At 36.1% G+C, this 72,089-nt stretch overlaps 2 protein-coding genes across 2 annotated transcripts; both read right to left on the bottom strand.

Moving 5' to 3' along the window:
- Window positions 1-2,726: 2,726 nt before the first annotated feature.
- On the bottom strand, window positions 2,727-27,749 carry LOC135153477 (ubiquitin carboxyl-terminal hydrolase 4-like). The gene is made up of 9 exons (XM_064096111.1): window positions 27,700-27,749; window positions 25,979-26,055; window positions 21,440-21,661; window positions 20,998-21,068; window positions 20,583-20,701; window positions 19,730-19,879; window positions 18,827-18,930; window positions 17,712-17,800; window positions 2,727-8,786 (listed from the first exon to the last, which is right to left on the bottom strand). Exons 1-9 carry the CDS (start codon window positions 27,747-27,749, stop codon window positions 8,544-8,546), a joined length of 1,125 nt encoding a protein of 374 aa, XP_063952181.1. The 3' UTR covers window positions 2,727-8,543.
- A 9,311-nt stretch (window positions 27,750-37,060) lies between these two features.
- LOC129256648 (ubiquitin carboxyl-terminal hydrolase 15-like) lies at window positions 37,061-61,362 on the bottom strand. The gene is made up of 14 exons (XM_064096110.1): window positions 57,765-61,362; window positions 56,875-57,005; window positions 54,270-54,396; window positions 44,822-44,967; window positions 43,583-43,731; window positions 42,841-43,013; window positions 42,131-42,264; window positions 41,327-41,485; window positions 40,408-40,632; window positions 40,030-40,113; window positions 39,421-39,515; window positions 38,016-38,087; window positions 37,323-37,451; window positions 37,061-37,064 (listed from the first exon to the last, which is right to left on the bottom strand). Exons 1-14 carry the CDS (start codon window positions 57,817-57,819, stop codon window positions 37,061-37,063), a joined length of 1,683 nt encoding a protein of 560 aa, XP_063952180.1. The 5' UTR covers window positions 57,820-61,362.
- Window positions 61,363-72,089: the final 10,727 nt, after the last annotated feature.

Below are 72,089 nucleotides of genomic sequence, written 5' to 3'. Positions count from 1 at the left end.
TCTATACCATACTGAGATGATGACCAAAGACCAGAGCATAGACTGTAAACAACACTGAGATGATGACCAAAGACCGGAGCATAGACTCTATACCATACTGAGATGATGACCAAAGACCAGAGCATAGACTCTATACCACACTGAGATGATGACCAAAGACCAGAGCATAGACTCTATACAACACTGAGATGCTGACCAAAGACCAGAGCATAGACTCTATACCACACTGAGACAATGACCATAGACCAGAGCATAGACTCTATTAAGCTTTTCATGTGTCTAAACAGTTGGCAAAACAATAATGACTGTGATATGTTTGCTTTGTCATCCGAATATGAGAAAAACTCTGAATTTGAAAGGAGCCTTGTATAGGATAGGCACTCACAATGTCACAAGAGAAGTAAAGATGTACCCATTAGTGATAAGGTTTCAATGAAAACATTAATTAAAAGCCATCATAAGATTCTTCTTCTCCACGGTAGTCCTGTGTCCTTCACACTAATATATACAGGCGATTACTGCTTGTGCTTGGAAGGTACAGTTAAACAAAAATAATATCGAAGGCTTGACTTATTCCAGTTCTAACATGTAATAACATTATTTTGAAAACTGTTTTAAAGATGGCAATTTTATATAACAGTATGGTGTTAACTATTATAGTAACTTTTTTTTAGCAAAAAGTAATTTGATTGACTTGTGATTACTGTTGCCATGGTAGTTAAATATTGGTTGGCAAAGTTAGCACAGAAATAATTCTAATGCAACAGGATATATACTATGAACTAAGAACATAATAATAAATTGAACAAGGTAACTCAATTGATTTTTAATATTTTATTATAGAACAGATCTAACATTCACCTTTTAATTTACAAATGTATATGAACATGTTACCATTTAATAGTTCTTACAATAAAAAAAAATAATTCACATCACTTATAATCCATTTTTTAAATGATAATTTGACAGGAGTTTTAGATGTAAAATAATCAGCAATGAAAAAAGGATAAGTTAAATAGGGACATATTTTCCATGTCGCAGAATAAATAACACTCAAGTCACATATATTTTTTTTTCTTACAATATTAAGGGAGCATTGCATACACTATCATGTATCTGTTTACATAGTTGACAGGTATTTGTGACATTTCTAGTACAGGCATAAGGGGTAGGCTAGGGGAGATCAACTATTTGGACTATGGATATTGTGCAATATCAGTGCAATAACTCCCCTTTTACAAAGAATTTTACACAAAATTCATGCAGATGACATAGTGATTTTGCAATGACCTTGCAGGCATTTTGTTGTGTTAATCTTAACAAAAAATATGGATGAATTGAATGATTAGCATGAACCCTCTGTGTGTATCAAATAATAATATCTTCAACAAACAATAGGCATAACAATATGATGTCCCCATTTTCATACAGAAGTTAAATAATCACCCTATGTCTACACACGAACACTAAATGAATTTAAAGCTGTACTAAGGTATGGGTACATGAAGACATCACAGACAAATTGTGACATACTAGTAAGTAATTATTTTATTGAATGATAATGCAGATTAAAATTGTTTGGGCAAAATAACCTAAAGTTGCTTAAAATTGAATTAAACAGGTTAACTCCATGGGAGCATTTAAAAAATGAATAAAAAGGAGAAAGAAAGATGACATTCTAAAACAACAAAGAGTGCACTGTTCTGAACATGAGGTATGCTCTTTTCACAAAATAATCTCATGTTAATATTAGGCAATAACAAAACCAAGTCTTTGACTATATAAGGTTTTTCATTTAAATAAATCACGAAAAGAACATGAAAACTTTATTAAATTCATCCTGGTAACTAATATAAAAGATTAAAAAATTTCCCGGATTCTTTCAATGAAATAATCAACCTGCTTTACACAAAGCTGAATTCAAAACCGGGGGGGGGGGGGGGGGGGGGGGGGGGGGCACTTCCATTGAGGCGTGGATACCATGCGTGAACATGGGGTCTCGAAAAGCACCTTAAACAAGTATTTTTCATGTTCTGAAAATGCACCCTTTAAACAAGAATTGGCATGTGAAATCCTACCCTTAATAAGTATTGGAAACAAAATGGTATCCTTGACAAGTATTACCTGAATTGACCCCCTAAACAAGTACAATGATATCTTAATTGTTATGTCACGGAGTCGGACGTGATCACGGACGTCGGCTTTACCTTTACTTTCATTGGGTTTAGTAACACCCAACACACCTCGCTCAAATCGGACCCTAAACATGTAGTGTTAGGGCAAAATATACATCTTTTTTATACCCTCGCAAATTGGACCGTAAATACATAGTTTTCCTAGCGAAATATATACCCTTTTTTCATTATTTTAGTGTTTTTGACACCCTTATTACGTTACATACATAACGTGCCCATCTTGAAAAAAAGATCTGTTTTACTTGGGTCATGCAAGGTATCCACTCGTCAATGGAAGGCCCCCCCCCCCCCCCATTTTAAAACTTGATGTCAAGCTAATAAATTCAGACAACACGATACAGTTTGAAGAGTGAACGTCACAACTTAATATCAATGGCTGATATTTCTATGGTAAGGCTTATATGTGATGCAAAAAGGATACGCTAACACACATCTTGCACAATTTTCTGATTTATGAAAAATAAAATTGCTTTGTCAGAATTACTACATTTGAGCACCAATAATATACAAATAAATACACAAGAACTCTGATATTTAGTATTAAAATACAGTCCTGATTTTGACAAGTGTATATTAATGGTATTCATTGTTAATCTGTTTTATGCATGCAGTAGGTGTCCCTATATACAAAAAGCAGAGCTATGTGGAATTCAAAGAGTAATATAACTTGCTGATTTGATTTTTTTTTTTCAGGATTGTTTTGTAATGAATGCAATACAACAAATTCAAAAGCACCATCTTCTAACAAAAAAAAAAAAAGATAAAAAGTAATATTGCAGTATTTCTGTAATCCATTGCTCTACAATTATATAAGCCCTCACTAAACAGATTAAAAAAAAGAAACTATATGCAAAACTCAAATATCATTTTGTATAACCATTATTCTTGTCCTAAATATACAACTAAATGCTTTGGCTTTGTGCTATCTAATATCACTTTTCATTTGATATACTACGTTGGGCAGGAAATACCATACACATACTCAACATCTCAGGGGTTTCACAATTATAAGCCTGTTCTTACAAAACTATAAAGGCTATTTATAGTAATCAAGATATTACAATTTCCCCATTGTGGTAATTAAGCTCTTGCAAATTTCCCATGTTATCCAAAATTGCGAAATACAATAGCAAGATAATGATATTGCAAGATTTTGCTTCACTAAATTTGTATGTAAATCGTAATAATGATAATGGCCTTGCAATTCAAACTTTGATGGTATCATTCTGTAGCAATCTTCACTTGTTAATAATGCTGGTCCAGAAAGCAATTTTCTAGTTGTCAAATTTTTATGAACTAAACATCCTTCTGGATTTTAATTGTACAAATAATCCATTTGGGTATCATTTTCTCAATAGTTTTTAGGAATTTTTAATGTCTGGTTTTATTCAAAAATGCATGTTTGGGAATTTAAACCACACAAAGTCACCAAGACAAAATATACATGACAAAATTTATACTTTGTTTAATTTTTTTGAGTTTTGTCAGAATAAGAAAAATGACAGGTACTTCCTGCAGAAGAATGTTTCAAGAAAATCAACAAAAGATAAACTAAGAAAAGCTTTCTGTAGCTTAATCAGCTGTTTTATATAATGTCTTGAAACCAACACAGATGAACTCATGTATTATCATAAAAGAATACATACATATACCTCATGACTCAGTGAGTGAAAAATCATAGTCTTCCACCCACTGACATGTTTTATCATTTTCAAATTTTAATATTGCTACTTTGGGAAAAGGAATATTCCACAACATAACATGAATTAATTCTTATAGCTATATCCAATATTATGCTAGACTGCTGTTGAGATGTATGCATGCTTGGCAACTATACTGAGAGAAAACAAAACCAATTGGCAAATATCAATGATGTTACTATATATAACTCATTGGATTCAAGTTCTGATAGGTTTAAAGGAACAGTTAATCAAAATATTTCCTTGTTCATGCAGTATGTGTTTTGGGACAATATTGTTAATTTATCATGAATGGAAAGGGGGAATTGATGCGATATATCACATTGAAGATAGAAGAACTTTTGAATTATGAATATCAATTTGCTGTACTTCATGCAAGTAGACTAAATGTCGATCTAAGGCCTTTAAATAGAATCTCCTGCTAAATGCCAACAGATCAAATTTGACTAATCCCAATCATACGCAATGGATACTGTAGATGAGAAGAATGTGTGTTACTTCTTAGACACCTTTTGTCTCTCATGATGTAAATGGATATCTGACATTAATCTCTGAACAATAAATAGCAGTATGCTTGAACTTTATCCGATTCATTAGACCTATTAAATCAAAGAAAAATAAAAAGTTCTAATATCAATTTAAATCAATTTACACAAGTGGGAAAAGCCAGTTTCCCAGGTTATACAATCATATCTTTGAGGTAATAATTGCACTTAACTGATGACACATTATAAACATTGCCAATGATATCACATATGCATTATACTTTACAGTGATAGGACATGGCATACAGCACTCTGATGCTTTAGAACAATAAAAAGAGAAAGAAAAAGGTTAGAGTTGATGCTATTAAGGTATCCAAATGCACAATTTCTCTGAAAGAGTTTGAATTTTTTTCTTTTTCTTAATGTGGTAAAACTTGAAAATTGAAAATACATGAATACATATTTTAATATGTCATGAATTGATATTTTCATCAACTAAGCATCAAATGCAATCCTAAAATAATCATCTACTAAGTGAAATGTTGGCAAAAATCAGAATAAATATAAGTTATGAATCATTCTTAATATCAGTTATGTACCAACAAAAAATAGCTGAAGAAATGATAAAACAGAATTCAAAATTTCATCAAAATATGTTCCCCAACGTATCACAGCCGGAAGTCTTTGATTTTTTTCCCATCACAGGCCTCACACACTTATCCAAACTTTGGCTCAAACTCATTATCCTGCCTAGTGTTCAATAATTGTACCTCATTGATAATATTGCTGAATATATCTCATTGTACGTTTTAAATATCATCTATGATTTATTTAGATGTTTGAATTCAGAGCAAATGAATATCAATCTTCATGACTCAGACATTCATGCAACTTTGAGTCTAGGATTCAAAGTCTCATCTCAATACATTGAACATTTTGAAAATTTAGCAAAGTTGTGATTAAAGGTAACTACACTACTGATGGAAACAAGAATTTATGATCTTTTGTTGAAAAGAGCAAAATAATAAAAAGAAGCTTGCAAAACACTTAAGTCATGCAAATTTGTATAAATTTTCAAAACTACAATCGTTCTATTTCTACCCAGAATTCACTTGAACATTCAATGAGCCATTCCTCTAGATATCTTTGATAAGTGTTTCATCTTTAGAGTGGTTTTATCAATGTCCTACCAGGCAGTACCATCTTCCATCATCAAATAATGTGAACTAACATTAGCATGATTATAAAAATCGGCAAAGATGTGAATGCTTATATAGATTAACTATAATTATACTTATCATTTTTCTAATTTTTTTAATCTAATTCCTTTTCCCATTAGCACACGTTAATTGGGATGATTTATTTCTATTACATCTTAAATTACATCATAGCATTAATCTGTGACATACAGTGTTCATAGTTGGACAATGCATGATTGCATAGTGTAAAGAGAGTACCCTGCACTTATAATAAATGATTTAACTCAACTGCAATACAAAATCATAAAACAATTTTAAACATAAAATCATAATCTATAATGAAAATGATTTTATAGTTTTGATGGTGTTGCTAGCATGTTTACAAAAAAATATCTGGTAGACTGGTACTTCACTAAAACTAATTGAGGAATGAAAATCAAAATAAATAGAATTGATGATGAATTTATATTTGATTAATGTAGGACAATATACATGAAACTTTAAAAAACTTACAACCTCTGCAATCATGATTCTCGCTATATTACTGGTCAAGTATCTATAGTTTTATTTCCTATTAATCTTAAATTTATATCTTTATGAGGAGAATAAATATGAAGAATAAATATAAATATATGTAATGAATTTCATCTTAGAGTTTGTTTTATGATTGGATAAAGATATGCACAGGGACTGGAAAGATACTTTGAATAAGAAAAGACGGTGTAAAAACATTTAAAATATCAAACATGAGGAGAGGCACTATAAAAAAAACCTTTGAGTCTTAGTACAAAAACAATATTTTAAGCAGACTAATAAAATTCAATCTCGGCAATATGTTGCTTGGCCTGTCTTAAAATCACACATTTGTGCAAACACCACAAAAGTGAAAAACAAATTGAATTGCAACAGACTTCATGCATGAAACAAAATTTACTTAGGATGTGATTAAAAAAAACATGCAATGCTTATTACTCACTGCTTTAGACCTCTTTGACATCCTTACAAAACCATATATGTGATCATACAAAGTGAAATATTAATGGAGAATGAATACTTAAAAAGACAACTTGTGTAAAGATTGTGCTAAAATTATATCTGGGGTCCCATTTCACAAACTTGTTATGACACATTTGCAGTAACAGTCTAAAGCTACTGAAATCCTTCGATCTCATTGGCTGAAAGCATATTTGATATAGAAATTGTGTATTTTTCATCTTCGAAAATATCAAATAGTGGGGATTCCTTGTCGGCAACTGGAATTTGGAAGAAAAAAGTACTTTTTGTATCATTTTGTTGTAATGTCATTTTAACCACTTCATATAGTTGCAATGTATTAAACAGATACTTATAAAGAGTTTTATTAGCCCTGCTGCACTTTCAACCCTATTTTGGCATCTCTTCCTCATATATGTGGCTGCAGTCTCATTATCTTATACTCCTACCTCCCTCATATTTATTGTTTGTAAAGCACCGAGATGAAAGCAGAATATCATTATATCTCATTTTAACTTTCTCAGTTTATCATCTTTCTTCACTAGGAGTGTCTGCCTTTCAATAATCCACCTATCTTACTAACCAGTTCTGTGGGATATTAGCTACAGGAGTAGAGTCAACAACACCGGTAAGAAAATAACACAATAATATGCTATGAATGAAAGTTTAATTAAAAAGAATAAAAGAGACCCAAGAAAAATCTCATCAATGGGAATACCATTCACCTCCTGATCACAATTGTGCAGTTCTTTCATGAAAACTGGTTTGGTTTTTTTACTATGGTAATAGAAAGAGCTTTGTCCAAAGAATACAATCTGCAGTAGATAGCACGACAACAGGAAACTAGAATATCAAGGGTTCATTTACTTCCATTAAGCCAGAAGATGTTGTAAATAAGTGTCATTTCCAACATCAATATAATGGTAATGATACCACCTATAGCCCCCCACCCCCATAGCTGAGGGCATATCAAATAAGATTAGAAAAAAAAGATTGCAGAACCCTAACTCAGGGGAGGGCTAAACGGCTTGCCCAATAAGTTAATATGTTGCTTCAACATTTCCTAACTTCTTTTCTTCAATATTGCTCAAATTTTGAGACCAAAACGTTGTTCCAAAGTTACACAACATTTAGTAGAGTACGGCAGACCAAATCCAATGCATTTATAAATTCATTACTTCTTCTAATGATTAAAATTAATTAATTTCAAGTCACTTATAATTGATATGTTACTGAAGATATTTTGAGTTAGAGCAGAATTGTGATTTTATGCATAAATTAGCCTAATCAATGATATCACAGAATTTTTCCAAAAATTAACTATGCAATATCACAGATTATGCCATGAGCGAAACATTTGCTGATTTTTGTCATGACTGCAAAGTTAGCAACTAAGATCTGGAGGGGGGAGTCACCCTCGGCTGTATAACCTACCAAAAGAGCCCAGCCGCGTTATGGTTCATATATCCTTCATTTTCTAACACTAGATATGAAAAAGAGAAGATTTGGAAAAGACAATATCCTCTATCTATTGCAATATGTGTCAGCAGTTTCAAGTCAATGAATATTGAGAATAAAATTAAATAGATGAAATTGATCCAGACTTGATATTTTATGAAATAGTGCTTGACAGTCAGATAATGCTACTGGTTGGTCATTATTAGCTCACTCATCAGAATTCAATAACAAGAACTATTTGAGCGAATGGGTGTTAAGAGCCAATATCCACCTTTACTCTGCAAGGTCAGATTGACTTCACAACTGAGAAAGAGAGGCTAGACCCAGATAAGCCTTCCTATTCAATCTATCCTACATGCATGCAAATGGACGGTGTTGGGTCAGTAGTACATGAATAGTCTTTCCATTCGTTGCAGGTATCCAATAGAAATAGAACAGGCAAACAGCAATGCATTCATGACAAATCGTACATGGTCTGTCCCACTAAAGATATAGTCTATGTTTCAGTCTACATCAATTTGTTTCCATCTCCTCTTCACTGTCTGAAAGTCCATTACTGTGTCGTTTACTTCTAGCTCCCGTGTGACTCCGTAGTTTTCGGTCGCAGGTTTCCGTGGCGATATGCTGTTCCTCTTCCTCTGCATCTCCATTTTGAGTTGTCTCCTCTCCTCTGCTGGCTATAAACTGTGATAATGACTGGTTGTATTCCTCCACTCTATCTTTACGAAGGTAGAACAGCACATAGGCAGCTTTTGACTGCGTAAATACAAGAAATAGATATATCAAGGTAAGATAAGGTCATAACCTTGTATCCACTGTTCATGAATGGATACTCACATGTTTACTAGTAACATTCAGGTATTTACATCAAATATGAATTTCTGACCCCCTGCATGAGGCACCCAAGCCTTGAAATAAGCAGCTGCAGACCAGCTCACGGGCTTTTTACAGGAACCGGGGGCAATTAAAAAAATAACGGTGAACCACACCGCAAATTTGTTTATAGTAAGCGCAGCTCCTGTAATTTTTTAATTAGTACATGAATAGCATGCTAAGTATTAGGCTTATTCAAACATTTAAGAAATCAGATTTAAATGTTTAAGTGTGTTTTGACACCCTCACTCCACATCCCCTTTACAACCACACACACATGGGCTTATTTATTTTTCATCTTTAATGAACCACGAACAATGAACCCCCCCTCCAAAAAAAAATCTAAATAAATGAATAAAATAAAAATATAAAAAGAGAGAGATGGAGAAAGAGAGAATTCAGATCAAATAATAATAAATTTAGATTTTTTTTTTTTACATGGTTAGAATCACGGGTGAGTGTTTGTGTGTGATTGTGACTGTGAGGTGCACTTGGATTGCATATAAATTATGTTAAAGAAATAAAGAAATGAAATCAATATCTAACTCAGTCTATTCAAATTCCAGCACATAGCCACAGGCTATGTGCATGTATTGTAGGTTCATGTACCTTAAGTTTTTCACAAGTTATTTGAAAACGCAGATCTCCACAGAAAATGCCTTTCATTCTGAGAGAGTCTAAATTCGGTGAAAATGTATTCATTAATACCGTAAATATTCATCACAATGAAGAAATCATAAAGTTTTTTGACAGTTTTCAAAAATTAACATGAAATCTAACTCTATCTGAAACGGAAAATCACCATCACTTAGGCCATTACTGATAGAATTCTCACCCAGAGCTCTGGCAGAGAACATGAACTCAAACTGGCTAGCTAACACCACACTCAAGTGCATGGCGTCCTCCTATTTTTTTTTTTAGATCGCGCCTTGTTTGATGATTTATTGTCTGATATTTACCCCTCTCCAAGAAAGAAATTAAAAAGCTATAATTCACAACTATAAGCTAAGTGATTTTGGATTATTAAGGCTCCGTTTTGACAAGCAAAGTCGGCGACTGTGAGGATAAGAGACTCGCACATCGTATGTGCTGTGAACAGGGATTTATCTCCTGTGCAATTCGAATTACTATATCGCAAAATTGTGATATCCCAACTGGAAATGTGTGCATTAGAAATTGCACATGGTGAAGGATGGAAAAACCGCTACCGGAAGCACGCGCGCACATGTATTACAGAAAAAAAAGACGGACTTAGCTCACTTTTTATGGTACAGAAAAAAAGACGCACTTGGCAATTTGAAACTGTGCTTATCGTAAATTGAAAGTTACTTGATTTTGGCTTTTCAGATATTTAAATTACATGTATGATATGGCTTTACTGCTCACTCACGGCGGGCACAATTACCTGGAAAATATTTGCGCCCGGTCGATGATTTTGGGGCTTTAAGGGCGCAATTGATGGCTTTATGACCGCGAATTTGCGCTCAGCGCCGGCTTATTTCAAGGCTTGGAGGCACCTTCCTGAATTGATATGCTTCCACTTTCTATTTCATATGAAAAGGTGCAATGCTCTCAAATACCCATGGCTAGAGCAATTCAAGAAAAATGGGGTCGGATGTACTAAAATCATGATTTTATAGAATTGCACATACATAACATAAATATAATACTGAATTATCCATTAATAATCTGTTGAAATTAAAACATCAAAGTTTAAGTTTTACATTATAAGTTTATATGTGCTTTCTTTGTATGTTATTTTATGTATATGTACCTCGCAATCGTATTCTACAACTGGGAATAACCCCTTTCAAGTTTCAAGCTCCTCAGGGTTGTAATAAAACATGTTTTTTAATAAAAAATAAAAACATTTTTTCTAATGAAATGTGCAATTTTCTATACAGAATGATTCAAGCTCTTAATGTTATAAATACATTTTTGGAGTAAGTAAGATGACTAAAAATTTCATAAGTTTATTCCTCATACATGCACATGTAGTCCCGAGTATTCTGAGTCTTGTCAATCTAGGGGGGGATATGGTAGAAACTTAATATATGGGGTTTCAAACCTTAATTTCATTTAATCAATATACTTTATATTATTATCCTTATCAGACATCTTGGCAGGAAACTTACAAAATTGTATTGCCCTAGATTTCATCAATAATAGGAAGGGATAGGTATATTATTGACATTTCCTCGGCCTTTCTGTGAGGACTGACTTTGCGTTCAGAGACGGCACAAAATATACCTTTTACTTTTCCCTGGTCTCACATCTGGGCATCTGAAGACGCGTAAAAAGAGATACGCGTCTTATTGATCCACGCAGCAACAATATACGTTGTAAGACTCGTAATGTAAATCAAGATGACACAACGCTTTTTACTCCAACATTTCAATTACGTCACAATGGTAAAGCTTAGAGGCACAGTCTTCTTAACATGAACAAATAGAATCACATTCTTAAAGGGTAAAACATCTAAAATTTCATGATTTTGCTCTAGATGTCTGATTTGGATAACAATAAAAATATTGACTGGCTAGTCTTCCTTCACTTTCAGGGAACATCAAATAAATTGCCCTCATCTGAAGATATGGTCCAATATGATTCTATTGTGGGCAATATATTTGATGTTTCCCTCAAGTCCAGTCAATATTATATAATCATTCTAATCAATTATATCAATTATAGTGCTTGAAATGCGAATTTGGTTTTTATCTTTAAATAAAGCCCTTGAACTGCTTTTTTTTAATTGAGGAATTCTGATCAATTGCATATTAGAAAAAAAAAGTATAAATTCTTTTTAAATGTTTTTTAAAAATCTTTTTAGTACAGTTTTACTTTTTGGTTTTTATTTGTTTTTAAAGGAAACTATTGGCAATAATTTTCCAATCATTAACAAAAAGTAAAATAATGATACAGATACAAATTTTGGCAAGAATTCACTTTAGATTCATACATGAAATCACATTTTTGAGCAATTCAGGGTTATCATAAATTCAGACCCATGCATGCATCCCCAAAATGGCCGTTTAAAACATGCCAACCCTGAAGCTCCTTGTAGCTTTTTATTTAGTATTGTTCATATAAATGAAAAACACCCAGTAAGAAAACTCAAATCAAATTCATGCAGAAAGATATCTGTGACTGAAAAACTATCATTCACTAAATCTCCTGCAGAGATTGATATAGAATGTTATTGTATGGAATGAAATCAAAATGGTGTTTCTGGTCACTTTATATTTCACTTTTATTAAGCACTTAATAATTTCTGGGGGAGAATTTTACTGGGTTCAATTTTATAACATATCACAGAAACAGTTGACAAGTTGGACCTTTGATAGTAGGAGGGTTGGATTGAGGATGCACTGAATACTGCAAAGTGATAAGAAAACGGGTGTTTGCAAGTACGAAGGGGATAAAACCAGACTTTTGACAAACTGAACTGTCTCAATAATCTCAATTCTAGATAATGCAACTCAGGCATTCAAGTGAATTTATATTCAGGTATTAACCCTTTGCAAGCGGGCCCACGAAACCGGATAACTCTCCCTGCTGCGGAGCTGTTTTGGTACATTGGTGGTATTTGGATCTGTGGCGGTGTTTTCCAAATCAATTGCTAATCGCGCCAAACTGATGTATTTTCAGGATTTTTACTAAATGTAAAGATGAAAGATCGGACATTTTTCTTTCTAGAAATAAAGGTTTCGCTTCTCAAATCAACAGAATAGTTAAGAGATTTACGAGGAAAAGGTTGTGTTATTTTGTCAAATCTTCACTTTTTCCCAAGTCAATAGGCACTGTGTATAAAAATGCTTAAGGGCAATCAGCACACGCGGACAGGTCGGGTTCGATCGATACCGCTTTGTTGTCTGCTCTAGTGCTTTTTTCATTGCCTATTGTCACGCTACTCAATGCTCTCTTTACCTCCTTGTATAGAGATCATTTGCAAAGTGTATAATTACGACGATAATCCGTTTTTGGTGAAATCACAGCATACCAACTACCTTTATTTTCCAGAATGAATAAAAAGGGTGAATATTCCCTTGCGAGTACGATGATGCTGCGCAACAAAAGTCTGAAACTAATTTGTGATTTTTGGCTTCTGGGATTCAAGATGGTGTCCTCAATGTTTCAAAAAAAAAATCGCCTTTGGTATCTTCTTTTCATAAATTATAGTTTGTAATAAAAAATAATTTTGTTCCTGAAGATTGCATACCAGTTTTCGATTTGTTTTCCTGTTGCAATTTCAAAGAGGGAAGGGGGTAAATGTGACTCAAATAGTAGATCTGAAATCACATCTCCCAACGCTCTCCTCGTCTCGTTCTACGTTTCATTTACCTACTTCCCTTTTCCCTCCAAAATAACCATGCTAACGATTACTGTTCGTCACAATGAGGGAAAGTAAATTATTTCTATCTATTGCAATTATAGCATCTAAATCATAAGTGTTTTATTTTATTCATTTTTTAACCGTTCTGGGGTTTTTCACAACCGAAAACAAAAGTAATAAATAAATCATGAAAGATTTGTATCCCGTTTTGTCTCTATCTTTTAATCGTTTAATTAAATAGTACAGAGGCGTTGAAGTCGGTAGGAGGCGTCAGTCCACCCCCCCTCCCCCATTCAGCAAACGTATACAAAAACGCGAAGTCCATAAATTTGTGATTTTTGGGGGCCGGAGCACTCCCTCCCACATTCAGCTCAACCCCTCCATTATCAAAAACGCTCAGCAGCCCCTAGTTATTTATACATCTTTTTCAAATATTTTAGTGTTGATGCTCACCAGGGTAAGCCCAACAAAAGTATGTTTGCCGTAAAGAAAAATATAAGGTCAACCTACCTTTTTTTTCTTTATATGGATCCTTTTCTACTACGCTATTCGCCAGAAAAAAACAAAAGACAAAAAAAGAAAGTAACTGAAGAAAAAGTAGGAAAATTATTAACATTTTTTAGGGGGGGGGGGGGTAGGTGTAAGATTGAGAGGGGTTTGTCGGGACACACCAAACAAACGTGTTTTATTTAGGTGGATGCCTCAAGGTAAATTCTCATTCTATTCCCTCAATTTCCGGTGAGCAAACCTTTAGTTCATTGTTAGTTTTAGCATTTGAACTGATTATGGTTTTGTCAAATTTTCAGTGCAAACAAATTCACCTGGGAGAGAAAGAGGGAATGAGATGAAGAGCTTCCAAAACCTAACATGACAAATTAATTCCATAAAATGACGTGAATTACAAATTGAGGTGGGGGACTAGTAATCTTTAATTCTTTATATGCAAATATTTATGCAATAGCAAAAGCGCACATTATGGTTTACATTGTACCTTTTTTGGGGTATATTTCCTCTTTTTTCCCTCTCATCCTTTCTGTCGTTTTATCATTCTCCTATAGATGTATCTCGATTTGCATTTTCTATTCTTTTTCTGAATCTCACTTGCATCTTCTTCCATCCCTATGCGTATCATCACCCAGGGGGAATTATATTTTTTATGAAAAAAGCACTGTCGTTGGCTATTTGTCCCCTGCTCTTTTTATAAGGAATTTGTTTGAGCGTCCGCCATGACTTTCTTTTGTTTGGGGAGTGCCGAGATCAAGAACTGCATTGACTTTTTCATTTTCAAAAGAGCAGAGGATAAAGGGTGTTCTAAATTGCTTTATTTTCTGTTTATTTCCTTTGAAATAGAAGACAAAATATAAGAGCAATAAGATGAGAGAATGAGAGAAAGCGGGGGGGTTCAAAAGTGCACCAGGGGTCCGTTTTATAAAAAATTTGTTTACAAATTTTCAATAACACTTTGAAAGCTACTGAAATCCTTCTATTTGACTGGCGGATGTAAATTTTATTAAGTTATTGCGCATTTGTCAATATAAAAAATACATGTATTTATAAAACGGTACCAAGGGATTTCCTCCTTTTCCCTTTCTCTGGTTTCTAACTTGTAACTGAATGTATTATCTACCGCTTTCATTCCCTTTCTTATATCTATCGTCTTTCTATATCCCCTCCCTTCTACACCTTTTTTATCTGAGTTCTCATTTAAATTATATCTGTATCGTCTTCCTTCTCCCCGATTAGGATTACGAGGTATATACCCGCCCACATCCCCCTCTATCCTTTCGCTCTGATTTTTTATTCTCAGTACCTGTCATTTTACATTACATCTAACTTCTCCCCCCCCCCACCCTCTCTCTCTCTCTCTCTCTTCATCGGAAACCGTTCTAAGAGTATGCCTCGATTTTGCCAACTTGTATTGATCGGAAATGGTTGCATTTGTGGGCCTCTCGTCCTATTGCATCGTGGCCATCATGTTGAAAATTTATGGGATTTTCCCCCAGTTTCTCAAATAATGTCCCGAAAAACCTTTTAAAACTACTATTGTAACTGTCATTTCACAATAAATTCTATATCATCTTCCATTTTCTATATTGATAACGCAGGTAGATATCTTTCGCAAAAGACAATATGATGATGATCATCATCATATAAAATTGCACGACTAAACTATTTTTTTTTTCTTGGGGCTTAGGGTTATGGCAAGACAGAGGCCTCCATCCTTCACTAAAAGTCATTTTTATAGATTTTTTCATAAATTATATGTCTCATTTAATTCGATTTTCCATGCAGCTATTATTATAATAAAATAGTTTTGTTACTGAAGTTTGCGCACCAGTATTCAATTTGTAATATCCTGAAATTATTTCAAAGAGTTAAACAAGTAAAAATTACTAAAATTGTAAGTCTGAAATCATACCTCCCAACTCTCTCCTTGTCACTTTCTACGTTTCTTCCTTTATCTTACTTTTCCCTCAAAAAGAGCAATGCTAGAAATTACTGAAAGTAAGAGAAAGTATTTTTCTTGAATAAATTATAGCATCCGCAATAAAAAGTGTTTTTTATTTGTTCTTTCGTTTTGTTCTATTTTTAATTTGTCTCCTTGATTTCACAACCGAAAACAAAGTAATAAATAAATCATTAAAAAATTCATAATAGTTAGAATTCATTTTTGTTTCTCATCCTATATCATTCTATTTCCTCCATTTCGGGCGACGAAACTTTTAGTTCATTATTGTTTTTATCATTTGAATTGATTATGTTTCCGTCAACTTTTCAATTCAAAAGTTTTCATCTGGGAGAGAAAAGGAGAATAAGATGAAGTGGTTCTAAAACCTAACCTATTATAAATTTATTCTGTAAATTGACATGAATTAAAAAATTGTGATTTTTTAGCCGATTCACCCCCGTCCCACAGCTCAACCCCTGCACCATAAAAAAACGTTGCTGTCCCTGTATAACATAAATCTTTTTCCAAATATTTTGGTTTGGATGCTAACCATGCGATTTTTTTGGGGGGTCGTAACGGGGAAAAAAGTGGCCAGGACAGTCTTTATTCTAAACTTTTCTACCGCGTTACTCGCAATTAAAAACAGAAAATTGGAGAGAGGAGACAAACAAGCAATATTAGAGTGTAGGTCAGAACATTTTCATCTGTGGGGGGGGGGAGGCTAGGTCAAACAGGAATAATAATAAAAAGTCATCAGTTTAACAAGGGTCTGAGGACCGAACAAATGTTGTGGGATGTTTTAAAAGTAATCTAACCAAAAAATAAAGTCATGTTGTTATTCGTTTAAGAAGATATTCATGGAATTTTAGCAAAAGCGCACTTGTCTATTTCCCCTTTTATCGCTGTCTCTCATTCTCTCTCATTCTCCATGACATCTGAACATTTTTTTCTATGATTTCTCTAAAAGATTCTTCTTCTATCCTTATATGCATCATTACCCAGGGGAAGCGCTTTTATGCAATATGAATCACTGACGAATTTCATAAGCACCTGTGTTGTCGGTAAATGAGACAAAGTTTTTTTAGATACGGTATGTTGGTCGAAAAAAGGTATTCATAAAAGCTTTTTGTATTGCTAAGTACGAAAAGCATTCAATAGGTCATCCTGCCGATAAAAACTAATCTTCCTTTTGTTCGGGGCGTTGACCATCTGTATCCTGCTCTTTTCGGAAGGAATTTGTTTGAGTGGCCGCCCAGACATTCTTTTGTTCGGGTAGTGCTGATATCATGAACTACATGAATATTTCCCTTTTGAAAAGAGCGTAAGATGAATGGTGTGCTAAACTGCTTTCTTTTCTCCTTTTTTCAGAATAGTAGACAAAAATAATAAGAGGGGAGGGAAAAAGTTCAAGTGCACCGAGATCAGTTCAAAGTACTAAGACATTACTTTTGTACAAGCTTGTTGTTTTTTCTGAAAATACAATCGATGAAACCAAGGATATATCATTCTAGAGTGATATCTCCTTGATGAAACAAATAATAAGACGAAAATGGTGAATAAACGTGTAGCTTATTACATGACGATCTTGCAGTAAAATGTTAGCGTATCTATCAGAACGATATGGATCAAATCATGTGATCAGAACAAATCATGTGATCAGGCCTTGTGCGCGCGCGTAAGTGTTCGTCACAGAATTTATCGTCCCCATCTGACTCCAAAGAAAAAATCGGGTAAAGTTGAAATGATTTCCTATTTTCGCGATTTTTTCCACGTAGCTGTGTATTTTTTTTCATTCTGTTATCGAAATAGGTTTATAAAGGAAATAGTGGCAGAGGTTTTAGTACATAACAATTACGAAAAAGCTGAAAAACTTTATCGAATTAAACCAAACAAATCTCGGCTTCTGGAGAAGCCCGTCGTAGCTAAGTGAACGACTCGCTGGGCTTCTGTGGAAGCCCGTCGCACTCAAAGGGTTAATATCAAAGTAGCCGCATGTGGTATGGACACATTCATGAACAATACTTACAACAACTTGTTCCTTGTTAGCATCAGACACTGAGCTATCATCAAAGTAGTTCCAGTTTTGTGTACATGCATTTTGAGCATATGCAGTGTCTGTGAAATCAAAACGATACACAAGTATATATATCACTTAATATGTTATATACACTAGTGTTGTATATTTGGTTATTTGAAGTTAATACGAACAAACCTTAAATTTCAGTAATTTGTACCTCATTAGGTATCCTTTGTCATCCATTTTGTATGAATTTGAATAATTTAAAGACCAAAGTTGTAATTTTCCTGTTATTTGAGATGAACCCCCCCCCCCCCATTTCTTCGATCTTGCCAGCCGTTTGCATGGTCCAATGAAATTTGGCACACATATTCTTTACAATATGAACTACAAGCCAGTACAAACAAAGTATAAAATAGTTATTTTTCAATTATTATGATAAAAATATGCTAACTTTTCCATGAAAAACATTATTTGCCTATTCAACACCCGATTTTCCTTAAGTTTATTTTTTCTCCGGTTCTAATCTTAGTAATATTATTTGCACAGAAAAATTGTGAAAGCCCAATTTCTCCTTAGTATTTCTTTGTTTCATTTTTTTCCAATGGAAATTATTAAAGACCATTTAAGAACTAAATTTAATACTAAATTTTTTAAGCAGACCAATTAGAATGAAAAATTATTATCTTTTTATGAATTTCATCTGCCATTGACTTTGTACACGAAGTATGAAAATGGGCCATTTTCTGCACGACATTGTCTCATACTAAACCATGTGTAGTCACGATGCTACACCCATATGTTGCAAATTTTTTCTCAAAAGTTGTGTGAGACTTCAAAGGAAAATGTCATAAAATTTTGCAGCATCATATTTGTGTGTTCACGAAAAATCACATGAAGCATCAAGGTGGGGTCCGTGATGAGTCCTTTTAGGGTTGAAGCTAAAAAGTAATGTCCACAGTGAATCTTTTCTCTGATACCTATTACACTATGGATTCGATTTGGTATAATTTTCTTTGTTTGTAGTATGCAGCATCATTATCTATAACATTCAGCATTCTACTACCACTGTATAAACATGACAAGTTGATAATTATTCAATCAAGGGTGTATTGTAGACTTACAGTGTCCTCCTCCCATTCCTCCATAATGATTACTCACAGCTACCAGATCATACTGATATGGCCCACCATTCGGACATATTACACTACGGGACATGTCAAGATTCCTAAAAACAGTAAGTTAAGAAAAGAGAGAGAAAAAAAGAGGCTATTATAACATAGTCACATCAATCATATTCTCATAAATCAGAAAGAAAAGATCACTTAAAGTTGTCTTCACTGCAAGAAATATATTGCAATAAGCCAGTTCGTAGTTCCACTCTGCGCATGATCAGAAGATTCTGCGCATGATCAGAGGAAGGTCATTTGTACTAAAGTGTCATGGTGGTTTAAAATTTAATGAGATAAGCACCAAATTCGATGTCTTGATTATTCATTATATTCTTTTGAAATGTGTTTTTCATTCACATCCACAAAAAAATGCGTTCACGAATGACTGGTATATTTCACAGTTTGCCAAGTACATTGTACAACATCCTCTAGTATGCATTCAAAGTAGAAATGCAACAAATAACTTCATAGAGTGTTCATTGATGTGCTATTCTAGTCACCTGGTCTATTCAATTTCTTCATCCCGCTATGTAAGGCATGCATACGTAATATCTTGCTTTGAAATCTACCTATCTTAATGAAAGAAATGAAAGGTCATTTGACCAAAATTGTCCCAGAAGTAACTACGAACTGGTCTATATAATTAATTTCTTAAATATAAAATTGATGGTAACTAAATGGTGCTTTAGATAACTAAGAGAAAAATTGGTTATGAAATTATTAAGTTCAATAATGTTTCAATGCTGAGGATCTTATTGGCATATTGATAAGAGACAATAAAAAAGTACTCTGTAGGGAAAGTAACTAATGTATCCAGCTTTCTCTTGAAAAGACATGATGTAAAAAAGAACTTACTCTGTAGGGAAAGTAACTAATGTATCGAGCTTGTCTCTCAAGAATCGATTATAAGAGAATCGCTTGAGATGAATGATAAGCACTTTGGGTAATTTCCAGAGATCAAACTTCTTGGTAGCCTGCTGGTGCTTTTTACAAGCTGGACAATACCTGTAAAATAATAAGCAATTGAATAAAATCTTTGTCACAATTATCAGCACACTAGTTTGAATCTTTTACACTAGAGTAACATAAGGTAAACCATTAGCCCTTGCCTGAGTCCTCTCAGTAAAAAAGATACCAATAGATGGTAGACAATGAATAGGTGTTGGATCAGTGGATAATTCTTGAGACTTTGGTACCAAGACATCTAGGGTTCAAATCCAAATATACAACTTGTATCCTTTGGCAAGACACTTATCTAGGTTTGCCACTTTTCACCCAGGAGTAGTAAAAGGGTTCAAGGAGGAAGGAATTCCTAATCAAGGTTACCATCCTAAAACCAGTAATATGCAGCACTTTAATATTCTTTCATATTAATCATTATAAAAAATTATCATTCAATATATTGACAACTTTCAACTTCCTTTTTTTTAGGGTTAAAGAAAAAAAATGTGTTACAACGCATTTGTGTTGAGAGAGTTCATCTGTCTCCATTGTTATGTTAATCTGAATCATACTTATACACTCTCAGAAATACTCATAAATCCATTCTTGATATGTTTGTTGCTTTTTATACCTTAATGCATAATGATTTCAATGACAATGAAAGGTTGCAAGGTCTTCTATCCTCAACTTTAAATTCAAGCATAGCAAAAACTTAAAGATTTCTATTGCTATGTCAAAGTAATGAAATTGATGAGTATGTACTCACCATGAATCTTCCTTCTCTAGTGTTTCTTCTGTAAGGAAGAGATTAAGACACTCACTAAGATCTACTTGTTGCTTTCTTGACACACTTCGTAGGTTCATACTTTCATGAGGCTCAGAATCCTGCAGGTTGCAAAACAAAATCATAAAACAAAGAACTAAAATGTAAATCCAACCCGACACATTTCAAGATTGTAATCCTATGTCCATTAACCCATATTTTTTCTATACTTTTTTTTGTGAGGATCATTTCAAGCAAGCCATGTTCGTGTTAGCCACACACAAAATTGAACACAACATCATACCTTGTATGGTATACATGGAAATTATATAAATGGAGATCAAAACTTCTTGCAAGGATGTCAATAAATAATTCTGATCACACAAAAGAGAGGAAAGAATGGTGCAAGATAACTTACTTCTGCTTCTGTTTCAATGTAGAACTTATTTTTTGCCTTGTCCTTCCAATCTAGTGCTATGTATGTACGATCTAGGTAGGAATAAAAATCATACAGATATGCAAACATAGAAGATGATTCTAAATAAAGTATAGAAAATGATTATTTCAATTATAATAAACTTAATCCAAAAACATCTCTTTGTTAAGAAATAAAACAGCAAGATAAAAAAAATCAGACAATCAAATATACATTTAATTTGTGCATTTTATAATACATGGGCCACCAACATTTATTTTGACAGGCTTGTGGGTCAATCGCTACAAAAATGCCCAGGCCAGACATTTGATATATTGTGTGACAACAGTTAAAGGTTTACTCAATTTCACCTACCTAGATGATCAACATCTTCCATACTATACACTAACACTATCATAACAAAGGGTGTTTGAAGAAGACTTACTGTTGAACCTGAGTGGTGCCCCATCATCTTTTAACCTTGCTAACTCTGCACTGCCATAGGAGTTGACTAGAGTCATTCTGAAGAGAAGGGATCGGCGGTCTAATGGCTTGGATTTAGATTTTTTCTCCTTGGATGGAGGATGATCATCTTTATGATTCTGGTTGGTTTCATCTCCTGAGCTACAATGATCCTTCAAATCAGAATCAGAGTCCATCTCTGTTTCTGACCAACAAACAAAATGAGAAGAGAATGTCTGAGAAGTCAAGTCAAATAGATCTAACAAGGGATTATTTCATATCATTTCAATTCAATTTATCTATCTATCCATTCATTCATTTATTTATTTATTATTTTTTGTTGGGGGGGGGGGGTCATTTGATTTCAAAGTGGTGCTGGACTCAGAAAACAATGGCCCGTATTCTGAAGTCGGGTTTAACTTAAACTCAGGTTTAAAGTTGTGGTTTAAGTATGGATAACCAATTGTTACATAAATCACTAACAGTAGATATATCATATTTCAGCTCATTTGGCTCTTAAATCATTCATAATTGTTTAGGAAGTATAAATAGAGGATTGTCTTCACCATTGAAGAATCAGGAAAGAGCACAGTAAATATAAGAAACATACAACTTAATAAAAATTTTGACACTTTTGGCTTCCCATAATTTTAGCACATTGTTAGACCATGGTCTAAGTTAAACCTGACTTCAGAATACGGGCCACTGTGTCTTCTGCCACAGGCCTATTTATATTAGGATGGTCTAGATTCATATACAAATGATCAGAAATATATTGTAAATTTTGTTTATATATATATATATGGAAAAACAGGAATGTCTGGATGCATACTAACACCTATAATTTCTTGGACATTATTGAGGTAAAAATTTAATAAATCACCACTGTACTGAGTAAATATCATACAATATATCAAAAAATTACATCTATGATAAGTATGCAGGATAAGTATCCAGGACCTGCAGACACATTCCCTTGTGAGTTTTGTAACAGAAATGTCACGGACAATGACCATGCCCTCCTCTGTGACAACTGCAATATGTGGTGTCATATTGCATGCATTGGCATCACTGAGCAGTCATATGAAGTCCTTTCTAGGTTTAACAGTTTCTCTTGGGTCTGTGCTAAATGTGAAAGTGTTAATGTAGAATTAACAGCTACGATCAGCAAATCCGATCTCTTCACAAGTAATCGTTTTGAGTTATTGAGTACTAGTGATGCTTCATACCATCTGCAGACATCTACTCCAACCTCAGGTCATGCGCCGAGGCTTCCACCTCGGCTTAACTTTTCACCCTCTAAAAACCACAGAAAGATCCTGAAGGGTATGATAATCAACTGCAACGGCCTCAAAAGCCCTGCCAAGTACACTCAGTTCCAAGCCACAATCAATCATCACAAACCAGATGTAATTCTTGGCTGCGAATCCAAGCTTGATGAAGCAACTTCTACATATAGTGTATTCCCATGTAACTACACAGTATTTAGAAAGGATCGAAATGAACATGGGGGTGGTGTTTTCATAGCAGTCCATGAGTCTCTCATATTATCCAGCTGCCCTGAATTTGACTCTCAAAGTGAAATCATTTGGTGTAATTTGCAGTTCACAAATGCAAAGCCTCTTTTCATCGCAAGTTTCTATCGTCCTCCAACAAATGGAAGGTGGGATCTTGAGGAACTCCAACTCTCTATATCTAAGGTGGTTTCCAAACACAGGAGAAGTCATCCTAATATCATCATTGGAGGAGACTTCAACCTTCCGGATATTGATTGGGAATCCTGCATATTGAGCAGTATGAGCCGTGCAAGCATCCACCAGCTCCTGCTCGACACCCTTTTGGAATTTTCACTGGTACAACTTGTTATGGATGTAACCCGCCCTGCATCGGGTAACACCCTGGATCTTCTCCTGACATCTAACCCAAGCCTTATTACAGATGTACAAGTACTTCCAGGCATATCTGACCACAATGTTGTATCTTTTGTCTTCTCGGGTAACCCTAAGACAGGCCGCACCCCTTCCAGGAAGATTTACCAATTCCACAGAGCAGATGAGGAAGACATCAAAGATGCTGTTGCAAAGTTCTCTTCAGATTTCCTCCTTTCAAATCCAGAGCTTGAATCTGTTGATGGGAACTGGAAGAAGATAGCTGTCTTCCTCAAGAAATGCATGGAAGATCTGATACCATCCAAGTTCAGCAAGTCCCGAAGACACCTTCCATGGATAACCACTGACCTGAAAAGGAAAATGAGGAAACGGGACAGGCTCTTCAAGAAAGCCCGTAGGGGCCCTAGTACGTTAAGATGGAAGGCCTACAGACAGCACCGAAATATGGTTGCTAAGCTTGTTCACCAGGCACACCACAACTATGTGAACAACATCATAGGAGACAGCCTACAAGAAAATCCTAAGATGTTCTGGTCCTACGTCAAATGCTGCAGGTCTGAAAACATCAGCATTCCATCTCTGAAATCTGACAGGGGTATCCACATGACTAGCAAAGACAAAGCGGAGTGCCTAAATGCTTACTTTCACTCTGTCTTCACAAACCAACAGGCTTGTCACACATCTGTGGAAGGTTCTATGCACTATCCTGACATTGGACATTTGCATGTTCATCGCACTGGTGTGGCTAAACAACTGTCAGGTCTCAACCCGTCCAAAGCCTGTGGACCGGATGAGATTCCTCCTAAGCTACTTAAACTTGTAGCCATTGAAATCTCGCCGGCTCTTGGGTTCCTGTTCCAACAGAGCTACAATACAGGTACTGTTCCAACAGAATGGAAGTCTGCCTTGGTGACCCCCATTCACAAGTCGGGTGATAAATGCGACCCAGGAAATTACAGGCCGATTTCCCTGACTTGCATCTGCAGTAAGTTAATGGAACACTTAGTACTTAGTCACATCTCAAAGCATGTAGCTGCAAACAACATCCTAGTAGATGAACAACATGGGTTTAGGCAGAAGTTGTCTACAACTACCCAACTCATCTCAGCCACTCATGACTGGGCACACACCCTACAACGCAGAGGCCAGACGGATATCATATTTCTTGATTTCAAGAAAGCCTTTGACCGAGTACCTCACTGCCATCTGCAAACAAAGCTAGCATACTATGGCATCAAAGGAGACACTCAAAACTGGATCATGTCACTACTCACCAACCGACAACAAGCAGTTGTTGTTCAGGGATCACGGTCATCTTGGATGCCAGTGACATCTGGGGTGCCTCAAGGATCAGTGATCGGCCCTGCCCTTTTCTTGCTTTACATCAACGACATCACTGCAAATATCCAGTCCAAGATGCGCCTCTTTGCAGACGACAGTGTGATATACCGAGATATCAACACAGCACATGATGTCTCCATCCTGCAGCAAGATCTTCAAACCCTATCAGATTGGTCAGCAAAGTGGCTTATGGCTTTTAATGTCAAGAAGTGTGCTTCCCTTACCATTACTAGGAAGCGAGCTCCCATACAACACAACTACAGGCTTTCCAATGAGGTAATAGCAAAGGTCGACCAATACAAATACCTCGGAGTCACCATCTCCAAAGACCTCCGATGGAATACGCACTGTCAACTTATTGCGAACAAGGCCAGCAAAACCCTTGGGTTGCTGAGAAGAACTCTCTCACCTTGTTCTGAAAAGGCCAAATCAAATGCGTATATGGCCTTGGTTCGACCGCAGCTTGAGTATGGTGCTGAAGCCTGGAATCCCCACACCTCTACTACGGCTGCAAGCCTGGAAAGGGTACAGAAAACAGCTGCTCGCTTTGTGACCCGCGACTATAGAAAATCTACATCAGCCTCAGGACTTGTCTCAAATTTGGGATGGGACCAGCTGCACACACGTCGTATCCTTGCACAAAGCACCATGCTCTATCAGATATACCACCAGTTTGTGAATATCCAGCTTCCACACTTCATAACCCAGGCTCCATACATCAGTAGAAGAGATCATATGCTAAAACTCTCTGTACCACAAGCAACGATTGATGCATACAAATTTTCATATTATCCCCGTACCATTCGTATCTGGAACCATCTACCAGCTAAAGCAGTTACTGCCCCATCAGTTGCTGTCTTCCGGGGGGCTGCCCTTCCTGTCATCAGAGGGTTAAAGCCTCCTGTAGGTTCCAGGATGCTGTAAGCACTAGGAGCATGATTTTTACTTGCACTTCACCAATTTTATTGTAAATAGAATTCCAACAAAATTGTCTGCACCATCACCTTCTGTCACAGCACATCCCATCCCAGTTTAGCTTGGAAGAGCTGCTTAAGGGATTATTCCTTCAAGGTTCAAGGTTCAAGGTTATGCAAGGTTGTCATGAGGTACTTTAGATGCTGAGATGGTGCAATTCAAAGTGACTGTTGCATAGTGCATTCAGGCATCAATATAAAATTTTTGCTTTTTCTTGTAAACATTTGATGAACGGGATGATATAAAATTCCAGTATCTTATAACCATAACTAAAAGATGATGATCATGATGTTTATCAAAATATTGTGATACATTACCTCCATTTTCCACTACCTCATTTCCTTCTTCATCTTCTTTATACCACTCGTCTGTGTCTGGTTTCCTCACATACCGACTGAAAAACCAAACAAGAATATATAGTCATTAGTCGATTTGACAGTCCCATAGGCTCAATACACCAACCTAGAAATGTCCTTTCCGATGAAGTTTTTTTCTTGATTCGTGTTCCCATGGGGTCCTAGAACAAATTCAGCTTGGTTGCCCAAACGGCAACTTTGGGCAATTTTGCTAATTTGCATAAATCCAACATGGCCGCCACATGCCAACTTGAAAACCTAAGTTTTGAACCCCTTGACCCAAAATGATGAGTAATTACTCTTTTCCGGGGTTTAGAGGTGTGTAGAATCGATTTCTGTATCATTTTTGTAATAAAAGGTCATCTTCAGGTAAAATCCAAGATGGCCGCCATGCAACTAGATGCCATTTTGAAAAATTGACTTTTGATCCTCTTGCCTTAGAATGACGAGTAATACCTCTGTTTAGGGGTTTTTGGGTGTGTAGAATCCATTTTTACTATCCATTTTGCAATATAATGTCATATTCAGGTCAAATCCAAGATGGCCGCCAGAAGATGCCTTTTTGAAAAAATAACTTCTGAACCCTTTGTCCCAGAATCATGAATAATACCCCTTTCCCTGAGTTATTTGGTATATTGATTCTATTTCTGTTGATAATTTTGCAATATTAGATCATCTTTAGATCAAATCTAACGTGTTCAAGATTGCCGCTAAACACTAAACGCCATATCAAAAAAAATACTTCCCGTGACCATTGAACCTTGAAGAAGTACTCTCCCAAAAAGCGTACACGCTGTCCTGAAGAGGTTACTGAGCACTTTTAGAAATGTATGTCCACATAGTGGATGACGTCATTTTTTGGCCTGCCATATGCCTCAGGTCCTCACACACGTCCACTATCAAAATCAAGAACCTCGCCACATCCATTTTGCGGTTCTCCTAAATCATAGACGACGTGCACGTGAGTGACGTCATTTTAACCGTTCAAGCCCAGCATGAAGATCAACCTTTCCCTTTTAAAACACAGTTTTCAGTGACTTTTCACAAAATTAATGTAAGTTGTACGATGCATTATGTTTATCATATTTGAAATCGCTTTCTGATCTCCAAAATATACATCGATATATATCCTAACTCGCGTAAAAAGGAATCAAAGCAAGTGAAAGGACACATGTGCACAAGTTGCACCTTCGCATCACCCGACCGGGTCGCCAGGCAATGGTGCGCCAGATCTTCCGGGTCGGGCAGCGTAACATGGCCCGCTGGTTATCGCGCTGTTTCATGTGGACGTACGTACTCGTACAAGTCGAGTGAAATCTAAAGTCATCCTATCTGTAGTGAACGAGGGCAGACGACGACGTTCACTCGAACGATCAGAGGACTGCTACGTCGTTCACGTCCACTGCTCCTAAAACTTTTTATGTGTGGGAGATCATGTAAGGGAATTTCAGTAAGAATGATTTATTTCTTATAATCACTCCATTTTTAGTTCGAGGTGAAGTCATGTCTAAGATGGTCAGATGGTCGTCATTAACTGCTCAGTTTAGAATGAAACTATTCATTGACTTGGACAGCAGGAGTGCACTATTTAGCCTCCTGCCATGCCTGCAGAAGATAGGTTCCCCAAGACTGTTCCCTAGTCATATCATTCCATGAGTAAAGTTTGCTGGAACACCTTGTACCTTTTCTCAGTTCCTGTGAGCAGTGGCGTGAAGTAAGGCTGCGCCTGCATGGCCCTAACGCTCTTTGGGATCTTCTTCTCCAAGCTTCCCCAGTATGCGTTTGGCGAATGCACAGAATTAAGGCTTCTATATCCGTACCAACGCAGATGGGGAATTCAACATCGACCGACTACCTGCCAAAACAATGGTCAGAATGGTTCGCATTCGTGAGATCTTATAGGGAAACGATGTAGCCACTGCCTCTCAAGATTACAAGATCTAGTGATACAGCCGCCTGTCATGTGCATGTAAGGAGTTTGGATCACCCATCAGCCTGTGAAACAGAAATCCCGATCGATTCAAGATGCTGACTATCAGATATCTCTATCAACAGTACGCACTCGTCTGGTTGTGGTGGACTCCTCACCTACCTTAGATCACCTATCTGTCTCTAGTTCCCTTTCAATGGACAACGACATAAGCACCAGGGCCCGTATTCCATAAACGAGATAAGCATGCTTAAGTCAAAAATCTAAGCATTTTGTCTTAGTTTTCTGTCTAAGACAAAATTCTTAGCCAAAACGCGTATTCCATAAAGAATTGGCTAAGAATTTTGTCTAAGAATTTGGCTAAGAATTTTTGCGCGACTAAGACAGATTTAGGATGAATGGCTAAGTAACTTTTCTTAAATATGCAGAGTCTGTATTTCATAAATTCTACATGGCTAAGAATTTTGCCCTAACTTTAAGACAGTTGTGAGTTGTCTTAATTGCTTTAAGACAACGTTTAAATCCAACAAATCATGGCCAATTTTTTAAAAAGAATTTATACCTATATTGCATTTCGAGCTACTTCCTAAGTTTTTAACCGATTTTCATGAAATTTGGAACACACATTGGTCTTAAGGTAAGGAGGTGTAAGAATTTTTTTTTTTGCTTTTTCAGAAATTGTGTTGCCATGGTAACAGTATATTATGGCCAAAATTTAAAATTTAAATTACTTCATCGGTTTTCTACCAATTCTCATGAAAGTTGGCTAACACATTGGATTTGAGGAAAAGATGTGCAAGACACAATTTTGCATGTGTCGGAAATTGTGTTGCCATGGTAACAGTATATTATGGCAAAAATTATGTATAAATCTTGCTATTCCAACTACTTCCTCAGTTTTTAACCAATTCTCATGAAATGTGGCACAAACATTAGTCTTGATGTGAAGATGTGCAAAACATATTTTATGCCTATATACAAAAATTGCGTTGCCATGGTAACAACATATTAAATAACGAAAATTAGATGAAAATCTTGTAATTTGAATTACTTTATCAGTTTTCAACTGGTCAATTCTCCTAAAATGTTGGCGCACACAATAGTCGAGTTGAAGATGTCTAAGATAAACTTTTGCCTGTATCAGAATTCGTGTTGCTATGGTAACAACATATTATATAAAGAAATTAGGTGAAAATCTTGTGGTTTGAATCCCTTTATTAGTTTTACCAATTCTTATAAAAGTTGGCTCACACATTGATTTTGAGGTGTAGATCTGCAAGACATATATTTGAAAATTTGTTGCCATGGTAACAGCATATCAGATCAATAAATGTGTAAACAGCATGATGTGTATTGAACTACTTCTTCATTTTATGACATTGGCCTATATGTCCATGAAATGTAGGTTTTGAGCTAAAATAATCTGCAAGACACATTTTCTCATTCATCAAAATATGTGTTTGTATGATAACTACATGTATACGCCAAAAAAGATTAAGACAATGGTCAATGCTAACTTTTGTTTGGCTACATAGAGAACTACATGTAGCTGAGGGCTTAGTTCTAGTTTTTTTTTTTTTGGGGGGGGGGGCTAGACCTCAAGATTTCGAACTACAGCCCCTAGTTTAGATCTAAGCCTAGATCAAGATTCTTTAGTCCTAGAAATAATCCAATGCTAGATCCTTAGCCTACTTCCTTTCTCAGGCCTAACGTTAGATGAGTAGAACTAGACTAGATCTAGCCTACATTTACTATTTTTAGATCTAGAATCTACATTGAGATAGAGTCTACAAGTCTCTAGATCTAGACCTATTACTATGACCCTATGTACACCTAGATTGGTATAGTTCTAGATCTAGATAGGGTCTAACTTTTAGTCTAAGTGAGTAAGTCATTTATGATTTAGTCTAGATCTAGGGCTAGGTTAGAGATTTCTAGATCAAACAGTAGACTAGATCAGCCAGTCCTAACGTTAGGGCTACCGGATAGGCTAGAAATAAAATCTAGAATGAATAGAAGAAAGCACAGGCTAGGCCGCCTAGGCCCTAGATCTAAATTCTTATATAAATCTAGGCCCTAGTCTAGACTGAGCTGTTGCCAGTGTTGGTCTAGGTTTAGGCCTGTTTTCTAGTCCTGGAAACCTAGATCTAAACAAGTCCTCAAAATGTATAAAATAAAAACTCCAAACAGATGGACCTAAAGCAGGAGTAGATCTAGATAGATGTCTAGACTACTACTAGGACTAGATCTAACTTTAGGCATATAGTTGGCAAGCAATGCATAGCGATATATCTAGCACTGTTGACAGGAATAACCGTCGTTTCTGGGGATTTATTTAAAAGTTTCTGACATTTACTGTCATATCACATTGGTGAGACTAGGCCAACGTAACGTTAGACTGTTTAGTGTCGTACTCTAAAATAGCGGAACAACCAAAATACAGTCGGAGACTGAAGCTTTTGGTCTAAGTCAGATCTATTCTAGACCTACATGTAGATCTAGATAGATCTATCCCTGTCTTAAGGTTAAGCCAGGCCAAGTCCTGCATGTTCTAGGCCTAGACCAATACTAATATAGGTCTACCGTTAGATCTAGGCCTATGTAGCTTCAGTCTCAGTTGCTCCACTACGGCACTAGACTAACAAAGTTACGTTTTGCTTCAGCCTTAGTTCAGGAAAGAAAAAAGTAAAAACAATGTTCAATTCTCCTCCAAACAGACGGATATTAGTTGTAGATCTTGGGCCTAGGCTAGATCTAGGCCTAATGTTAGACCCAAGACTATTCTCAAAAGTTACAAATGTTTTCCCTTAGACCCTAGGTCTACTTCAACTGAAGTAGAATAAAGATGTCGAGAGGAATCTACCCTATTCCATTTAGATTTTGACAAACAATACATGAAAAGTAATGAATGGGACTGATACATAAAAAACTGTGCAAGTCACTCGGTTTGGGATTGAAATGTTTTGGTAATTAACTAAATATAGAATAATCTGAATAAAGAATTCTTACCATATATGGGTGATGAATGCTCTTCTTTTACTACAATAGTTGTAATTAGTTTCAATAAAATCAAACTTGTTAAGAAAAAACAACTTCAATGACATTTTTGCTATTTTGTTGCAGTCACCCCTGCAGCAGTTTAGAAGGTCATAGAATTTGACTTTGAGACTTTGGCTTAGCCATATCGTCTAACTTGAGACAAATGACTTAAAGTTTATAGAATATCGTTAGGGAAGATTTCTTAGACAAGCAAAATGCTAAGACAAATTGCTAAGACTTAAGCAAAAAGTTTATCTCGTTTATGGAATACGGGCCCTGGGTAGGAAAATCTGCCACAGTCATGGCAAAGCTCTTGTACGGAAGTAAGTCTTGGAAAACGTACGCCAACTAAGAAAAGCGGCTAAACACCTTCCGTGTCAGCTACCTCAGACGTATCATGCACATTAAATGGCAGGACAAAGTGAAAAATACAGAGGCCCTTCAGCGTACGTGCTGGCTTCACCAGCTTACTCTCGCCCCTTAGTCAAAGGCGCCTCAAGGGCATGTTCGCCGCAAGAAACCTGAGCTGTGTGCTTGGTCTCACCCCATTTGTAGATCACACCTTCGTTATAAAGACACCTGCAAAAGTGACATAAAACTTGCCGGCATAGACACTAACACTTATGAAGATGTAGATGATAGTCGCCATTCTATGGAGAGCTAATAAGTACAGGGGTCAAGACGTCAGAAAATGATCGGAATGCTAAATTGACAGACCAAAGACCTAGGAAGAAGGCTAGGGCAGCATCTCTATCTATACCTGTATCAGCACCATCCTCCTTCACCTGTACAAATTTCTCTAGAGACTCTCCAGCCACTCTAGAGCTGAGTTCTGCAGCCAATCTCGAAAATGTAAGACCTAGCGCTACACCAGCGTCTTTTGTGACTAACTGATGCCTATGGACACATTGATATATAATATGGAGAAAACACTTTCAAATTCAAATAAGACTCTGAAAGCCTATTCAGTACAAAAGTATGGATGGACATTAAAACAAATAAAAATACACACGAAATGGATCACAGCCAAAACCTAAAGAGGATTCATTCTAAGGTGAGCATTTAATGTCAAAATCTGACATCTCAGATGGGACTTCACCTTGACCTAAACTTGAGAATTAATAAAAGAAAATAGATGGCTTGGCAATGGCATTTCGATGGACACCAGAGATATTAACAATTATTTTATTAGTTTCGATGTACAACTTATACTACAATGAGGTACTTTCAGTACCGACTACTGAATAAGATATTATATTTGAATAAGGATCTTGTAAAGATGAAAATAACTGTGAATGCAAAATGCTCTTTTTGTAGAAGGGAAGAAGAAAATGCTATACATTTTTTTATCAATGTCATGTGGTAAATCTTATCTGGGTACAATTTACAGACTGGTTATACAATTTAACAAGCTTTAGAATAAATCTTTTTGCTGTACATGTTTTGTTTGGTTTCACAGAAAAAAGAAACGATGCTTTAAATTGATTAATGATTTGGACGAAACAACAAGTATACTCTGCTCGTGTGGAAAAGACCATACCTAATTTTGAGAAAATTAAACAATATGTAAAAAAATGTTACAAAAATGAGAGGCAAATTAATATCATGGAAAACAAAACAAATAAATTTGAATTTCGAAAGAATTCTTGTCATTTTGTAATAAGATTTCCGGACCTTGATATGTATTCTGTTTAATGTAAACATATTTTCATTATAAATGTGCAGTGTGTTTCGGGTGAGAGGTGATCAATTATTGTTGGAGCGGCCTTGTTCGGTGCTCATTTGTTCTTTACTTCTGCATGTGTTGGCAGCGGAACGGATGGATGTAAGACATGGCCGCTCTAGGATCGGTTGCCTTTTGTTTGAAACGCCCTGTAGGCCTATACTTTGTACAAAATTATGCTATGTGTGTATGATATGCTTGGTATTATGTCAATTATATCATTGTTAAAATGTTTATGCAAATATATGCTCTATCGGAGTGAAATAAAAAAAAATGAAAAAGAGAAAATGAGTTTTCTTACTGAAATCCCATAAGTTACATTAGCTCTTACACGTATAAGCCTCGAAAAGTAGTTTTTCAAGATGGCGTTTGGCGGCCATCTTGGATTTGATCTGAAGATTATCCTTATGCAAAATAACATAAATTGAATCAACATACCAAATGACTAACGAATAGAGTTAATATTCATGATTCTGGGGCAGAGGGTTCAAAAGTTAATATTTTAAGATGGTGTCATATGGCGGCCATCTTGGATTTGACCTGAGGATAACATTTTATTGCAAAATAGATAGCAGAAATGGATTCTACACACCCCAAAACCCCCAATCAAAGGTATTACTCATCATTCTGGAGCAAGGGGTTCAAATTTAATTTTTCAAGATGGCATCTGGCAGCCATCTTAGATTTGACGTGAAGAAGACCTTATAATGCAAAGATAATAATAAAAATGGATTCTACACACCCCTAAAAGGAGTTATTCCTCATCATTTTGGGGCAAAGGGCTAAAAACTTAGGTTTTCAAGATGGCATGTGGCTGCCATTTTGGATTTATGCAAATTAGCAAAATTGCCCAAAGTTGCCGTTCGGGCAACCAAGCTGAATTTGTTCTAGGACCCCATAGGAACATGAATCAAGAAAAAAACTTCATCGGAAAGAACATTTCTAGGTTCGGAAAATGTCAAATCGACTACATGTCACTATGTTTACTCTAGCATCTACCACAACTGCATAATACATGATAAAGTTCAATTTACATTTTCTCCTTTGTCTGTGGAATGGTCGTGGCATAGTGGTATTGACTCTTTCCTTAGTATTAGAAAGTTAGGGATTCAAATACACTGACACACTACAATCTTGTGGCAAGGTGTCAATCATTGTCACTTTGCCACTCTCCAGCTAAGTGTTTAATTGTATGGGAATTCAATGAGGTAAGTCTAATAAGGAGAGGAGAAATTGCAAACATCTTGTGAAGGCAAGCCTGATTCCAATGAGCAGATTAACAATATAGTCCAGGATAGAAGGGGTCGAACCTTGTTTTTTTTTAGATATACAATGTTTTTTATGGTTTCTTGCCAATTCAAGGGTGCTGATTCAGAATCTGAATGATGCCACTCGTGTTACCTTGAGCATTTTTTTGCAAATTGGCAAAATCCAATATGGCCGCCAAATTTTTCAAATTACCCATAAAAATCATAAAATTGTCCACACATTAGCTATGAAGTACATGCAATTGTGCTGCTGGAGTGAAATACTCTCTAAAAAAAAAAGATTTTTGACAAATATTTATTTTCTTGATATTCAAAATGGCCACCATAGACCCCTGTACAATATGAATGGGGAAAATTAATTTTCACAAAAGTGAGCACTAAAATGCAAGTAATAATGTTCTATGAGTGGAGTAATGTCTGAAAACATGATTGCTAATGATATATATCATTTGTTATGTCATGTATGTGATAAATCCTGTATTTTGATATTCAAAATGGCGTCCAAAGCCCTAACACTATTATGCACAATGTGAATGGGGACAAAAAATCACAAGAGTGAGCACTAAAATGCATTTTGTTAAGATAAACGAGTGGAATACTAACTAAAGACATATTACTTTCTTCATTCCCTTTGTTCATAAAAACAGATAAGGCCTATGGCAGCCATTTTGAATGTCAAAATACAGCATACAATTACCGAAATGGCAAGGGAAATGATATACATGTATCTCTTTAGAAATCATGTTGTCAGACATTGTTACACTAATATTTTGCAATTATTGGCATTTTATAGTAAAGCAAATTCAAATGTTAAAGGACAAGTCCACCCCAACAAAAAGTTGATTTGAATTAAAAGAGAATAATCCAACAAACATAACACTGAAAATTTCATCAAAATCGGATGTAAAATAAGAAAGTTATGACATTTTATAGTTTCGCTGAATTTCCCAAAACAGTTATATGCACATCCTGGTCGGTATGCAAATGAGGAGACTGATGACGTCACCCACTCACTATTTCTTTTGTATTTTATTATATGAAATATTCTAATTTTCCAATCATTTTCAAGTGAAACAACTATTAATTCCTCCCTGAACATGTGGAATTAGCATTATTTAATCATATATGATTCAGTCAAGTTGGTCCCTATTGTCAAATCTGTAAAAAATGAAATATTGTATAAAACAATAAAAAACTGAAGAAATAGTGAGTGATGGACATCATCGACCGACTCATCTGCATGTCACTGAGTTGTGTATATCACTGTTTTGTGAAAAATAAGGGAAACTTTAAAATGCCATAACTTTCTTTTTCTACATCCGATTTTGATTAAATTTTCAGCATTCTGCTAGTTTGATTTTTCTCTATTTATTCAAATCAACATTTTTCTGGGGTGGACTTGACCTTTAAGAAAATTATTTGTCCCCTTTTATATATTGTACACAGTATAAGGAGTCTATATGACAGCCATTTTGAATATCATAATACAGAATTTATCACATTAGATAGTACACAAATGACATAGTTTTGTTAATAATCATGTTTTCAGACAGTAGTCCACTCGTTGGTCACAATCACATGCAATAATAGTGCTCTTCTTTTACAATTATTTTTCCCCATTCATATTCTACATAATAAAGTATACAGGGTCTTATGGTGGCCATTTTGAATATTAATAAAATAAATATTTTGTCAAATATCGTGTTTCCAATGTGTATTTCACTTCTGCACAACAACTACATGCATTTTATAGTTAATGTGTGGGCAATTTTATGATTTTCATGGGTAATTTGCATATTTTGGCGGCCATATTGGATTTTGCCAATTTGCGGAAAATGCTCAAGGTTACAAGAGTGGCATCATTCAGATTCGGAATCAGCACCCTCGAATTGAAAAGAAACCATAAAAAAACATTGTATATCTCAAACAAGTGGAATGCCTCTGGCCGTCTCACCTGCATCACGCGATTCAATATAGCAGCAGTGCTGATTTTGAAAACTAATATAACTCGCACAAGATGTTCAGTGATACTTGGTTACTCGTATTTCCACGTTTTATGAACTAGACCAATACACTTATAGAGATATGATGGCAATTCAACAAATACCCCCAACGTGGCCAAAGTTCTTTGACCTTACATGACCTTTGACCTTGATCATGTGACCTGAAACTCGCACAGGATGTTCAGTGATACTTGATTACTCTTATGTCCAAGTTTTATGAACTAGACCAACACACTTTCAAATTTATGGCTGTAATTCAACAAATACCCCAATTTGGCCAAAGTTCATTGACCCTAAATGACCTTTGACCTTGATCATGTGACCTGAAACTTGCACAGGATGTTCAGTAATACTTGATTACTATTATGTCCAAGTTTCATGAATCAGATCCATAAACTTTCAAAGTTATGATGGTAATTCAACAGATACCCCCAATTCGGCCAAAGTTCATTGACCCTAAATGACCTTTGACCTTGGTCATGTGACGTGAAACTCATGCAGGATGTTCAGTGATACTTGATTAACCTTATGTATAAGTTTCATGAACTAGGTCCATATATTTTCTAAGTTATGATGACATTTCAAAAACTTAACCTTAGGTTCAGATTTTGATGTTGATTCCCCCAACATGGTCTAAGTTCATTGACCCTAAATGACCTTTGACCTTGGTCATGTGACATGAAACTCAGGCAGGATGTTCAGTAATACTTGATTAACCTTATGGCCAAGTTTCATGAACTAGGTCCATATACTTTCTAAGTTATGCTGTCATTTCAAAAACTTAACCTCAGGTTAAGATTTGGTGTTGACGCCGCCGCCGCCGCCGCTGTCGGAAAAGCGGCGCCTATAGTCTCACTCTGCTATGCAGGTGAGACAAAAACAAGGTTCAACCCCTTCTCTATAGGGCCTATCCTGGACTAATATAAATGTGAAGTGCTTAGAGTCATAATCTAAATGTACAATGTGCCGCAGAAGAGGAACAATATCATCATTAATGAATTTCCCCTAAAATTTATGTGCATTGAATTCAGCAGTTGTCTGTGATTTAGCTAAGTTATCTATCATTTCAATATTTACTTCTTAACTGCATTAAGAAAATTACAATTTTGGAAAAATTTGAAAATTTTAGCCAAGTTATTGTGGCATTTTAGAAGGACAGTTGAATTACTCACTCCAATAGAATACAAACAGTCTATATTCTACAAGACCTGGGGACCAGTGCAGAAAGAGTTGCAACAAAATGAAACTCCTAAAACCAAATGCAATAAGTAGTTGCTTCAAACACATCTGTTTCTGTTATCAACCACATCTAGAATAAAAGAAAACATTACAGGCAACTTACCTCATTTTATTGATGATGATCTGGTATAGATCTTGGTATGTAGTATGTTTACGAGGTACTGCAATCAGCATAGGTTGACCAAACAATGAATAGCTACTAGATGAATAGCTGAAGCTTCCTCTCTTACAACTACAATAAACAAACATATTTCATTAGGATGTTTGGTGCAACAGGGTTCAAAATGTAGTCATTAATATCTTTGTAACTTCTGAAGGTTTCCATGGCGAAGAAGAATAGTGTAGTAGGTTTCACTGTACACCATGTATCTCCTGAATTCTCCTGAGGACGACAAGAACACACTTGTCGAAACTTCGAGATTGGGTGGTCCTTTTCAGGACCAACACTTGCCCAAGGAAGATACATGGTGTACCGTGAAACCTACTACACTATTAATATCTATGTCATTAATTGATATTAAACCTGAACAACTACAAGTACATTTCTTTTGATTTTATAAACCTTCTCTAAATACAATTTAGATTTGGATGGCATTACAAAAATAACAAAAATGGCGTAGTATGAGTATATATCAATCACTAAAAATGGTACAAATATTGGTACCATTCAACAATAGAATTTGGTTACATATCATTTTATCTTCTCTTTGCTTTGAATAGCACAGAGACAGTTACACTGTGTGATATGTGCTATTTAAAAACTGTTTATCATTATAATCATTTTCTGATGACTTACTTTCTTTCCCTGAGATAGACAGGTATAATGATGGTATCTGGATCATCAGCACTGTTCACTGGAACCTCATAGCTACAAATCAGAAGACCAAATGAAAAAGATAACAGAAATTGATTTGATATACGTATCAGAAGCCCATCTAAACAAGAAATTGTGATAGATTCAACTCAAACTCAAATACGATTGATTTAAATCTCCTAAGGCCACCGCGCATCTTACCACTGGTCTGCCACCTGGAATTGGAATAAAACTTTGTAGAATTTGATTCATCGTACGAATACCTATAGGTATGTTCAAATCTGTGACTATGCTAGGTATGTTCAAATCTGTGACTATGCTAGGTATGTTCAACTCTGTGACTATGTTATCATCCTCATTCAAATTCAACATCTAGTCATATGTAGGTATGTTCAAATCTGTGACTATGCTATCATCCTTATTCAAATTCAACATTTAGTCATAATGACATCATTGCAATCGTACGATTGGCTACTACTTGAAACTTATTTGACCTTTACTCCAAAATAAAAGCGAGCAATCATCCAAAAATTATATAAGTATACTTACAGTTAATTTGAACCTCAAATAAAAACACACTTTTCATTCACATTATCAGAAAATCAGCAAAATACGAATCTGATCATGGACCAGTCTGAAGGTGTTAAATTTAGATCAATCCCTCTTTGAATTTCATCTAACAGAATTTCTTTTGAGATGGGATATTTTGTATGATATGGCTGGATCAATATTAACAGTTCTAAACAGGTGAACTTGGGGGATAGAATAGATGGACATATTGATGACAGAAATATATGTGAAAACATTTCAGTAAAATACAAGTCAACCTTCCATAAGTCGACGCAACTCTTTACACCAGATTATTCAAAACATTGTTATAAACAGTGTTAGATAGAAACCAAAGTCCAACAGATTACTGTGGTCCCAAAGATTTGACTTCAGCTTAGTTACCTGCATGTCCAACTGTATTCAATGGTATTGGAGATGAGAAAAATATCACATTTTTCTGTCTTATCAAACTACTTTTCATTCTTATCATTCAACTTGGTATCAATAACACAGCAGACAAAAATATCAATATCAATTGTTCTTGGCAAAGTAATTAAAGTAAATCATATTATGAATCTACATGGAGAGGGGACTCCTATGTGTACCCTACATGTTGTGTGCTCAGACACGTATGTGTATATATTCTAGTTAAGAGTACAGTTTAGAAACTTATCATATATCAGCCCAGCAATACAAAGATTTGCAATGAATTGCAAATTTAAAAAAAAAACTCACATTAGTGTCAAGCAAATACCCAAAATAAAGACCTGTATGGATTTATAATTTGATCTCACCAATATGTTTAAATCTTATGGAAGTGATTAAAGGTATAACTCACACAAAGATATCATCTCTTTCTGTGATGCTTTCCACCCTATCATTGGGCGCAAACACTTTATGGAATCTATGATTGTAGACATCTGTAACTGCCATCTAATCACAAATGAAATCAAGTAAACTTTAATTAGAAGTAAACATAAAAAGTGAAAATAATATCTCAAGGTGAGGAAGTAATGTCGTATCAAGAACATCCAATAAATTTATTTACAGAATCTTTGGAGACTAAATTAAATTTATTACTGACTTGGTCCAAGTTTAAATAAAGAAATCTATGAATGAATAATGTGTGTCTTCTATTGACTTGATGTACCATCAATTTTTACGCTCAGTTGGATTCTTGATACATTAATAAACTTCATATGGAGACTAATGTACAATAACCAATCAAAACCAACCATTTACAATGACCTAATGATGCCAACACAACCTACATCAGACCATCAATACCCTAAAAAGAATTCAAAGATTTTAGAGTGAAGTTTTAAAAAATGACTAGAGTTAGTCAATTCCCTAAAAATGTTCATCAATGCTATCATCATCATCATAATCAGTACATACATCACTACTATTTTTAATGCAAGCATTGATTCAGTGTTAATTTGCTTACCTTGTCTGGGGAGATCTGTGATACTTTGGATATTGCTTTGCACAGGTCATACACCATACCATGCTTTGGTACAACTACTTTCATCTATGTAAGACAGACAAAAATGATTAAAGAAAATTTCAGTCAAGTTCTGAAAATCAACAATTGCAACCTTTTTCAATTGGAATATACATGTACATGTAGCACAGTTTCATTAATCACGGTGTTTGGCATATTAAACTTTAGTTTACTAAAGAATAAAAGAACTATGAGATCATCATCTAGAATTTCTCTATTTGATGCATAATTTTAGTCGACCATACCTGAATTACACTTTGAACATCACAATATTTAATAGGAGAAATAGTTTAGATTAGGAGATAAAGCAGTTTGACTGACCTGGAGTGGTTTTGATTTCGGATCTAGTCTGATGAGAAACACCTCCATTGTCCTCTCTTTCTTGGTAGGGAGGGGTAAACTAAGGAAACTGAAAGGGTCAAAGGTCACAGATATCTTCTGACATTCAGGACAAACTAATGTCGACTTGAATTGGCCGTGGAAGAGGTCAACAATTATTGAGTCATTTCGTTTCAGATGATTTGCCCATGCCTCGTCAGCAACAACCTAAAAAAGAAAAATAAATATAGAAATGATATACACAAACTTGAAAAAGAATTTCAGAATTTCAAGGGAAGAAGGAAATTATCTTGGATGGGAAAATGGTATTTTCAACTTTTCTGTAATAACAGACATGTACAAACCATTATTACAAAAGGTATTTTTCATACAACCTGCAGTATTTCTATTAAAACATATATCAATAAAATATTGAAAATATTGCAACAGTCTGCAAATCTGATAAGGAGCATGATGTAAAAAATACAACAAATTCTTATCAATTGTCAATAAAGTAAATATTGATTAAAACCACAATGATTTAATATAATAATACTACTATTACTAATACTACTACTAATAACAATTATAATCATCATCATCATCTGGTTACTCACAAGGACCTTAAAATCTAATGGCTTACAGATTATCATTATCACAGTCAACAAATTGGATCAGTCATTCCCCTACAAACATATTTACATCCTCCATTCCCTGGGGAGTATTCTTGTTGCATTGTGAGACACTTACAATGCTGAACAAGCTATAGTGACTTGCACAACCATTAAGGTACCCATTCAGCACTTGGGTGAGAGTGGCAAAGTGTAGATTAACACCTTGCCAAAGGATGCCAGACCACGCTGGGATTCAAACAAAGGACCCTCTGATTACACTGCATATTATTTTCTACTTTAGGTCTTACCTCATCTGGCCTTCCATCGCTGTCTCGAAGCTCAACATAAGGTTTCTTCTGTATTCTATTAAGATCTTCATGTAAACCATCACATAAGAAAGCTAATAATTCTTGGGAGTCGTGCTGCTGGTAACCAGAGAACTGAGGGGCAAATCTACCAACTTGCATCTACATCAAACAATAATTAGAGAGAATAAACATTCCTTATGGATTTTAACAGGCGTGTTCATTTACATCAATGTAATACAAGTACTTATTAGTCTATACAAACAGAGACTATTGATAGTCAGGTAAAGCAGACAGGAAAAACAACTTTTAATCAGGTCAGGATAACAAAAACAATTTGTCAAAGGTTTGAAAACAGTAAGTAAAAGGGATCAAAAGGGAACTACAGTGTATACATTAACAGTCTTGGCTGAATTTATGTAATTCCTCACTTAATTTTAATTTCTGTCTTTACTTATGAATAATTTCTTGTATTTTTGAATTTATCAAGTATGTCTTAAAAATGAATTATGAATTAAAAAGAATAAACTGAATTGAATATAAATATGATATGAGACCATTGCCAGTTTTTCTTTTTTTTTCATTTGAAAGACCACTTGAATCACATCTAGGATAATATGTGCAACTGGAAAGTAAAATAAGTAATAGGTAATATTATTGACTATAAATATTTTGTACTACTCTTAATAGATCAAAAACATTTTAGTTTATTTTTAATACAGCATCACTCCATGTACATGCATATTTCTTTTTCATCTCTTGTGAAAATGATACACTTGGTCAAAGTTTACAATAAGCTGTGATTACCTTGAAGTTCCTTGGTATGAGGTATGAGTTGAGACCAGACCACATCTGTTGGATGAGATCTGCATAGGCTTTAGCTATCTCTCCATGCATACCAAGGGGATTGTCATAATTCAATTCTTTCTTATGCTCATTCGCTGTTGGATAAGGTTGTAAATAAATCAGCCTTTATTCTTACTTCATTTTTACTTCAACATTGTCAAAACAATAGATTTACATTAAAGTCCCCAGGTTTCTGTTTCTAAAATGTAATTCCATGTACTAGTTTTCCAAACTTCTTTGGTGTTCTTCAGTGACATGTTCAAATGCATAATAAGGCAATTGTAAATAGTATTTTTTTTTTATAAACCTAAGTTTCCATTATACACAAACCACAGTATGCATATTTTCCATTGTTTTGCTTTATTGGAAATTGCTTCGCCACTGTACCTTTCATGATTCAAATTATGTGGCCTGAAAAATTGTATTTTCTGTAATACAATAACTTTGTTTCTTTTAAAAATGTTTTCATGTATCGCTGAAAACTGGTGACTTTTTATACACTGTCCAAAAACAAATAATGTGAAGCATCTAAAGTCTGGACTACTAAAAAACAGCACTTGAAGAATCTACACTTTATAAAAATTATTATAAATTTCAAAATATGGAGGAAAATTGAAGTGAAATCCCCCCCCCCCTTACCTTGAAGGATGGAATTGATATGATATACTTACAAAGGAAGTATCTAGTGAGAGGAGGAACATTGCTCATACACTGTAAGGCAGAGTTCATAAAACATGTGTTGCCCAAGTTACCAAGACCACATAAACCTTCCTGGACTGATGGCTTGATAGAGCGACCATAATCAGAACTACTGGTACTGCTGTATGATGGGTAGCTATATGAACTGATCAAATAAAATGACAGGTGTTATCATCTTCTCTCAATCTTAAATACATACAAGTACACTACTAATTCTAATAGTGACTTTTCCCTGTCCACATAATTGTCCATTACATGAGTGAATTATAAATAAGATAATTAGTAAAGAGTCTCCCTATTGTCAAATATGCATAAACTGAAATATTGCATACCAAAAGAAATAGTAAGTGGGTGACATCATTGATTCTCTCATTTCCACATCACTGTGTTGAGTATAACTGATTTGTGAAAAATAAGTGACATTTTATAAAAACGTCAAAACTGTATTTTACATCCGATTTTGATGAAATTTTCAGATAAGCTTTTATTATTTTTCTAATTTTGTTCAAATGAACTTCTTGTTCAGAAGGACTTGATCTTAACGATAACATTAAAAGATGTCCTGTAACCCATGGATGAACTTCATCAACTTATGTGAAATGAAACGACCTGGTACAAAATTTATCCTGTGGGTCCAAGTCAACATAACTTTGAGAACTCAGGCCTTGTGTTAAAAAAGGCATTAATCATGAATGGAGGGACATGTGTCCTTACCTTCTTCCCGTTGAGTTTGTTATGTATCTACTACTATTAGTTGATGTACTACTAGAACTATCTTTATATGAACTATTGGTAGTGCTGTTATTGCTTGCTGGTTGCCTTGGCCATGTACCATCTTCATTTTTTTGCTCTATCACAAGGACCTGAATAAGATAAATCAATTCAAGACTTATACATTTTAAATTGATTCTTTACGGACACTAAAGAAAACTAAAAGATGAAATTTTGTAACAAAATTCCAAATTATGCTCTTTCTGAAAATTCAACTCATATCTCAGTCAGTCAGATGTATATCTTTATGTCTAACTGTAATACAATGTATGTGGGAAAAAGAAAATTGAACTTTGCTTACACTCTTCACCATAATCATCTACATTATTATCACCTAGGAGGGTGTACATTTTAACCCAAACCATGTATCATTCCTGTTAACCCTAAAAGACTAGACTATTTTGATGCCTAACAAGACTGAAGGGGGGGGGGGGGGGCGGGCTGATCCAGTCCCTTCCCCTTTTGGTCTCATCCATTGTCTGCACACAAAAGTGGAAGGTCAAACTCTCTCTCTCTCAAAAAAAACAAATTTTGCATAAAATTAAAGCCCCAAACTGGTAGATATTTCTTTTTACTGGTTCTTTTAAGTATTCAAATCAAATTCATTATCACGTTTTTTTCTCATGTATTTCATTATGTTAATGCATTTTGGAACATTTTTTAAAATTTATTTTAATAACAGCCACTTCATCTATTATATTTTATGCTTTTGATTGTGAGCTCACATTGTTAGTCTTCTGACTTTATGATGAGTATATTTTAATAAACCCAATTGAATTTGAATTGTTGATTAATATCTATGTTTCTCTGTTTTTCAACTCATCTTTTCATATTGATTTGTCATGGAAATCATTCGCGACATCATAAACAATATTAAATTACTTGACTTTAATCAGCAAAAGTAAAAACAAAAGAAAAAAAGACACATTCATAAATTTTTCTAAAAACGCAATTTGAGTTTGATATGTACTTGAAAGCACGCTTATGAGCACGCTTGTGAAATTTTGGGTCTGATATCCATCTTCAAAATGGATGTCAGGTAAATGGATGTTTTGATGAAGGAAAATCATTAAAAAAAATAAACTTGGCTTGAGTTTTTCACATTGCAGATTTATCACAAAATATGTCTTATCAGGATTAAATCCCCTCCAAAGAAGGACTTGAGTAAAAGTTTGTACATACCTGTCCTTGATACAGCCCAGCATCTTGAACTGTATTCTCTTTCTTACTTAATTGCTCATACGTATTGCTCATGTACTTATTCCATATCCTTGTCTCCTTTTCATTTTCAATATTGAATAGTCTTTTCATTTCCTTTTCAATAGTTTCTGGGAAAAAAAAAGTAAATACATACAAATTTGAGATATAATCAAAATCATTTTAAATCAATTACATGTACCATCAATCATAGTCAATCAATTTTAATATTTAATAAATGGAATATACATGAACAAGTGAAGAGCCATTCTTACAGTAAACAATTATAATATTAGCTAAAATCCATCAAGCAAAAGTATTGATGACTTTTACAAAATCACATTATATTTTTCAACTAAACATAAATTTGCTAATTCTGTTTTTTTTTAATACTGGAAGTTGTAAACTTTTCTTACCATTTTTCAATACATACATAATGACAAAATAAAAGTTTGTTTGTCTTTCAAAATCTACCTGTACAATTAAAAGCAATTGACATTCAGATAGAGGTTGTAAGATATAGGAGCAATAAGCTTTGTATGCATTGATCACATGATCTACCATGTGACATATGACTTAATCGATTACCAATGTTTACCGGGATGTATTCTCATTAGCCCTGTTTATATGAACACCAGTTTGGTCATAAAGATAAGGTTCAGTTTTGGTAAATGAGCTACCATATTGCATTTCTTAAACTATGTTCATATTAATCAATATTTATGAGAGATGTTGGAAAAAGTTTCTTCCAAAAATAATTAAATGAAACTCAAAAGTTAATGCCTGCAGTCCTGCACCTTAGAATAGTAATACTTGTATAAGTGTGCATGAAAATTCTGTATTAATCATCATTACTAGTACTACCTGAACATTTTGGACCAAAATGATATTTTATTATTTCCATATCAGTGCCATACTCATGTACCTATGACAAATTAATATTTTTTTCATAAAAATTGCCCTAATTATATGTTTTATAATTTAAAAAAAAACACTGGTATACTTAAATCACTAGTGTATGATCAGCACCACATGTTTATTTCATGGCAACAATAACAATAAATTTATTTAGTTCTGGGCTGTGGCATCAATCAATCTCTGTCCTAATGAAGAGGGTCTCAAGTTCAGTGATAACATTCCCCAAATATTCAGGCCATCAAATCAAATATCAAAGGTGATGAGACACTATCAAGATACTGAGATGATAGTGCACTTTGAAAGCACTACGAATTGTAAACACTAGTCTTTCCATATCAATTAATTGTAGCTCTGTTTAACTTCATTGAATTTATTACAAATACCAGAGGAAAGGGATGCACTTCAAATGACAAAAGTGAAAAGGTAGACAAGGAATCATATGTGTTGATTGCATTTGTGAATTTTGCAAATACTATTCTTTCATAAATTAGGGGGCTAATTCATGACATTGAGCAGTAGGCCCTGTTACAACCGATAATGTCGCACCAACGCATGTCGCAGATTGCGACCTTATGCCAAGAGCGTCCGACGCATAATGTCGCAGTCAACGCATAATGTCGTAGTTTTCCTAACGCATAACGTCACATGTCGCAACACATAATGTCACAGCGGTATTTTCTTCAGGACTCGAGCTACAGATAAGATATAAAATATGCTTTTACTAAGTATTTTGAGACACGAGAAAGAGAATTAAGTGATTTGGAAATCAGGATTACTCTTTGTATGGATATTTATCGGTTTATTGCCATTTCGTCTACTGCCTTTTTCCCCACTATCGCATGGTCTGATATCATTTCGTCTACCATTAGTTAGTCAACTATCAACATAGTCCAGTAACCATTTTGTCTAATTACCATCTCGTCTAATAGCCAGTTGGTCTAATAGCCGTTTTAATTGTTTATTATCATTTAGTACAATTGTATTTTTTTCAATTGGTCCAATATCCACTTTGTCCAATATCATTACTTCTATTACCTTTTGGTCTAATAGCCAATTGGTCTAATAACCACTTGGTCTACTCTCTTTTTCGTCCATGTTCCATTTGGTCTAACTTCAGTTGGTTCACTATCACTTTGCCTAAACCCATTTCGGCTAACAATCATTTGGTATCGTTGCCATGGGTCCAATCACCAATAGGTCCAAACACCATCTCGTCCAATCATCATTTCGTCCAATAGGCATATTCATTTCATCTTATAACCATAATGGTCTACTGGCACTAGACCTCTACGGTGACTCAATGTATCATTGCCGACTTGTTGCAGTACTACTCCTGATTTGTGGTTCAGATCAGCTCGCGAGCGCAAAAAATCCCTTTACCATCCGCCGACAGGGCATAGGCGGATCCAGGGAAAGGCCCGGCTCCCCCCCCCCCTGCATAAAGAAGGAAGGGGAACAAAAGAAAAGGAAAAAGAAGGGGAAAGAGAGGAGGGAACGAGGACACATAAGAGGAGACAGAAGAGTGAATAAAATAGGGTGAGGTGAAGACTTGGAAAATAAAAAAAAATCTTTCATGTCTCAAAAGAGGCGCGATAGCTCAGTCGGTAAAGCGGGGTTTCTGATTCCTCGGACCTGGATTTGATTCCTAATTGGTGCGTTAGTGCCCCTTGGTATAGCCTCTTGTCGAGGCCCTGGCGGCTGCTTCCCGAGCGAAGCGAGGGATTCCCTAATTCGCGAAGCGAATTAGGCCTGGCGCGAGCCAGGGCCTCTTGACATCTGAACTGAATTATATATTCATGAGGAACGTCTTCCTAATGAATTTACATGAGTCATGATATTACCGGTCACTGAGTAAACCAATGAAATGTCAGAGCTGTTTCGTTTTGGGTTCGGAATACTATATAGTGTAGTAGTCCATTTTTCTGCAGGGAATTCATTTAATTGCGGGACACTAAAGGGGATATAACCAGCAAAATGCTACAAGTAATGGTACTACTACTACTACTACTACTGGCCGTAACAGACCCATCACCGCCCCGAAACTTCCCGGGAGATACTGCTCAGCCGCTGGTCAGACTCGAGTCAACTCCCAGCAACTCCACCCCAGCTTCCCTCACTGCACTGCACAGCGGAGATCGATAATCAACGCCCCGGTTCGACCGGTGGAATCGCATGAAATATTACATTTTTTCCATATCCTGTGGGTAGATTTACAAAGACATCTCGTCCTGTCAGTGCAGAGTTAATTTCATCGACTTGCAAATCCTTAAATCGGTCAATATTCAGCATTTTAGAGTCATATTCAGCGCTCTTTGATATTTCGTTGTCACTCTTCGCCAAGAATTCAAGGGTCGCCATTCAAGATGAGCTCATGAATATTTAATATGACGTCATAGCAGCTCGCGCTCTCATTGGATGATTTTCACCGACCAGTTTTTGGTCGGTGAATTGGTAAAAACAATAAAAAACAAAAGAAAGTCGGTGAAATTCGGGTCAGATGTCAAGAGGCCCTGTCTCATTATGCCTACCAGGTCCCTTGGAGAGGACCTTAAGCCGTCGGTCCTCTGGTTGCTTGCTTACAAGCATTCATGCTTTCTTAGCAACCAGGTAAAAAAAATCACCATGTACTATATAGGCTAAAATTTTCGCTTGCGCTTCGCGCTTGCATCCATTTCAGAATTTTCATGCACAGTGCTTGAAAAAGTGCTTAAATTTACCACTTTTCGGACTGGAATATGAAGTATTTTTAGCTCACCCTTCGATCTCCCTTTAAATTTTTATGCTTTTCCAGTTCTGATTTGCTTTGCAAAGTGTACATCGATAATTATTACTATTATTGTTTTTACTAATTACGAAGTTATATTCATGCATGTGTGTAAAATTAGGTAATGAAACTAAGTTTTAGGGCTGGAATCACATACAAGCATTGCTTATTTTCGGCAGCCCCTCCGTTTTACTCTAAAATACAAAAAAAAATCATTTAAGGCAGCTTAATGTTATTAATTGTGTTTATCAAATCTATAGGCCTTATTATGTTTTATAAGATGTTATGTTTTGTTATATTCTTTATTTTTTTATATGTTCATTATATACAACACTGTGAAACCGAAAACAGTAAATAAAATGAAATGATTAAAACATGTATTCAAAATGCCTAAATTCTAGGTCTAAACCTAAAAAAAATGCGCACTCAAGTTTATTGAGATACGCAGCTTGTTCTATATATTTATAACGTGCTTGAATTATCTAGTTTCAGATAAGAATATAAAAAACTTCTGCTCGCATTATTAACATTAATGTAGGAAGATACCTAGTTACCCATCCATTTTTAAGATTTACAAAACATTAAAAGAGTGTCCTGTTCTTAGATCCGAAATCTATTTTTTCGGCTTGCGCTGCCGTCAATTGTTAAGTTATGTAACTCGAGTCCTGAAGAAAATACCGGTGATTGGACCTATTGGTGATTGGAACCATGGCAACGATACCAAATGATTGTTAGCCGAAATGGGTTTAGACAAAGTGATAGCGAACCAACTGAAGTTAGACCAAATGGAACATGGACGAAATGAGAGTAGACCCAGTGGTTATTAGACCAATTGGCTATTAGGCCAAAAGGTAATACACATAATATTGGACAAAGTGGATATTGGACCAATTGAAAAAAAATACAATTAGACTAAATGATAATAACAATTAAAACGGCTATTAGACCAACTGGCTATTAGACGATATGGTAATTTGACGAAATGGTATTGGACTATGTTGATAGTTGACTAACTAATGGTAGACGAAATGATATCAGACCATGCGATAGTGGGGGAAAAAGCAGTAGACAAAATGGCAATAAACCGATAAATATCCATACAAAGAGTAATCCTGATTTCTAAATCACTTAATTCTCTTTCTCGTGTGTCAAAATACTTAGTAAAAGCATATGTTATATCTTATATGTAGCTCGAGTCCTGAAGAAAATACCGCTGTGACATTATGCGTTGCGACATGTGACGTTTACGTAAGAAATTTGCTGCGACATTATGCGTTGCGACATGTGCATACCTGCCAACATTTGGAAACCCAAAATCAGGACAACCACCGGCCGGGGGTCCAGGGGCAGTGCCCCTTGCGGGGGTTCAGAGGGCAGCGCCCCCTGAAGCTGTTGGATTTTAGCAACTATAAAGGCCAAGGGAACACAATTTTCATACTTGAAATGAATGTATTGAAAGTTGCAAAATCTTTTGAAATTCACTGTGGTGTAATCAAAGTGGGCTTGTACATTTTTATCATTTGTAAATTATTTGCATTTTTTGTAATTTATTTGTAATACAACAGCAAGTTTCTTAATTTTGATGTCACCCAACATTTTGCACTATTTACACTACACATATACCTACCTTTCAACTGAACTTTCGTTTTTATTCTGTGGAACTTGAGAAATGTCTTAGACCAAAAGCTTCAGTCTCTGTATTTTGGTTGTTCCGCTTAACTGCGTTAGCTCACTCACCAATACATAGACTGAAGAGCTTAGAGGCCCGTATGTACAGACAACGTATTAGCAGCAACGTTAGATCTTACATTTGGCGGAAACCTGATTTTCCGATCGTTTTTTAAACATAAAATGTCACATTATGAAAAAGAAATTACATTCATATTAACGAAAAAAAATGTATAAAATTCAGAAATATCGTACCTTAGACCGCAGTTACCGCTAATTCCTTTCAAATGATGATCGAAACATCGTCATCTTCGATCCTTTCGTTGGTCAAAGTAAGTTGCCATCTTGGATGACGTCATCATCCTTACAGACGTATTTACCAGTCGCTATACAGTGCGTCCCACAAAAAACGAAACCAAGATTTATCGATGATTTATCATAACTTAATCACAAATAAAATAGACAAATGACCATGGGCGGAAATCTCTCCCCGAAGGTAGGGGGGGACCAGGGGCGGATCCAGCTCCCGCCAATTTTTTCACCCATATTCTCCCCGATCGTCTGCTCAATTTTTGTTTGTTTCTTTGAAAGGGTTGTCCCAGTGGTGTAATGAGCCAAAAAATTTGAGGGGGCTTGATACGACGTATCACGTAAAATTAATAAGAAGTTGCGAGCGAAGCGAGCGAGCAAAAATTTCAAAGATGTTCATTACAAAAATCAAAGTTTGTGATAGATTTTGACATGACATTTGGAAAATAATAGGCTTTATATTCACCCTTATCCCTTTCCTTTTCTCTTTTTGTTTCTTGGTCGTGAAAAATTGGGGGTGGGGGCAAAACGCCAATGTCCTAACAGTCATTACTATAAAAAAAAAACATTAAAAAGTGTAGTAATCTCATAAGCCATATTTAAATAGTGCGAGCGCGAAGCGCGAGCTGAATTTTTTTTTCGAATTTCATGTATTTTGTCCTGAAAATTGAATATTCTGGGCAATGTGTGCGAACAAGATGCGTACGTAGCTAAATAATTACGGCGAGCGGTTCTGGCTTGATCTGTAAGGGACCTGATAAGGACGTTTTGCAGTTAGCCATTAAGATGATACATATTTCAACTATTGAATAATGCGAGCGCGAAGCGCGAGCTGAAATTTTTTTTAAAATTCTGACCTAAAAAGTTGACATTCTAAGCACTATTTGTAATCATTAACGGTATAAAACCAAACAATTAATGCGAGCCCGAAGCGCGAGTGGAAAAATTGAGATTTCAGACCTAATAATGGGACACTCTTTTTCATGTTTTGTAAATCATGAAAAAGATGGGAAATTTGGTCTTTTACTACATTAATAATGCGAGTGCAAAGCGCGAGCAGAAATTTTTTGAATATTCTGATCTGAAATTGGATAATTTTAGCACATTTTGAATAAAGATCAAGCTGCGTATCTTAATAAAAATGTGTGTGCGTGTTTTAGAGTTAGGCAGAATCTGGGAATTCTGAATACATTTCATTTTTTATCATGAAAATCAATAATGCAAGCGCGAAGCGCGAGCGAAAAAAATACTTGATATTCCGGTATGAAAAGGTGAATTTAAGCACTATCTAAAGCACTGTGTAGGGAAATTGTGAAGTGGATACGGATAGCACGTAATAAATGATGCGAGTGAGAAGCGCGAGCTGATATTTTTATTACTATTTTGACCTGAGACCTGGTGGGTGTGTCATAAAGCTGTTCGTAAGTTAATAGTGACTTTAAGAACGACTGGTGATCCTTTCTTACGCGCAAAACCCTCGCCAATGAACGTTTTTATGTATATTATTTACCCCAAGAAAGGATCACCAGTCGTTCTTAAAGTCGCTCTTAACTTACCAACAGCTTTATGAAACGGCCCCCTGGGACATACTTGGCCTAAGGACATTTTGTCATCATATGAAAATGATGACTATCCTCCTATTCCTATTCTGAAAAAGCGACAATTTTGTTATTAGGAATTCATGAAAATTTTATCTATCGTATTTATTAATGTTATAAGCATAATGAGGGAGTGACATTTCTTGACATTGAGGCCTGAAAACTGGATATTTTAAGCACTTTTGTAATCATGAATAGGATTTATGAGTTGATATATTTTCAACAATAATGCCAGCACAATCGCGGACGAAATTTTTGATAAACTGTCATAAAAGGGGGATTTCAAGTAACTTGTTATAGAATTAATACCAGTATATAAAGAATCTGATGGACTAAACAGAGACAATATGTAGGCCTACTTGGCAAACCAAATAAAGCGAGCGCACAGCGCAAAAAGCTGCAAATGATATTCACACAATAAAACGGACATTTTACAGAGCAATTTGTAAATCAAACAAAATAATAAAAGCTCGATGTTCGAGCTGAAATATATGCATTGTATATTTCAAAACTCGATATTTTAAGCTACATATCAGCCTATTAAACATGATATGTATTTCGTCGAACAGGCTATGCAAGCGCGAAGCGCGAGCAAAAATTTAATATAGTGACATGAAATATATTTTCAAATCATTTTCCAAGTCTTCCCTTGACCTTATTTTATTCACTCGTCTCCCTCCTCTTATTTTTCCTCCCTTTCCCCCTTCTTTTTTTCTTTCTTTGCCCCTTTTTTTTCATTTTTTCTCCTCCAAAATACATGTATTATTTCGATTTTTATTGATGTATTTCTTTCCATCATAAAAGACCAAAAATAGTAGGGGGGACAATTGATATTGTGTCCCCCCTACTATTTTGGGTAGGGGGGACGCGACCCCCCTGGGATTTCCGCCCATGCAAATGACCTACCATTGTAAAGCTTAGGATCTCTTCTTTCATCTGAAATTACTTAGATTATTTCTCATTCGTGCATGAGTGAGCAAAAGCAATTTGAAGAGAGATACCAAAAAGTCATTTGGCGGGCTGTATCTGGGTTTCAAAAAGAAAACCACATTTTAAAAATGTTCAATATCTGCTCTTTAATTTGATACCTCAATTACAGAAAATAGCCAAGAAATAACAAAGTTCTGGTTATTTGAAATAAGGCTTGAATTTCAATAATTTCATAACATGAAGAGGTTTTACAGGCTAACGTTCAAACTCACTCGACACTCCGTTTTGTTGACGATCAGCCATGCATGAAGTCTTTTGTTAACCATGCGATAGCTTCTGTAGGAAACCGGTGAAAACACGTTTATTTGATAAAATTATGGAAATACAAGCATTGTTTCGAGGGAACATAACTTTTTTACTTCTTGACCATTTTTTGTGATTAAGGTATCAAATAAAATAGCAGATATTGAACTTTTTAGGCATGTGATTTTCTTTTTGAAATTCAGATAACCCCTGCCAAATGAGTTTTTGGTATCCTTTCTTCAAATTGCTTTTGCTCACTCATGCGTGAATGGGGAATAATCTAAGTAATATCAGATGAAAGAGGAGATTCTAAGCTTTACATTGGTAGGTCATTTGTCTATTGTATTTGTGATTAAATTATAATAAATCATCGCTTAATCTTGGTTTCGTTTTTTCTGGGACGCACTGTATATCGCGATTTGTGCCGCTGCTTTGCGTTTGTAGATGTGCGTGCGTTCGGAACTTGTCGCTCGCATTGATTCGTCAGGATATCGAAAATTAATCGGAAAGCTTTGATAAAAGCACAACTCATTGAATGTAGAGAGCAGCAACACACGGCTGACATTTTTTCATCTCCGGCATGTATTACCTATTACGCACTGCTGAATGCTAAACTGCAGAGTGCATACTGTACATGCGCTGTGTGAATCGCAGTACGTAGCATAGCATGAAAAAAAATACGCCGGTAATATGATGACGCCCTTTTTCGGTTAAGTTTACAATATTTTTTTTTTCTCACATGAAATTTCAAAAATCGGGACGTCCCGATTTTTGGCCATTTTGAAAGTTGTAAATCAGGACGATCCCGATAAAATTGGAACAGTTGGCAGGTCTGCATGTGACGTTATGCATTAGAAAAACGACAATATGCGATACATTTAAAATAATAAAATGAACAGGTTTGTACAGTGTAAAGCAATCAGGTTAAAAACATTAAACTTACCAATAGTGTCAGCTTTACTAAACTTTTGAGGCACCATGTTGTCTAGATTGCTGTTTTCACATAGCTTGAGCTCCATCAAATAAACCTCCACCTTACAGTGTTTGACAAACATGCCATACTCAACAACCTGTGAAATAAACATACATGTAAATGGGAGAGATGAAGATAAGACTACAGCTTTTTATAATAAAAAAAAACCTCCAAAATGTTCTTGCTTGTCTGAATTTGTTCAAACTCTCGCCTAATCTTACAAAGTAAGACGTTTAGGTAGCTTTCGTGTAATTCTCTATCATATTGGCTATATGTTTTCCATGTTGGTCGATTGACAATGTCACATAAAATGAAATAAAAATCAATAATAAATAACTCTTAAAAATAAAAGAGCCTTGTCTCAATCTCATTGATGAATTCTTTGAGTGAAAATTTTTATTTGATTTTTTATATCAGATTTTTATACATCCCTCTCTGTGTAATGTTACTTTCTTTCTCAATAAAGACTCTTAAATTCTTTATTTCAACACTTTTTAATTTGATTTTAATTTAATCACTGCACATTAGTAATTTGTGTATGCTCCATGATTGATTAAAAAAAAATTACCAGTGCTTTTTACATATTTTGGCACCTTCATTCTGAAATTTGGCCAAAGTTGATATAAGCAGCACCAGTTGAGTAGAGCTACATCACAAAGCTGTAAAAAAGGTACTTAAAGGAGAATGAAACCCTTGAAGCCAGCTGAATCCATATAAAAAAGAAAAATCAAAGAAACATATTGTTGAAAGTTTGAGGAAGATTGAATGAATAATGAAAAAGTTATGAGCATTTGAATATTGAGATCACTAATGCCATGTAGATCCTCCCATTGGCAATGCGACCAAGATCTGTGATGTCACACACGTACAACTCCCTCATTACTTTAGTACTTATTTCACTTATATTCTCACGTCTATGACAAGGTGAGGTGTTCTCTTTATGAGAGGACAAGTACAGAGGTTTCACAACATTATATCATTGATGAATCGTTTGTCATATGATTAGAATGAACAAAAAGAGATGTTTTGGGGTATATTTTCAGTGTCCAAAAGGGGAGAGTTGTTCATCTGTGACATCATAGATCTTGGTCGCATTGCCAATAGGAGGATCTCTATAGCATTAGTGATCTCGACATTCAAATGCTCATAACTCTTCTATTGCTAGTCCTATTTTACTCAAATTTTTGTTGATCTTATTCTTTGATTTTTCTGCTTTCACAAAAGCTAACTTGCTCCAAGAGTTTCATTCTCCTTTAAAAACGACCTGATTAAAATGAAAAGAAAAAATCTGCAGCTTATAAGAAATAGGCACAGATATTTATGGTGGTAAATATATAAAAAAAATAGGGGAAGAAATACTGTGTTCAAATGCTGTTGATGGTCAAAATGGCAAAGAGTGTATAGATGAGGTATCTAGTGCAAAATATAAAAATAACTTGGTTTCTTGGAAGTCATATGAGAATATAAAAATTGATAAGTCAAGGTAGAAAAGGTTACTGTAATCATGTTGAAGAAACTATTTATATTTATAAATTGAATAATGGAAAGTGTAATGGTGACGAGGGTATGTCCTCTGATCATGTCTTAAATTGTAAAAATTCCTTGGATGTATGTTAACACATGTAAACGTGTTCCACAGCACTAGGATTCCTATACAAAAAGATAAAAGGAAATCACTTGGATGCTCGGAAAACTAAAGACATATAACTCTCAGCAGTATAATTGGGAAAGTGTTTGATTGGGTTGCCATTTTATTGGAAAAGAATCATTTAAAGACATCTGACATCATTATTACAAAGGAGCATTTCTCCATTAATTTTGAGTTTTGTTAAATCTGTATACAAATCATTGTTTAGAAGGTGGGGTACGAAGTATTCACATAAATATCCAGAACAGAATGGTCTAAAACAGGGTGTGATTTTATCCCCCATCTTGTTTTTATTACACCATATAGATGATTTATTTTCAAGAATTCAAAAGAGTGGAATTGGTTGTGAAATGGGTAATATTATGCAGGTTGCCTTGGATATGCAGAAGATTTGTCATTGTTAGCAGAACAGAAACTGATAGATATATGCACAGAGTATGCCACTGAATATATTAATCAATAGAATCAGTGTTTTAATTCATAATTTAGACAATGCTACACAAAGTTTTAACATGTTTAAATAAGACTTTTGGCATATTCACTCTTCTCTGAAGTGTTATATTTAAGGTAGTGTTGTTGCATTTTTTAATGGATCTCTCATTTGGTCCATTTTGTGTAAGGGATTAAAATTTCACTTTTAGGTCTGGTCTGGGTCTTTAATATGATATAGTTATATTTAACACCGGGGGAAGGGGGAAGGGGTGGAAGGTGTTTGCTCAGGGCCTGCTGAAAGCCTGGTGGGACAAACTGGAATGATTCAATGATAGAACCCTCACAGCTATTGGCAGGCAAGGGACTGCCACCTTATTACCCGCATATGAAGTGTATTTTATGGTTACTGAAATTTTTTTCTGTTTGTGGCTTTTCAAATGTTTAAAAATATGCCTATTTGAGTGAATAAATAATATATATTACAAGAGCTCTCACCTTCCTGTGCACTGGAGGCTGATCCTTAACAGCACCATACCATGCAGTCAGTGTATCCCATGCTTCGGTAGGAACCAAAACAAAGTCAAGCTCATCAATCAAATGCTCCTTCAAGTTACCTACATCACCCTCTGTCAAAATTAACAGAGTAACAAATGATTATGATAGAAGAATATTGCAAAGCATGCACTGATTTGAAAATGGAGCTTGGAAAAATGAAACATTGGTGTTAGTATGTGTTTGGGACCTATATTATCACCATCTAACATCAGAGGGGAGCAGTTTTCTATATCAAATTAAATGCCTAATAATGACCAAGTAATGACATATTGAATCTTTTCCATAACACTACTGTAGTTCCCTCTATTATATCCCGATACAAGACTATGGTTGCAAAGGGCAGGAAACTTTCGAGAAATTTTGGAAAATTTCCATGGAAAGTTTCCACCGCGAACATTCCCGGGAATTTTGCAATCCTATACAAGACCAAGGTCCTTCCCGTGAATTAAGGAATTTGAAGGTTATGATGATGGTCGTGGTAAAGTTATAAGACTGATAAAGATTATACTGATAGTGATTTAAACCAATATTAAACAAAAAGAAAGCTTAAATACTTCCATATAATCATCAAAGTAATAAAAAAATATCCAAGAAATATGCCAATGTGTGACATCATTGACTAATTTAACTGATTTTAAAATTCTTCAAATTTTGTATTTTCAAAGTCATATGTATCCCATATCCCCCTTGTTCATCTATATCCTTCCTTCTTTATTCTAAAATGAACATAAGTCTGACATGCTTCTATATACATTTTATTATCAATTCACCATGAAACAGGCAAGCCTGGACAGATGCACTTATTTTCCCAAACAATACCCCTTTCTTACCTACAAAGATCCCAGAGTTGTCCACTGGCCCTGGGTTACAGGCATCATTGCCCATGTTATAGACATCCCAGCTATCATATCCAACAAATTTCTTCCACTGTTTGAACCACTTGCTGTCTATCAGGTACCTGCAACCACACACACACAAAAAGAATTATATACTGGAAACATTTGGTACAATTGTGAAGACGAAGACCGTAAGAGGAAAACCAACAAAGATGATTTTATTGATACTTAAAAGCAATCCGATCACATGCAAAGACCATTTCATGTGTAGGAAAGGTGGCCGGATATATTGCTAACTTTGCATACCTTTTGCACTTACTGTAGGTGATCACATGCAATTGATGTGATCTGCGTGATTAATCAATCAGCGGTCTACGAATCGCTGTGAGGTTTGAGGAGCTTGGTTATCCAATGAATGCAGTCAATGGGCAATTAGTTTGATGAATTGTAGTGATTGATGTGCTGGCTTTAATATGAAAATGATCTTGGTGGTCAAATGGAGCGTTGTGGCCCAGTGGATTAGTCTTCGGACTTTGAAACAGAGGGTCGTGGGTTCGAATCCCAGCCATGGCGTAATTTCCTTCAGCAAGAAACTGATCCACAGTGTGCTGCACTCAACCCAGGTGAGGTAAATGGGTACCGGTAGGAAGTAATTCCTTAAAAAGCTGTGTGCGCTATGAACGCCTAGCTTAGCCGGGTAATATAGGAGCGCCTTGAGCACCTAACAAGGTGGATATGTGCGCAATATAAATACCCTATATTATTATTATTATTATCTCAGCACAAGTCAAATTTGGGTGCTTTACTCTACAACAGAGTCAGGTATAGTGAGTGATTGCATTACCAACCGGCATTGTATTAATTACTGAACAACTGCATTAAAGCATCACATCAGAAAATAATCTTGATAAAACCTTTGCAACATCCTGCCAATAGAGAATTTAAAATAGAAAAATAAGGATTAAGGGCCAAAACACATTTTTAGTCTTTTTATCCTCAATAAAGTTCTGTGGCCTAACCGCCAAACAAAACGAAAGTTTGCCGTACACAAGAAGAACCGTACACAAGGGCTTGGTCCAGTCAGTGGTTTGGTAAGGACAAAAATTCAGGCACATTAATTCCACCAAGTTTCACTGAACAAAGTTTAGGAAGGGGCAAAATAAATATAAGTATACAATTATTCAAACATTTGATTGGTAAGTGATTGTGCACAATAAGAATTCCACACAAAATAAGTTAAAAATCCACTAGGAAAGGTTCGGCCTAGTATTTTATTCAATTGCTATCAATTTCATAATTTGTTTACACATGAATTTTTGTCTTAAAAAATAAGAGAACATTTGAAGCTAAACTTGGTGTAAAAGTGTGGTTAAATTAGTATGGCCGTAATCGATCGTAATTGTAATCAATAATCGTTTTGTATTAAAGAAAAAAAAATAGACAAGACATAAACATTAAATTCCTTACTCATAACTGACAAAGTAATGGTAAAATATATTTTTCACCTTCCAAAACGTGCATAATAATATAAAAGAAATAAAAAAGATATGAAAGAATAAGGGCAGAAATACATGTACAAGAAGAATTTCTAAAGAACAGGAAAGATAAAAAGAGTCAAAGCAAAGCAACGCATGCACCCTGATCACATTCGGGAAATAATTAATCCGGAAAGTTGAAACAGGATACAACAAACCTGCTTTCAGAGCTATGCTAATTATACTAGAAAATTCATATTCCAAATATGAAATATTCTTCCATCCAAAGTCGAAATTTTCTAAAAAGTGGTTTTATCTGGTCAATTACTGAAAATAAAAAGATAAATTAACAGTTCAATCTTGGTCCTGAAAGATCGCCGCCGCATGATTTCAAAATACACAGTAGAGTCCCATGTACTCATTTTTGTGTTGGAAATGTGTTTGAAGTCACTTACTGTAAAGTGTTGATCTTTCAAGACCAAGAATGGACTTTTAATTTATCTTTTTAGAGTAATTAATTGACCAGATTAATCCATTTTACGAAAAACATGGAATTAGACATGGGGTCTGAGTTTAATGCGGGAGCGAATAATGGCCACTGTAACTTTGGGGTTTCATATCGCATTTGATTTGGTGCAATTCAGCGGCACGTGCATGCATTGACATTTGAACAAGCAATGCGCTATGTCGAACGGAGAGTAAACATTGCAATTAAAAATTTATTCAACAAATACTGATGCAAATTTTATTTTGTTATAAGACATTTTAGAACAAAAATATTGCAAAAAGGTTTAACTTGTCCATTTCTGGGCAGGTTACTCTAGATTTTCACGAACAAACCTGAGGCTGAGCCTGCCTACAGGTCTACATTACTGGCAATGTCTGATGAACTACCTCAGCCTGAGGTAGATCTAGATCTATTCCAAGTGTGAGAATGAGAGACTTGTCATTCGTAGAGGCGCTGATCCAAAAATTGGTTTTGTTCCAGAAAACAAGGATATCCTCATAAACCAAGACAAATCATGTCTTGATTGAGATTGTCCCTGTTTAAGGGGACTTTTTTTTTTTCACTTACCCCAGCCCTGCAGGACATAACATTATACTGCAGTTACAGGGAGAATGCTAAAATTTAGAGTCAGTGACCTCGATTCCCCCTAGTTCACCGTCTATTTTCATGACTTGAATAATTATGTTATGAAACCTGATATGTTTATATTCACTAGCGCACTCGATTGATGTCGGCACAATGACAGGTGAATGAACTTTCTGCCTCCAGATATGGTCTTTAGCGTACAACTTCTGTTCTGGTGGAGAAATTTGCTGATAAGTCAAGTCGGCCTGTGTGAAACTGTGTAGGGACAGTGATTTTCCGCGATCGCGGAAAATGGACGGAATTCACGGAAAGGGCCTTTTGAAACGGAAAGTGGCATTTCAAACGGAAAATCACGGAAAACGTATTTTCCCTCAAAATACACAGAATAGCAACAAAAATTACTCCAAAATCACAACAAAATGAGAATATTAAATGGCCACAAAACCCCAGAAAACACGATCTCACTTCGCTACTATCATGACAATTCACACATCATGACTGCACTTGACATCACCACACTCGATTGTACCCCGCAACCGTACCAGGCGCCCGGCCGGCCGGGTTGGGCTTCACATGCACACATATCGTTCAACTACACGGTCGTGTGTTGCTGTCCTCTACATTAGAAGATGTAACAGCACGATATCGTGGTCTTAAAATCCAAGATGGCGGATTGGCAAAAGCCGTTTACTGATGATAACGATGTCCAAAAAAACCCAAAATTATCGAGGAAATATCATTTCACCGTAAAATAATGCTAATAATGTGAAAGGTGAGGATGTATGCATGCTAAATGGGTTTATAAAAATATTTTATGCACCCGCATAGATCCGATTAGAACGGATTCTATTGTGTTGTTGGTACAGTAGCAGATACAAATTTTGACCAGTGCGAGTGTACGTGTTGTGATTTTGCTATTCAATGTGTAAACGGAATTGTCACTTTTCCGTGTGTACAAAGTCTATGGGGAAACGGAATTTCTGTTTTCTGACATGCTGAAACGGAATTTGAGATTTTCTGAAACGGAAAAGGCAATTTTTTTAAAAGGAAAATCACTGTCCGTCCCTAACTGTGTTAGCACCCAAATTCACTTTGTCTGGTAGATTTAATGGCGGATGGGCATATAAATAACTAATTTGGCCACGCTCATAAATGACAGCCCCCGACCTTCACCAGGAATGGCCAGGGGGGAGGGGGGCACTCACATACATTGGTGATAAGGGGACATGCCACTTTGATGACCCCCTTTGCAGTTCTCTAGATAATCTGAATGACAAAAGTTCCAATCAGAAGCCGCCCTGCCCTGCTCGCAAGACCCCCGTTACGAAACATCTCAGTTCCCTAGACTAGTTAGGGCAGGCAATGGAACTAGATTTGTGCTGTAGACATGTGTCCAAAAGTCAATAGGTGAGATGGCCTCAAATTTTCATTCTATATTTTGAGTGAACAATGTAGTTAAATGAAGCGACATCTTCACATTTTCTGGCAGCCAAGTTGATTATCTATCGATGTGACATGTTTCCACGGCTCCTCTCAGAGTCAGAGCCTCATACAGTCTAGACTCTAGGACTAGGTCAGCATAAATAAAGACTTTAAAACTACCGTAAGTAACGGACTATAAACCGCACCCCCAACTTTGGCAAAAAAAAAAAAAAAAAAAAAAATCCTCACATTTACATGCATATTTGAGGTACGAAGAAACAAAAACTAAGTTAAAGATTTCAAAGTATTCAAAGAGATTACCGGTATGCAGAAATCTGCTGTTCTTGATCAATTCATCTACAAATGTTAGGAAGAAAGAAAGGTCCTACAATATTGGCCTCTTACACACTCACTCACTTCACAGTCACAGTGTACACACACACAGCACTGCCGTTCTTGTACATTGCAAACTTAGATACGGTACCACTACCAGTACATCTTATCAAATTGTGATCTGTGTCTTTCACATTTCTTGCATCACAACCTCACAATCACTTTCAGAATTTGTCTAGCATTCGATGTCTTAGCATGGATTTTGGATATGGGATTACAGGAAGGTTCAAGAAACAAAGAAATTGGCATTTTTTTCAGTTGTTTTACGGCTTCGTGCCGTCTCTCTCGTGCGTGGTGCACGGTGTACATGGTATCTTATGAAAAGCAAACGGGAAAGAAAAAATAAGCTGGCGAGAAACGAGACTTTGAGAGGGGTTGAAATGAACAGCGCCAGCTTAAGTCGCACTAAAACCATAATACAACGCAAGCTAGCTCTCGCTCAGCTGTGACAAATTATTACCGAGAATGCTTGGCGTCTCTTTAAACTTCGCCATGGAACTTCGCTGCTTTGAATCGAGAATAAAGTCGAAATTATTGTCATGAAGGTGGGTGCATTTGTTATATTTGATTAAGATCGTAATAATCGCTTCCCATTACCCGCAGCTCGTACCCCTCTAAACGACATTGCCCTGGGCGGCTACGCCGGGCCACTCGATGTGTTGTGAACTGGCAGACTTCTTACATGTTCGGGAGCTAGGGTTACGCGGGCGGGCTCAGACCCGTCACCGTGTATAAACCGCACCCCCGACTTTTGCTTATATCCCGCCGAGAAAAAGGTGCGGTTAATACACCGTTACTTACGGTACCTATTTTTAGCCACTAGCCCACACAATATGGCCTAGGGATCAGGGTTGTAATAAAAAACGTTTTTTATTTAAAAAAACAAATAAAATGTTTTTTATTGGTTTAAAACGTTTTAAATCGTTTTAAAACATTTTTTTTTTCCAACGAATGATGCAATTTTCTGTAAATCAATTAAACTATACACTATATACAGTATGATTTAAGCTCTTGATGTTTTAAATAAGAGATGACCACAATTTTTGACAATGAATTTCCAACAGAAAAGTTCATATTTCCCCCAAAATTACTAAATCATGGAAATTAAATGCTTACAAAAAAAAGAACACTTTATAGAACTTTGACATTTTATTCCTAATCCATGTAAATATACATGTAGTCCCGAGCAATATTGAGTATTCGCTGGTGTAAGACTCTGAAAAATCTAGACACCAATGTATCATAATGAGTTGAATATTAAACTAACATATTAACACAACAAAGGTCACAATTCAAATCACCACTTCCCATCTCTCCCCATCATCAAGAATGGGAAAAACACATATGTGGGCTTAAAAAGGGGTAAACAACAAATCATCCTCCCTATCTAGGCATCAAATTATCAAGAGCAAAAATTTGGCCCCAATCTACTCCAAAACACAAGGCTAAATAAATGCTGTGCACTAAAAACCAATTTCCGGCACAAATTGAACAACCATAAACCTGCATGAAAAAGGAAAAGATGCATTTGGGCAAATGGTCCAAATAATGAAATAAAAACAATGATCTCTCATTGCAACGTATCCACATAACAAATAGATTAAATACACAGTTCGACAGCTTCATCCAGAACAGCAAAATCATCTGTGTATCACAAAATAGGATGGCACAAAAACAAGATAAAAATTACAGAATTATTATCATACCATTACCAACGCAATGAGATCAAAAATACTTGCAAATAGACAAATGGATCAAATACTGAAAACAGCCACTTATCGACAACTTGTGACCATTGAACTACACTGTCTGACAAAAATGCTAAAATAATCATTCAAAACAATATAAAAAGGGTTATGAAGATACAGGAAAAATCACTGTTTCATAGATCATTAGGAACAAGTCAACAGGTAGTAAATGTTAAACAATCATCAATAGCTACATGTACATACCACCATAACACGCCACATTCATATAACCAACAACTATCATGACCCTTAAATCACTCGCCCAAAATGCAACATAAATCACACAAAAATCATACAACTGTTTATTACAATAACTTTTGCAATCAATCCATATAACATAGATCATAGATGAAGTGCATGTACACATGCAACGCATTGACATAAAAACCATAAGAACATAACATCATGGCATAAAGAATCAATGGAGTAACGGTCCATATGGTAAAAAAATAAAGAGGCGGTTCAGGCATTCAAGTGAAGATATTTTTACCAGTTCGTTCCTCACAATCACATGGTAGCGTGGGAGTCCATTAGTCCAAGCTAGGAACAAGTGTAGAGGAGTCACTGTCCATGAAAAGAAGGTATGTCTATGTAATCAAAGGTCTTGAAAGCAAGGCGAGCTAACACTGTATCAAACAATAAATGTCTCTGTAGCATTGATGAGCGAGAACCATGAAGAATATTCCCAGGTAGGGACCAACATCATACGGTCTGTGAAGCCCTACCACTGGGATAGACAGACCAGCAGGACCATGCTCCGAGATATAGCATGGGGCCGGTCAGGCGGACGAGTAAGATGACTTTCTTCTGGTGTGGACAGACCAGCAGGACCATGCCCTGGGATAGCATGGGGCTGGTCTGGCGGACGACTATGACATCCTTCAGGGCAGACAGATCAGCAGGACCATGCCCTAGACTAGCATGGGACTGACCTGGGGAACGAGCCTGACGACATCCTTTAGGGGTGGACAGACCAGCAGGACCATGCTCTGGAATAGCATGGGGCAGATCTGGAGGGCGAGTATGGCATGCGACATCAGTACAGATGGAATGAACATGGGTATTAGCGATTGAGATGCTAGCCGAGTACAGACATTCAGTTGGAGGTGACGCATGCAGGGTGAACGACTGAAAGTTCTGCGAGATCAACCCATCCACGACACATGGTACCCGCGCTGGATGGATAACTTGCGCAGAAGAGCTACTTCTGCTGACATTAGCCGGGCAAGGAGGCATAGCAGTTACCGCTGTGTTTGCTCTGTGGCATTTACTCGTGTCGAAGGGTAACACCAAATTGGCCGATGGTGTAATGGACACGGTATTAACACTTCCTGAAGTGTCAAACCTTTGATCAAGAGGCAGCACGGTACCTCCAAGGTCAACGACACGGTTGCTACCAATGCAGCGATCCAGTAGCATATGAGGCGACACGTTTGGCAAAGTCAGGTTAGGCGATACCATTACGTCAGGCAAATTCACGTTTGGCAAAATTGTCACATCAGGCAAAGTCAATGTAGGCGTAACTGTCACATCAGACAAAGTCAAGGTCGGCGAAACTGTCACATCCAGCGAAGTCAAGTTAGACAAAACTGTCACATTAGACAAAGAGTAAGAACCATAGTTCCGACTAAGATCCAATTCAAGGGACTCTGTGAAACTGTAGATCACAATGGATTGGCAACAATCCCAAAGTACCAAAGACTGAAAATCATCGGCGGAAAGTGGAGAGCAACTCGATCCACTCGGAGTAGTAAAGCAGGGTGCTACATAAGCACTTGCCCGATTTAGAGTCGGGCAAGTGTTTTGAAGTAAAGACCAAAACTACTTGCCCGAATTTGGGCAAGCAAAATTCTCACAGTAGAATGACCAAAATTAGGGTAAATATGATATGATATTGACCCTAATTTTGGTCATGGCAGGCAAGATAAAATCACTATGGACAAAGAAATGCAATAACAAGGTACATCAGTTCATGTCAAAAGAGAGGTAAAACTTTTTTTCAAGGATTTTTTCGGGCAAGTGAAATTTATTTTTGGGCAAGTATATTCCAACTATTTAAAAATTTACTTGCCCGAATGGGCAAGTGGTTTTAAAAAGTTTTGTAGCACCCTGAGTAAAGGTAACATTACCATGCCAACAATCAATGCAATGGAGTGAAGAAGTTCTGAAATCACTCAAATGTGATACTGGAGAACTTGAACTGCTTTCATAAGTGTCTGTAACTGTACACTCTTGGAACAATGAGGGCACACTGGCATCGGTATCCTGACCAATTACATCACTAACAATAGACCCTACATTATCTTTCCTTGTTTCTTTTACATCTCTCATGTGACCAATAAGCACATCATCTCCATTAGCTTTATCAACCACATCAACATTAGCTTCATATCCATTTTCCTCATTCCATTGTTTCACATCACATTGGTCACTTTCATGAACCAGACTATCACTAGTTGCATACTCAACCTCTTCATTCCATCCTTTCATGTCAGCACTGTTTGTTATATTCACCTCACCATCACAATTCATGTACCGTAAGTAACGGTGTATTAACCGCACCCGTGTATTAACCGCACCCCCAACTTTGGACTAAAAAAAAAAATCCTTCTCACATTTACATGCATATTTGAGGTACGTAGAAACAAAAACTAAGTTAAAGACTTCAAAGTATTCAAAGAGATTACCGGTATGCGGAAATCTGCTGTTCTTGATCAATTCATCTACAAATGTTAGCAAGAAAGAAAGGTCACGACAATATTGGCCACTTACACACTCACTCACCTCACAGTCACAGTGTACACACACACAGTACTGCCGTTCTTGTACATGTACATTGCAAACTTCGATACGGTACCACTACCAGTACATCTTATCAAATTGTGAACTGTGTCTTTCACATTTCTTGCATCACAACCTCACAATCACTTTCAGAATTTGTCTAGCATTCGATGGCTTAGCATGAATTTTGGATACGGGATTACAGGAAGGTTCAAGAAACAAAGAAATTTGCATTTTTTCCACTTGTTTTACGGCTTCGTGCCGTCTCTCTCATACGTGGTGCACGGTGTACATGGTATCTTATGAAAAGCAAACAGGAAAGAAAAGAAATAAGCTGGCGCGAAATGGGACTTTGAGGGGTAAAAATGAATAGCGCCAGCTTAAGTCGCACTAAAACCACAATACAACGCAAGCTAGCTCTCGGCTCTTGCTCAGCTGTGACAAATTATTACCGAGAATGCTTGGCGTCTCTTTGAATTTAGCCAGGGAACTTCGCTGCTTTGAATCGAGAATAAAGTCGAAATTAGTGTCATGAAGGTAGGTGCATTTGTTATGGACACTATTTGATTAAGATCGTAATAATCGCTTCCCATTACCCGCGGCTCATACCCCTAAACGACATTGCCCTTGGCGGCTACGCCCGGCCACTCGATGTGTTGTGAACTGGCAGACTTCTTACATGTTCGGGAGGGGCTACGCGGGCGGGCTCAGACCCGTCACCGTGGATAAACCGCACCCCGACTTTTGCTTATATCCCGCCGAGAAAAAGGTGCGGTTAATACACCGTTACTTCCGGTATCCATCAACTGCATTACATTGTTTCACATGAACTATGTTAGAGTCATTACCTCCACCATCACTACTCTCATAACCATCATCTACATTGCATGGTGTCATTTCACCTTTGTTAGTTTCATGCACCTCACCATCACTAGTCTCATCTCTTTGGTCTTCATTCCGAGACAGATTAACTTGGGAAGGCTTATTTCTGGATCTGGATCTGGATGTGTACACTGCTGGACCAATTGGTATGAATGCAGCGGGTGAGAGAGGGCACGGTGATATTTAGTCGTATCGTAGGTAGCTCTTTTCGATCTTTAACTTGAACACCTCTAGTGATGTGCTGTTCACTGTGTCAGGTGGGAGATGGTTCCAAGCCAGAGGGGTACTCACAAAAAAAGATTGTTTTAATTGTTCAGTGTTTGTTGCTTGAATAGTGTAACCTTTATTGTGGTTCACTACTTGTCTTTCTAAGATATTCTGTGCTTGAAAGTCATTACATTGTTTTGTTTTGACTTTCCATTTTGGCCTTGTTTTAGTCAAGAAATTCTCAATAGGAAGGGCTGGGACCAACCCCTCGACCACCTTGAAGAAGGAAGATAACTTCAGGACTTGTCCTCTTGAGGATAGTGTTGGCAGATTTAGCTTTTCTCTCATGCTGGTGATGCTGCCTGGGTTGCGAGATGTGTAGTCACCTGTGATGAACCTCACAGCTCTGCGCTGAACCCTTTCAAGGCTTTGGATATCTTTCTGCAGGTATGGATCCCACACACAGGCTCCGTACTCGAGAATGGACCGTACAAGGGAGATGTAGGCTGTACGTTTACACTGCTCAGGGCAAAACTGGAGATTTTGGCGAAGAAGTCCCAGGATGGAATTTGCTTTTTTCGTTGTCATTCCCCATGTAATCGCCCATTGCTGCAGCTTGGACAGATCGTTTTGAAGACTGACATGATCCCGCTGCGACTTGATCGTTCTATATTTTATAAATTATACTCGATGGGTGGATACAATCCAGCTGCCACCACGCCATGGGTTAATAAGGCACAACTTAATATAAAAGTAAATAAACTAAGCAACTTTGAGGTTACGTGTAACTGTCTATAATAACCATGGCCAAGAGACCAACACAAGGTGGCGCGCTTACACTTTGCGATTGCAACATCGAATCATCATTATAACACGAAAACAACATACCATGATACTGATTACTGGCGCATGTTTTAAAACACATCGTTTAAAACGCGCCAACCCTGCTAGGGATGGACCAATATGCTACATGTATGATGGGGTGTCCAAACTTCGCGCACTTTTCAAAAATATTTTTCAGGCTTAAATTTTTGCACAAAATATTCATAATTTATACAAAACCAATTCAAGAAATAGTTACCACATTTACGGCAAGATCGTAAACTGTAAAATCATGGACGAAAATGTAAAGTAGGTCAAGGGGATTCGCCGGTATCGCGATCTCAAAATTCTATTCCGATCGGCGAATGCGCGCTGTGCTGGAAAACCGTTCAGAAAAAGTGTGACCTAACTTCGCGGACCAAAGTTTTTGTGGACATTTAAACAAAAACTCAAGCTCAAAAAATGAAATATTTATATCAGATTGATGGCAAAATGCTATAGAATTGGTTAGTACCACATTTAACTCACATTTTTGATAATTTCTGCTTGCAAAATGATATCATGATGCTTGTTGAAAATATCAGATTTCTTCAAAACGGGCGCTAACAGTGACAAATTTGCCGATCTTTTGCCAATATTTTCATGAATACTGAACTCATCCTAAAGAAACTTACACCAAAGGGTAATTTTAGGTCGCTTTTCACGTTGATGATGTCAGATTTTAAGAATATTGGCTAGTTTTTTAGATAATGACCGTCCGCGAAGTATGGACACGCGCGAAGTTTGGACTCGCTGCCATACATACATTTCCAGGCACATTTTTTATCTTAATTTTGGTACAATTCTTTTTCTATATTTTCATGAAATAAAAAAATTAAAATAAAGACAAAAATCGATGAGCCCCGTCGCCGTCGGGGGGATTTTGCATTGACCAATGTATGATGAAGGTTAACCCCCTGGCCTGGGCCCTGCCCTAATGTGGCTACACGATAGCGAGCCGTCTGTGTATGAGGAGAAATTTTAAAAAAATGTTTAAAAACTCTTCGATACAGACGGCTTCCAGCTGTCTAGTGTAGATCTAGCTTAAGTTAGTGTAGCGGTAGTGATGTGGAGTAGAGGCTAGAGCCTAGCCTACACTAGACCAAAAGCTTCAGTCTCTGTATTTTGGTTGTTCCGCTGAACTACGTTGGCTCCACTCACCATACATAGACTGAAGGGGATGGGGCCCCGTACCTACAGCCAACGTATAGTGAACTAGCGTTTTATAGATCGCGATTTAAAACTGTTTTTTAAGCAAAATTGAAAGTTTCATGGTTTCCATTATCAGGTAAATATAAATAACTTAAGTAATTGCATACCTTGGGCCGGAGTTATTGAAAAAAATCCTCTGGATGATTGAGAAATCTGTCATCTAAGACATTTTCACCTGACCTGACGGTTTTTTTTGCAAGTTGCCATCTTGAATGACGTCATTATCGTATTACTTAATGTCTCGAATCGATATATCGCGATTATAACTAGTACTAGTACTAGTATAACTAGTATCGTTTATCTTCGGTTTCGTTCGCATATGGAGCAGATCGTATAATATCGAAAGCAATATCGATATCACATTCGTGATTGTTGACGTTCGTTTGTAAATATTTTATAGTTTGGCTGCCATTTTGACCATTTTTATCGTGTTCAACCCAATTAAACATCGGTAAAGTATATTTTTCATGCCTTTTTCATCTATATCGTTTAAAGTATTTAAATGTTAAAACATGAAGTTTTAAAAGTTTGTTGTTTATACATCCTTAGATTGTAAATTCGATGTGTAAAATTACATCAAACTTTGGACTGTGAATTGACAAAAGGGAGGGAATGAGAACACATGCGAGCCCACACGTACACCCTACCGTCGGTAAATGGGGATTACAGTAAAATGTCAGAAATTGTTGAATAAATCCCCAGAAACGACGGTTATTCCTGTCTAAGCCTACACGAACATCACCGCCCGGATCAGACGGTAGACATTCGATTAACATTATGAATCTGATTAAGGTGGCCTGCGTCTCTGCGACAAGCTGAAACCGGCATCTTATGTAACAACAAAAACTAACTTTATTTACAGATTTTATGATAAAAATAAGTACAAAATGCCAACATCTCTCACCAGCAGTCCCCCTTCTTTAATGGGGTATCAAGAAATTCTGATATTTGCTGTTTTTGTTGTTTAATATCAGGAACTCCATTGCCTCCTCCTTCCGCCATGATTGACGATGTTCATGCGATATATCAGCATGGCATCCTGGGAATGTAATTGGATGACGTCATGAATCCAGAAAGTATTGGGTGGAAAATGGAGGAAAATTATGGTATTTTTGGGGTGTTATTTGAAAAGAATTGAGTTTTAAGAACATTTTGGGGGGAATTATGAAATAGCTAGATATGCACACGTACTTTGATCTCGTACACGAAATAGCAATAAAGTGAGAAAACAGCAGGCATCTTGTAAAACATGTTGGGAATGCGATTCATGCGATTCAACGTGAGTTGAGTTCAATTTTGCACTCGGAACAAGAACTCAGTTCGCGCGGTGCCCAAAGCTCGCTCTCCCAATATCTAGATATTATAAATGTCTCTAATGATTATTCAATTTTTTACAACAATGTAAGAAATATGATAGTGAAAGAACTATGCAAAGAAGCCCAAACAAGCCAATATCAGATCTAGCATCATTATGCAGATTATAAAGTCATCCTGAATATGTGAAAAAACAAAGAGATTCGAGTAAGAATACATTCTACTGATCTCTCCCTCCCCCTCTCTCTCTCTCTCTCTGTTTCTTTTGTTCTGATGATTATTATTAACATTATCATTAGTGATGGTAATTCTTAGACTACTAAAATTGAGCTTCGACCTAGCTTCTTAACTAAGTTTGCATACTATGAAGTACAAAAACGCACAATTTAATGGTGGAGGGAGGTAACTAACCGGGGTAACTAATCATAAATTTTATATTGCACTTTGCTATATCAGTTGCTGTGCTAGTAGGGGCCGGGGGCAACCCGTTGAAACAGCGCCGTGGAAACTAGTCTCACGCCGACTAACTCGCAAACGACATGGCGCAGATAATCTATGTAGATTGAAGAGCGCCAACTCAACTCCAACACCAATCAACCATGGTTGTCAGACGGTGACCTGCGATCCACGGATTTTGAAATGTCCTGTTATCAGTTAAAAACATCAAATATTTGAATTATTTGATAGTCGAGGTACTATGTACCTGCGTAACCCCTTCATTAATTTTAACGAAAAGTTGATTGACATACAACAATTAATTGACATTAGTTCACGGTAAAATAACAATAAATAAAAAGTCATTGCAGTTCTCAATACAGTTCTTTGAGGTATGTTACGTTAATCATTGCCCATAATACAACATTGAATTTTCTCAGTCTACTTGAATTCAGTGGCAGGATTTTGTAAAACTAGACCGGGGGGGGGGGGGGCA

The sequence above is a fragment of the Lytechinus pictus genome, chromosome 3 (genome assembly GCF_037042905.1).
Source record: "Lytechinus pictus isolate F3 Inbred chromosome 3, Lp3.0, whole genome shotgun sequence".
Taxonomy (NCBI): Eukaryota; Metazoa; Echinodermata; class Echinoidea; order Temnopleuroida; family Toxopneustidae; genus Lytechinus; species Lytechinus pictus.
The sequence above is the reverse complement of the archived record's forward strand: the minus strand, read 5'-3'. Positions and strand labels throughout refer to the sequence as shown.

What these genes read in the sequence shown, in the direction of transcription:
- LOC129256648 (XM_064096110.1), bottom strand. Translation starts at nt 57,819, where the DNA reads ATGGGCAATGATGCCTGTAACCCAGGGCCAGTGGACAACTCTGGGATC. An exon ending in CGAAATCAAAACCACTCCAG is followed by an intron (nt 40,114 to 40,407) that starts GTCAGTCAAACT and finishes TGTCTTACATAG; the next exon opens with ATGAAAGTAGTTGTACCAAA. An exon ending in CACAGATCTCCCCAGACAAG is followed by an intron (nt 39,516 to 40,029) that starts GTAAGCAAATTA and finishes ATTTGTGATTAG; the next exon opens with ATGGCAGTTACAGATGTCTA.
- LOC135153477 (XM_064096111.1), bottom strand. Translation starts at nt 27,749, where the DNA reads ATGCAGGCGCAGCCTTACTTCACGCCACTGCTCACAGGAACTGAGAAA. An exon ending in CTCACAGGAACTGAGAAAAG is followed by an intron (nt 26,056 to 27,699) that starts GTACAAGGTGTT and finishes TTGGTTTTTCAG; the next exon opens with TCGGTATGTGAGGAAACCAG. An exon ending in AGGAATGGGAGGAGGACACT is followed by an intron (nt 17,801 to 18,826) that starts GTAAGTCTACAA and finishes TTGATTTCACAG; the next exon opens with ACACTGCATATGCTCAAAAT.